At 41.5% G+C, this 72,089-nt stretch overlaps 2 protein-coding genes across 2 annotated transcripts in view; both read right to left on the reverse strand.

Annotated features, from left to right (window-relative positions):
* Positions 1–817, reverse strand: part of gmpr (guanosine monophosphate reductase) — an 11,156-nt gene extending 10,339 nt beyond the window's left edge. Inside the window, exon 1 of the mRNA XM_084080588.1 lies at positions 591–817. Coding sequence (XP_083936714.1) covers positions 591–677 — 87 coding nt within the window. The 5' untranslated portion in view covers positions 678–817. The remainder of the gene's footprint in view (positions 1–590) is intronic.
* A 21,198-nt stretch (positions 818–22,015) lies between these two features.
* Positions 22,016–46,914, reverse strand: mylipa (myosin regulatory light chain interacting protein a). Its single transcript, XM_084079564.1, has 7 exons — positions 46,670–46,914; positions 45,245–45,435; positions 32,056–32,241; positions 28,038–28,235; positions 27,511–27,675; positions 25,994–26,402; positions 22,016–23,937 (listed from the first exon to the last, which is right to left on the reverse strand). The coding sequence occupies exons 1-7, from the start codon at positions 46,754–46,756 to the stop codon at positions 23,737–23,739; spliced, it is 1,437 nt and encodes a 478-aa protein (XP_083935690.1). The 5' UTR covers positions 46,757–46,914; the 3' UTR covers positions 22,016–23,736.
* Between the last annotated feature and the right edge of the window lie 25,175 nt (positions 46,915–72,089).

Consider the following 72,089-nt stretch of genomic DNA (forward strand, 5'->3'; position numbering starts at 1 on the left):
CTGGTGAATTTAACTCTGAGAATGTACAAATGGACCCTTTCGTTTCAAGCTACAACAATGCTAACCTTGTTTATTGCAACCTTTAACAAGGTCATGCCACATTTTGCGTCACACTCTTTTTCCCATTCAGCTACATGTACACAGAGCATGTACGAATATATAAGCAATGCAAGTACCCCCTGTGGACACGGGTTCAAAATGGGGAGAAATTACATTGATCGTGTTCGCTCCATGGGCTGTCCTTGAGAGAACGAGTGTCAGTCCATGCAACTGTGACTTGTGGTTAAGTGACTGTCACTGTCACTTAATCCTACAACGCTGGTTACATGGGTGCATCACACTAGGTTACGCAAGAGTGCCCCCTGACCCACAGAATCCTTCTGTACCCCCCACATCCATATATACATAGTCAGTTGCGTCACCCAACGGTAGAGACAAAATGTACCTGTAAACATCAAAATTATGTATAGTTTGCGTGTGGCAAAAGTATTCCGTCCAGCATTTTGGCCGAACACTACAGTGTGTTTACATATTGTCAATCGGGTGATGTAATCCATTACAGATGACAGATGACAGTTAAATGCACCTACCTCTGAGCGGCTCTTAAGGCTGCTCCTTTTGGGTCTGAAGAGGACATCTTTAAAGTCCAACTTGAGGTCTGAGTCCACCCGTGGCATTTTGGATCTCGGTAATGGCAACAACCAGAAGGAGGAAGATGTCGATAATGATGAGGATGAACGGGCAGAAGAGGAGGCTCTTTTGATGAAGGCTGCTGCTGCTGTGGTGTTTGCCAGTCGAAAGCCCCAGCCACCAAACCCGAACCTCCAGGCGGCCAGCGTATTTATAGCAAAGGGGGGCCCAGCCCAGCCCCAGCCCACATGGCTTAATTTGGGCCTGACTGAGTGGGAGCCCACTCATTCATCCCCCCTTCTCTCTCTTCTCTCCCTCCTCCGCTCTCTCTCTTTCACACTCTCTGCCTTCTCCTTCATCAGAGTGGCAGCAGCAGCAGGCACACTGTCCCGGCAGCTGAGACACACACACACACACACACACACACACACACACTGAAACACTGCAGTGGGGCTGTGTACTGCAGTGCTACAGAGCACACCTTCTGTTCAGTTGGGGCATTGCGCCCTATGCTACAGAGAGAGATACAGAAATGGGGATCGATCTCTCTCTCGACTACTTTATTAGTCAGAAATGTAAACAGCACGTGGTACAGTAAGACATTAAAGCTAAAAGGATAACACAAAAAAGTCCCGGGGACTTGTTTCCATTGTGGTCCATTCAATTCATCAAGATGGCATACAAAAATGTATCAACACTTTATGTGCAAAAGAAAATTATATTTACCGCCCCTTTTGGTCTCCTGATGTTTTTTCAGGCCAATTTAGAAAGAAAGTGTGTTACACATCCTTTAATGGATGGTGTCGGGGCATTCCACATTTTGGTGGCAGAGCAGTAGGATGAGAACTTTCCCATGTTTGTTCTAAATTTAGGTGGGAACAGATCATGGTCGCTCCCTCTGGTGTTTTGGCTGTGGGTGTCACTCACTTCGGAGAAGTCGTTTGACAGGTATGAGGGTATTGAGGGCCTGACTATCTTAAATACCAATCCCAGTGATATTTGCTTAACCCTGTCTTCTACCCTGAGCCATCCCAAACTAGCAAAGTGTGTTGGAATTAGGTGGGTCGTGGGCTTAACGCAGAGAAGTAGTCGTATCAGTTTGTTTTGTTTCTTTCTCTCTCTGTGTTGTCTGACTTTGGCTGCAAGTTGCTGGCATTCCTAACAAACCTTGACCTGTAAAATAACAGGCCTTACTCTTCCTAACATACAATCCATAGACCTGTAAAATAACAATAGGCCTAACTCTATCCACTTATTATTTACAAAACATTTTATTAGAAAAATAAACATTCTGACAAAAGAAAATATTAACTGAGACAGTATAATGTTGTTTTTTGCTCTTTGTGTAGCAATACAATGGCTTGGAGCACCATGACTTTGGAGGATACAGCCCGCTGCACCCTCGCCCAACTGAGGATTGGTTCAACAGGTAAGACAGAGGCTTCAACTGTGACTATTCCCCGCTGGCGTTATTTCCTGTATTCGAGCATGTACTGCATGTCTTTGAAGTTTCACGATAGTCGTGATTTTATTTTCTTTAAGTGGGTTTAGGTTCTCATAGTCTACAAGGAATTTATGAGTAATTGAATATTACAGACCCACCACACACCAAATGTCTTCAGCCGTGAATCTCTCAACTGGAGGTTCCCAACATCAGTTAAGTGAACATGAAATAAATGATGTCCAACATTAGTATTATGTCAAATGTCAATGACTATTGTATTTAGTGGCACAAACATCTAGGTGCACTCTGACCGGTTCGGTTTCGCAGGATGTAGTTGTGCACACAACCTGAGCCTAGAGCCATATGAAATCCGTTTTATTTTTTTCCCAATTCCGTTTTATTTTTTCCCAAATTCTGTTTTTTCCATTTTAATATTTCTGAATTCTGTATTTTGCTTTTTATGCTCATTTTTACCATTAAAAAAGTGTCTGGTAAGTGGAAATGAATAAATGTTCAAGATATAACAGTCCATACATGGCCCTTGTTGTGTTATACGCAAAAATGTTCCCAAAATAATTTGGTCTAATTCGGTCTGAGCATGCGCAAAATGGCGTCGCCCATGTATTATTGTTTCTATCGTCTTTCTAAGACTATTTCTACGTGGATTTTACTGTTTATAAAGTAGGATGTGGCCATGCAAAATGGTGGTGTCCCGTGGATTTGTAAAAAATCGCGGTAAAAAAAAAAAATTTACCGCGATTTTTTTTTATTTTCCAAATTCTGCAATATTCCGTGTTTTATTCCAATTCCATTTTTATTGGTCATTTCCGCGATTCCGTCCGCGATTCCGTTAACACGGATTTCATATGGCTCTACCTGAGCCAGCTGCCAGGCTAGCTAGTGCAGAGCAGCCTCCCGTATCGACAATCATGCCCTCCAAGTTACATACCGATAGGGTGGGAATCAGTTGTAATCCATTTTGAAATTGCGTTGGCTATAGTACTTGAATATTGAGATACATCCCACGGCCTGGAGGAATGACTGATCTGCGATTGGCTATTTAGTTGTTAGGCCAACCAATGATAGACTAGGCTACATCCCGTAGCCTGGAGGGACGATTGCTCTGCGATTGAATAGTTGGTTATTAGGCCAACTGGCCGACCAATGCTATAACTCAGGGATGTCAAACATACGGCCCGCGGGCCGGATTAGGCCCGCTAACTAGTTTAATCCGGCCCGCGAGATGATTTTGCAAAGCATAAAAAAATGTAAGTGCCAAAAATGTTTTAATTGTTTTTTGGCCAAGTCTACACCTGCAACCACACGTAACTTCCACTTTCCTCTTCTTCTTCCTCGTCTTTGTATTGGTATTGTTTGTGTTGGCTGCAGAGTTCATGTGCAACCTCTTCCAAAGAGAGATAAGGACACTAGAAACTCTGCTGGAGACACAAAACAAACTGTGTAGACTTGGCCCTTTGAAATAAAATGTATTTTGGCACTAAAAAAAAAAAAACTCATTTTTTTTTCTTAACGGTTATTGATTAATTAATCGGTAAGGCCTAACGGTAGGTAAACAGTTAATAAAATGTCTCCATTTGGCAATCCCTATTTGTGAAGTTTACATTTTCAGAATGTGCTTGTACTAACTAAGACTAAGTAAAGTAAACAAAGAAAACTATCTGAAGTTGTTGTTATTGTTATTATTAGTTATTATGCCATGATTTTACCGGTCCGGTACCGGTCCGGCCCTCTGGCCCTCCTCCATGTGGCCCCTGAGCTAAAATGAGTTTGCCACCCCTGCTAGAACTTCATCAGTCATTCAGTCAGTCAGTCAAAGACATAAACCGTGTCTGTAGTTCTGGCCCGCCAGTCCGGCCAAAAAGTGGCCAAGACAAAACGGCTTATATGTAATTTTCTTTGCCAAGAAACTCAAAGGTGTGAGAGAAGCTAACCAATTATTTCTTTCAAAAACTGGGGGGAGAGAGAGGTGGGGGATGTGGCTCAATAAATGACTTGGGTCAAGATTATTTAAAATGTAATGAAATTACATTAAAAAATAAATATAATAATAATAATCAAGTAATTGCACTGGCATCATTTAAAAAAAATAATTAAATCTGTTTTCTTTACCAAAAGTTATTTAACATCAAATGTAAAGATGTCAGTACACAGTGTGACCACTAGATGGCAGCATAGTTAAGGAAACCAACCACCACACTGAACCCAATCACTAACTACTTCTACAGTTATAGATAGTTGAGGTGTTGGGGGGGGGGGGGGGGGACAAAAAAAAAATAATAACAAAATGTATAAGATGTTTGTGTTAGTAAAGACACTGCTAAAGCAACTCCTCAAGTCGTGTTTAAATCAGTATTTATCTAAAAAGTTGCCTTTGCTGTGAACTTAAAGGTTCTCTCTGTCGGTCAGTTCCTTCCTTGTTATTTCTAAAACAGTTCATTAAGTTGCTCTTACCTCCAATATGCAGTAGCCAATTCGTCACCCAAAATGACACATGGGTCTAGAGTACTATTTAGATAGGTAGGCCTAGTGATTTGTCCTCAAGGAGGAAATTCTTTACCACGGTATAGTGTGCATAATGATACAAATACATGAGGCATATTGTACAGAATTACACCAAAATACAGGATTACTGGAAATCTTAATTACAGGGATCACAGCATCACAGCATATTACAGCAGAGAGTCATGGATTGACACTCTTCACACCGACACAGACTGGGGTTCTTGTAACTTAAGAGGAGGTTACTTATTTAAAGCTTGTTGTAGGTGTGGGAACAAAGCTCTTGCTAAAACGGGCCGTTCTTCATATGAGTGGTTTACCTACAGTCACATGGAAGGGTGGGTAAAGTGCTGGTAGAGAGGGTGGCAATTAAAGTTAGAGTTAATTCAAACTAAAACTGGGTGTGGGAAAACATTTTAGTTATCTGAAAAACTAGAGTTTAGGGGAAAAAAACGGAATGAGGCATTGGATACATATGATCATTGAGACTGGGATGTCTGTGAGTTGATTGCCTTCAAAGTGTTTATATTGCATACCTTTTCTGAACTTCCTAAATCTTGCCACTGACAAATCCCCCCATATAAAAACACTAAAACGACTAATACTGAAACTAATAAAAATAGTTAATATTAAAACGAATAAAAAATAACGAGTACTGAAACTAATAAAAATGATAAAAATGAACTAATTCAAATGTAACAAACTAATACTGAAACGAATAAAAGTGAATAATAGGAATAATAGGAACTAAACTGAAACGAGCAAAGTACTTTGGAAACTAAGTATAGAGGTTTAACACAGGCTTATATCAAAGATCAGAGCCATCCCAACCACAGACTATTTCAGATGCTACAGAGTGGTAAGCGGCTCTGTAACTGCAGAACCAAGGGCAGTAGATTGCTTACTGTGCTTAAATGTCAGCACTTGTGCAGGAAACCGGGTTCCAATCCGGGGTAGAAGAGGAAAGTTACATAGTGCTGCTTTAAGTATACCATTTATGACAGCTATGACACAATATGCGGCATTGATAACACATTATTACTGCACTAAACTGTAATAAACGCATACTACTGTATTCTAGCAGTCTGTCGAAATGAAAGTAAGCAGACTGATTTTAATTGCAATGCACTAAAACTGAATTGCTCACATAACCGATAAGATTAGAATGATCAACTGGCTATATGATGTCATATGGTTACGTTAATGCAGCAGCACTCTTTCACCCTGAGAGTTACACAGTGACTTGACACTAGCCCGCACTGATAAGGAGTGACCTAAAGGTCACACCATGCCTTTTATAGGCATCACAACCGATAAGACCAGGATGGTTTGCATGTGTATTACAGAACATACTGTCTCTGTGACCTGTGTGTCAGCATGGTATGGCTGCACCTGGGATCCTCAAGTGTATGTTCATACTGTAGCTGCGTGTGCGTGCGTGGGTCGAATATAGTAGATCTACAAGCTCACAACGTGTCGCAACGAGGGCTGGGGTGGTATGGATTTTTTTTTTTTGCGGTCATAAATCACTGTTTACCGACTGTATGGCGGTATCTCCCCAAAAAAGTGGTTTTGAATGAAATAAAAAAAATCTAAAAAGATTTAAAAAAAATAAAAAATAATAATAACTAGAAAAAGTGCTCCTCGGAGCACAGGTCTCCGCCAGGTCACGTTGTTATTGTGGCCTCCTGGTGGTGCTATAATAGGCCAATGTGAAAAGGGTGGCATTTCTTCCTCGGCCTAGTGGGAATGAGCGTGCATTCATGATTAGAGGCATTTTGTTGCAAAAATGTGTTTTGCTAAATTAGACCTGCTGGTGGCGCTATAACAGGCCAATGTGAAAAGGGGGGCATTTCTTCCTTGGCCTAGTGGGAATGTGCGTGCAAATTTTCACGGAAATCACATGGTGCGTTCATGATTTGAGACATTTTGTTCAAAACGGACCAATCCTGCCAACTTTGGAAGCCAACCTTAGCCAATCAGGATGGAATATGAAATATCGGACAGATCCGTCTTGATCACATGACTATAGAGATATTGTGTACCGATTTACGTGATATTTGGATAAAATCTGTAGGAATAATATCCAAAAATGTGTTTTGCACAAATCGGCCTCCTGTGGCGCTATAACAGGCCCATGTAAAATATTTGGGGCAGAGGTTCTACTGTGGCATCCAGGGAGTGTGTGTGTGCAGTTTCACAGCGACCGGGCCAACGGTGGCGGAGATTAGCTGCTCGCAGACAGAAGGACGGACACACGGACACACGGACGGACTACTACGCTGGTTGTACTGCTGATGAAGTGTAGGTCAAAGCTAATAAATGAATGATGTTTTACTTATGATAAGCTGCCAGATGTACAGATAAGAGTGTCATGTCACAGCAGTTATGTTAGAATATTGAGGCTATTGCCTGTTACTTAGAATTAAAGTAATTGGCAGCTAGCTAATAGCAGTCAACATACATTCCAGAAGGAGGTCACTAAAAGCAATATTAGGAGGACGTACAAGTTTGCCTTAGACTTGGTTGTGGTTCTGTGGCAGCATAATTGTAAGACTAATTGTGTTACAGAAATTGGAGGCAATTACATTACTGCCAAGTCTACAGGAATTAAATAGTTGACTCAGTGAGTTTTAATGATTTACAAGTTTCATTTAAAAAATCATGGTTTGCTTAAGGATTGACACAGTCATTACTCGACAGTTAACTGATTGTTTGGCAGTCGTTGCTTAACTTTATCACTGTTAACATTGAGGACGTCATGATTCATACAATTAAGCGTATCTTAAAAACTGTGAGCAAATAAACTAACACTCAAACATCACAGTCAGGTGTGAAGTTGTTGAGGATGTTAAGTCTTTACTGTCTGTCACTCAGTGCTGTAAATCAATGGGAGGTGCAAACTCTTTGTGGAGAACATTTTGTTCCCGTACAGGCTTTTGTTCCTCCCACTATTCCATGCATTGTGTGAGCTGAGAACACACGGAGGCACCTATACAGGGTCAGGCCTGGCCCAGCCCACTGTGCTCTCTTAAAGGCTGATGATGTCAAGGAGAGGCGTCTGGTTTGTTTATCCAGGACAAATACATACCTCGAACCTGTTGAGGGGAACAGTTGTCATTCATTTGTGCCCCAGACCAGATGTGAGAACCATACAGGAGCAGGGGTTGGGGTGACTGTTGGGAGATGCAATTAGTGAGAGCCTTTCATGTTGTTTTGCTGGCATGAGTTGAATTGACAGGAACTTAAGAATTCCATTTGTTTATCCTATGATCAGGAAATGAGGAGACAGGAGAATCGTTCTCACACACTTGGATCGCTCTCAATTGTGTGTTTGTAATGAGAGGAACTCAAAATATACTTTGCATCCAGAAGTTGAGCTGCAGTAACCACAGTAAACTGCACTATATATTTCTGTGATGATTTTGTTTACCAATAAACCTTAACTTTTGCATTTTACATGTGAACATGTAAAAATAGAGCAATGATAGGCACGCACAAGCATTCCACGAAAACTAGGCCAAAGTCCATTCTGGGTTAACTACGTATAAAGTGAAGAATGCCTTCAAAGACATGATTTAACATGAGAAGGAATGCAATAATAGGCTAGTTTACTTCCTTCTGCCACAGTTTTTCTACATTTTCCCTCAAGAAGATGTGATTTAGAACTTATGAGCAGACTTCTTCAGAACAAGATGGGGCTGTTAGGCCTTCATTGTAAAGTATATGTTTTAATGTTTTTTACATTGGACGAAATAGCATAGCATGGCATTTCTTTTAATGTTTTTTACAGTGGACGACACTTCAGCTGCTGTGCTGCCTTTGGTGTCTGAATTTTCCTCACAGAATCAATAAAGGTGTTCTTCTTAATCTTATCTTATCTTAAATGATCTTCTCTAGCAGATACAATAGTCTACACTCTAAAGTATATAACTCCATTGTGATTATGACAGCAACTAGGCTATTGTAAAAGCTGTGGAAATTCACATTAATGAGAAACAAAAGATGAAGTCTAATAATGGTGTTTGGCCTGGACTTCATGTGGCCAGTCTATGATGTCAGCCATCTAGGACACCAGTACTATGATGTCAGTACTATTACATGAGCACTTTTGAAGAGAGAGGCTTAGCTGGATATCTACCCTTGCCCCTAACGGCCTCAACATAGACTTTGAAATGTACAATCTGAATGCACTGCATCCCAAAACAGTTGATGCATGTCCAATTTAATTTTAATTTGTATAGGTCAATAATAGACCCTAATCAGGTTCCTCATTAATCTGGCCTTCTCTCTTTCAGGTGTTTGATTATGGAACTTCCCTGTGTAGTTTCTTACTAGTTCCTTTTTTTTTGCAATTCACATAGTGCCATATGCTACCCCTTTAATACAATCTTGCTGGTATACTATTCTCTTTTCTCTCTAGGCTATTCAGATCTGTCCTTAAATATTTATTAAATATCTTTTAAATATTTATTACAATGTTTTGGTAGATATTTATTAATTCGTTTTTAACTATTATTTCTCAAAACGTTTTTAAATTATTATTCATCATGGACTTGTGATAATATATTCTGTACATTTAGAAGCATGTTCTTGATATAATTGACAAGTGCATTGTTACCTGCCCAGGTAGGGCTACTTGATTGAATCTTGCAAGCACACCTCCAATGGAGTTCACCTGTGTCCTCCCCTATAAATGTGAGGTTGTTTTTCTGCTGTGTTATTCCCTGAAGAAGACCTTTCCAGGTCGAAACGTTGGTTTTCATTTAAATAAATCCTGCATCGTGGCTACGAGTGTGCAGCCTTTTCTTTACTTTTATACTTATTTACCAAGGTCGGCAGCACCTCACCAATACTGGTGTGCGGCATGGACCGCTGGCGTAGCGGGCATCTAGGCTCTAAAGTAGACTGACAGCGCGTCACAGGTTCGAGTCCCGTCCCTGACGACCTTTGTTGCGTGTCTCTCCCTGTGTCTATCTCCCTCTTTCCTGTCAATCTACACTTAAAAATCACACCCTGTGTGAAGGTAGCGGCGCCTTTGATAGATTTTGTCATCGATATGTGTTTATAATGTGTTTATAGCCATGTGTCACGTGAAGCTTGACCAATCACTTTGTTGACGGGTCTGACCAATCAGAACGTTGACGGGTCTGACCAATCAGAACGTTGACGGTGAACACGGACAAAGTCAGGTATAGAGCAGGAGCCGCTCTATACCTAGCGCCGCTAAAAATCTATCAATAAAGGCAAAAAATACTAAAAAATCACACCCTGTGTGAAGGTAGCAGCGCCTTTGATACATTTTGTCATCGATATGTGTTTATAATGTGTTTATAAACACACGTGTCATGTGAAGCTTGACCAATCACTTTGTTGACGGATCTGACCAATCAGAGCGTTGACGGGTCTGACCAATCAGAGCGTTGACGGGTCTGACCAATCAGAACGTTGACGGTGAACACGGACAAAGTCAGGTATAGAGCAGGATCCGCTCTATACCTAAAGGTATAGAGCGACTAGCGCCGCTAAAAATCACACCCAGTGTGAAGTGGGCGGTGTGGTCATCACAGTGGTCATCATAGTCACTTAAAGAAAAGTAATATTTCTGAAGTGCGTGGTGCTATTTATAGGTTATTAATTTTATCATGCGTCTCGCTAGCCAATCATAGTACTGGGCAAAGGGTGTGAATAGAGTCAACCAATCATAGTAAAAACAATCACACCCTGTGTGAAGTGAGTGGTGCCTTGCTTAGTTTGGCTAACATGTTCAATCAGCCAAGGTAACATGTGCAATGTTAGCTTGGCTGATGGCACTGATGTCACTTTGAAACATGTAAACAATGTTTCAAAGTGACACACCTATTTATAGGTCTCTATTTCGTCATGCGTCGCGCTAGCCATTGTAGCCAATCAAAGCACACCCTTTCAACATATTGTCACGTGTCACGTGATGCTTGACCAATGTTAGCTTGGTGGACACACGGACATACAGACATACGGACACACAGACAAAGCCACGTATAGGAGTGGTTGCCTTCGGCACCACTCAAAAAGAAATACATTTATTGAGAACAATCTTTATTAAAGTCATATTCGTTCATATTCGTTCATACATCGTTCAAAAAAGATTTCAATGAAGGTGTAGAACCATCTCTGTAGAACCATCTCAAGGATGATCTGACAAAATGGACAGCATCTAAGTTAAATATACTAGTGTCACATCAAAGTGGTTTTAGATTAATTTCATCATGTGTCTCACTAGCCATGGAATTGGAGCACTATGTCACTGTTGTTATTTAACAGTGGTCATCACAGTGATGGAAGCTCACTTAAAAAAAAAGTTTTTTTTTAAAGTGCATAGTCCTATTTATAGGACTATGCACATGTGTCATGTGTCTCGCTAGCCAATCACAGTGCTGAATAGCCCCTTCCACCCATTGTGGGTGGAAGGGGTGTACAATGGGTGGCCAATCACAGTGCAGGGTTTGGGGGGGTACAATGGGTGGCCAATCACAGTGCAGCAAATGTCAATGTCCCAACCTCACATATAGGGGCGGCTACACCGCCCAAACATTTAAATTCTTATCTTTCTTCTTATATTAAAATTGGCTTAAGGGAGGACAGGCTGGGCGGGTGGGCCGGCGGACCACGTCGTCACGCTCATGTCACTGTGACTCAGACATAACCATGAGGAGATCCCAATGCAGCTACGCCCAAATATGGAGTGTGTTGTCTATCTTCAATGTGTCGTCATGGCTTGCGAGCAAACAAATCCCTCAGCTCCATATGGTCATAATAGCGGCATGCCCATATTTGGGCATATACTGATGACATCATGGATCTCCATATATAAAGGGACAAGGACTGACAGATACAGAGATCTCTATATATGGCCATATTGGTCGGAACGGCGGTGTGAACTCTAGACGTGCGCTAGTATTTAAAAAATGTCAAATTTCTTTGCCTAGTGGCATCGTGCACAAGACATTTGGCACTTATCGGTCCAGCAGGTTGTGAGATTAGCCCCGGAGAGACACGCAGACAGACTTCTAGACTGCTGCAAGCTGAAAGCCCAGAGGTGTTTTATTGGTTGACTCTTTTGCTATATAAGCTCACTGTCTCATTTTCTTGGGTTTGCTCCCTCTCTTGATTTGTAATTAAGTGCACCACCCTTGGCATATGCTGTGATTTGTCAGCAATTATGCTAAAACAGAATAATGTGATGCTGTTATAGATTCATTTCAGATTACTGAGACAACGGAATATATTTTCTGGATTTTTGAAAATGAGCTTAAAGTCTTACGTTTCTGGAATATTTTTTCAACGTGTTGTCTCTCAAACACAATGAAACAACATAGTGATTCACCAGTGCCACAGGGTCAGGCCAAAGCAACAAAGCAGAGAGCTTTAAATGGCTGATTTGGCCTAGTTCTTCATCTGTGGCCACATGTATCTAGTTATTCTTGTGTGTGTGTGTGTGTGTGTGTGTGTGTGTGTGTGTGTGTGTGTGTGTGTGTGTGTGTGTGTGTGTGTGCGTGTGCGTGCGCGTGCGTGCGCGCGCGCGCGCAAATCAAAGGACATGGGAAAGGCATTTTAAGTTGAATGTGCAAGTCTTGTGCTTATTTTCAAATGTTACCTTTGACTTCTATTTCTGGTACACATTGATTGATGTCCAAATGATTACTCTGAGTGATGTCCAGTAAATACCCTGGAGCAATTTGAGTGTGCAAAGAAAACAACTGCACTGTTGTGATTTTAAAAGGGTGTCAACTGGCTTGCTTCCATAAGGTGTCTAGCATTCAGAGATACTAACTATTTATAGTACAGCAGCAACAGTTGAGACATTTCATATAATATAATATATAATGTAATATAAAGAATGGATAATCATCCTACACAAATACATTTCAAAATAGATTCCAACCTCGACTTCCAAGTAAATACATTACTAGAGGAGGTAATCAGTAATGCCGAGAACCAGCCTACCCAGCTGGCTTGTGTTCCAGCAGGAGTTAGTGGGGGCAGCCTTGCTTGCACCAGGACCGGCTTTTGGAAGTCAAGTTCCTCTAATAAAGAGCAGAGATTTAGTGGGCTGCATGGCTGACTAGAAACCACATCACTCTTCCCAGCACCTCTCTCCCTCACAACCGCCACCAGTGTCCTTGGAGTTCATTTAATGCCACTGATGCCTGACAGAGAGCAGGAGAGAGAGAGAGATTATTCTCACCCGGACAGAGAAGAGACAGGTAAAAAGAGAGATAATTAATTCGGTATGAACAGACTGAGGGATTGATATAAAGGAGAGAGATGGAGATAACGATTATAATGGTGACAATGCTAATCAATAGCATCCCACCCACCCCCTAATTAATACACAAAGCCCTATCTGAATGTAGGTCATGCATCAGATTATTTCCAAACCTGTCAACCTGACATTAAGTACCAGTCCCTGTACAAGTCAACCAGCAGCGAAAGTTGTTCGTTACTGTGAACCAGCAGCTAAAGTTGTTCGTTAGTACTGTAGCTCAGATGGTGTGATGGATATGTGGACTGATGTTCTCCTTTGTTACATTCGTGTCTGTAGTTATGTTGATCCGGGACAAGGAGAAGAGGGCAACTGCTCCTCCCTACTCAGTCAGTGTACACAGTTCACAAACTGTAACAGCATGCAGAAATGTATCTACCAAAAATATAATTTCTTCCCCTGTTTTCAAGCATGCACTGTATCCTGTAAGCCTACAGAGCTGGCTGGCAGGAGCTCCTAGCCACTGCTGTGGAGACTTTGGCTGCTTTGGGAAATCTAGGCGACTTCTTCCACCATGTCATTCACTCATCTTTCAATCACAGGTTAATGTGACACAGCTCAAACTCAGCCGTTTGCAACACTCTTGGTTGGTTGTTGCAATAAATATATTCAATTTAAGTGGTTGGATTCAATTTACGTAATTCGTTATCCCTGAGTCACTATACCTCAAAACGAAGTATGGATCTCGGCCTATAATTGATCATTGATTTGATTGATATGCAGCATGCCATGAGTGCAAAGTATTATTTTCTTAAACTTAATTCAGCTAATCAAAGAGGGTCTGTGGTCATAATACAGCACTGTTTGAGGAACTATAGTTGAACACTTTACAGACATATTTTTTAATGTCCAGTCCAAAGTGAGAACAATGTAGCCTACTTGATTTAACACCAAAACTGCTATAGTTTTGATCATCTGAAACTAAGGAATTTATAAATGACAAAAAAAGGGTATGAATTTTTATGACATTATGAAACGTCTCTCTGTTTGCTTTCAATGAAGGTGTAAATCTGGGTTCAGACTCAGTCAGAGAAAACGTTTTCTAACAGATGGTTTTAAACAACTTAATAGTGAGATTAGTGATTTGCAGGCTCTCAGGAGAACCTGTTCCCCTGTCGTCAGCCTCCAGCATAGAGGTAAGCCCAGGCAAGGATAACTTTTATTACAGTTTGTGAAAGTGACAGCTTCATGCTCATTGTCTGATGTGACTTTAAGGTTGAAATGTAAATCAGTGTGTCATTATCATCATCAATGTATGATTATTTGTCTAATTGTTTGTTTTTAATGTCACATTTTCGTCAATAAAGCCCTGTCAACTACATCATATGGCCTGTTCCTTGGAGGAGTTGATGCAAAAAGGAGTTTAGCTTGTTATTAATTCAGTTCCTACATTGACACAATAGTATATGAGAAAAGTCATACTAAACTCGTATTGTGTCATAAAAAATGAAGCCATACAATACTTTAGTATAAACAAAATGCCATACAGTCCTGTCGTAAAAAAAATACTTTGTTCTTGTCAGCCTAAATTGTTCACAGCACAGCTATCTATTTTTATATTTAATTCTTGTGACAACCCTGGGGGTTGTCGGGGTAACTGGTGTGGTTGTCATGGTTACTAACCATGTGTTTCAGAATGATTGGTGATTGGAGGGCGGAGTTTGTCATCAGTGGAGATCTGGCCCACCTGGATTGTCCTCTATAAAATAGGTGGCTGGACTTCACTCTTGTCCTCTCTCACCATGAAGCTCACTGAGAGCACTCTAGCCTTTTGGATTTTGGTTGTTAAAGGACAAGACCACTTTGGTAGAGGTTTGGGTTGTGTAGTTACCTTGACATGATGTAACTCCAAAGGTGAACAAGAAATCTAAAATAATTGCTCCATTGAATAGAAATTGATCTAAATAAAACATATTTTTAATAATAAAATAATCAACAGGATGTTAGCCTTATTTCAAAAACAAACGGTACTGGGTTTGGTGATGTTCTAGATTGTCTGAATCAACTTTATTTGCGTTCGTTTGTGCTAAAAGTGACTTTGAGAGCTGTTTCAGCATACAATGTAATTCAATGAGGAGCATATTTTTAATTATCAATGGAGCAATTATTTTAGATTTCTTGCCCACCTTTGGAGATGCATCATGGCAAGGTAACCACACAACCCAAAGGTCTACCAAGTGGTCTTGCCCTTTAAGCACTGTTAACTACCCCAGTATCCGTATTGTGGGTATTAGTCCAGGGGCCAACACTGATATTTTCACAAATTGGTACCACCTGAGGTGGCCGTAAAGTTTTTGTATTTTTGTCTTCCTACTTCTCTCTAGTTTATATTTTGGTATGATACATCTTCCAATTCAGTAGCTTAATGACAGTAATCACTACCTATCGGCTAATGTATCCGGTAGGAGACACAAAGTAGAATCTTTGTGTCTCCTACCGGAAATACACTCGGGCATCAAATTATTGCGACAAAAAACAAAATATATCCATGTATTCAAGGCTACATGGGGTGTGCAAGTGATAACTTCTCAGATTTTTGGTGTTTGCAAAAAGACTGCTTTCCATAAGCTTGTAAAAGTTGACCCTCCTTCGGTCTAGGGTGGTCATAGCTGAATGGGTAGAGAGTCCCCCTGGGAAACTTAAAGGAGGCGTTCACCCAAAAAATTATTATTTTCTGTCAATTGCACACCCCATGAAACCTTGGATACATGGATATATTTTGTTTTTTGTCGCAATAATTTGATGCCCGGGTGTATTTCCGGTAGGAGACACAAAGATTCTACTTTGTGTCTCCTACAGGATACATTAGCCGGTTTAGAGTGATTACTGTCATTAAGCTACTGAATTGGAAGATGTATCATACCAAAATATAAACTAGAGACATGTAGGAATACAAAAATACCAAAAATGTACGGCCACCTTAGGTGGTACCAAAATCTGGCTTGGCCCCTGGACGATATAGCTTTAGCAGAAAATAGCCGAGCGACAAGCTCACTGCGACACATTGTGAGCTTGTCGAATAAGCTATTTTCAGTCAAAGCTTTCCTCATAATAACACAAAACAGAAAATACACTAGTATTGAGCCCTGAGGCTCACCCATATGGGGTTAAGTTCGTTTTAATAAAATCATTTAAACCTTCTTTTTTTGTGTGTTTCCTCATGTTACAAACTCAGCCGTTTGCAACACTCTTGGTTGGTTGTTGCAATAAATATATTACATTTAAGTGGTTGGATTCAATTTACGTAATTCGTTATCCCTGAGTCACTAGAATACCTCAAAACGAAGTATGGAGCTCGGCCTATAATTGATCATTGATTTGATTGATATGCAGAATGCCATGAGTGCAAAGTATTATTTTCTTAAACTTAATTCAGCTAATCAAAGAGGGTCTGTGGTCATAATACAGCACTGTTTGAGGAACTATAGTTGAAAACTTTACAGACATATTTTTTAATGTCCAGTCCAAAGTGAGAACAATGTAGCCTACTTGATTTAACACCAAAACTGCTATAGTTTTGATCATCTGAAACTAAGGAATTTATAAATTACAAAAAAGGGTATGAATTTGTATGACATTATGAAACATCTCTCTGTTTGCTTTCAATGAAGGTGTAAATCTGGGTTCAGACTCAGTCAGAGTAAACGTTTTCTAACAGATGGTTTTAAACAACCTAAATCTCAGTTGTGTCATACTGAACCCTTTCCCTGATCATCAGAGGGTGTATCTAGTAGATTCAGTCATTCTGTCAGGGGTAGAGGTGTTTGCTGTGGATTTTCGTCTTTTGACCTGTCACCTCTCGCTTTAACTTTAAATATAATGTCAAAATCCTAATTATTGTGAAAGGCCTGGTGGTGCAAGAGAAAAGCATAGGCTTCACAAGCGAATGGTCGTGGGTTTGAATCTTGGTCAGGGAAGATCTCAATTTTCGGTCTTTTTAAGGCGAGAAGCATGGATGAAGCCCGCCTCCCTCCTCACGCCCTCTTTTAGCTCCGGTAGGAGAGGGAGGAGCATGGAGGGAGCCCACCTCCAGGGGGAGGAGCTTAAGAATCCGGTAGGAGAGGGAGGAGCTTGGAGGGAGCCCACCCCCAGGGGGAGGAGCTTAATACATTTACATATTATGCAAAGTTTTTTTTTTTTTTGGTTTTGTGATTTTATGGACTCGTTTATTCACATTAATTTGATTGAGATATTTTTTTTGTATTGATTAGTGATTTTTTATTGTTTTTTTCCATCACCAGTTTGTATTGACCACAGTTTCATTTTAGTTGTTTTATTTCAGTTTTTATTTTGTAGTTGTTTGAGTTGTTTTGAGTGAGCTTTGAACCAGGAACCCTGGGTTTATGAACCACGTATTTATCTGTTAAGCCACGCTGGCATAGAAGCTACAATTGGGAACGTCATACTTAACCCATCTTTTAGAATTTAGATGGACAGTGAAAATGTTGTTCAGGAGCCTTGAACCCCAAACCTTCTGCTTTCAGACCCTGTACTTATCCATTGAGCTACACAGGTATGGACAATCCATATGACAACGTAATCCTTAAACCACCTCTTAGAATTTAGATGGACAGTGAAAATGTTCTTCAGGAGCTTTGAACCCCAAACCTTCTGCTTTCAGACCCTGTACTTATCCATTGAGCTACACAGGTATGGACAATCCATATGACAACGTAATCCTTAAACCACCTCTTAGAATTTAGATGGACAGTGAAAATGTTGTTCAGGAGCTTTGAACCCCAAACCTTCTGCTTTCAGACCCTGTACTTATCCATTGAGCTACACAGGTATGGACAATCCATATGAAAACGTAATCCTTAAACCACCTCTTAGAATTTAGATGGACAGTGAAAATGTTCTTCAGGAGCTTTGAACCCCAAACCTTCTGCTTTCAGACCCTGTACTTAGCTATTGAGCTACACAGGTATGGACAATCCATATGACAACGTAATCCTTAAACCACCTTTTAGAATTTAGATGGACAGTGAAAATGTTCTTCAGGAGCTTTGAACCCCAAACCTTCTGCTTTCAGACCCTGTACTTATCCATTGAGCTACACAGGTATGGACAATCCATATGACAACGTAATCCTTAAACCACCTCTTAGAATTTAGATGGACAGTGAAAATGTTCTTCAGGAGCTTTGAACCCCAAACCTTCTGCTTTCAGACCCTGTACTTATCAATTTCAATGTATTAAGCTTTCCGAGTTGATGTTATGATCTATACAGCAACCAGCCACTATGTGTTTAGGCTATTTTGTCTTCACCTGATATATAACAGCATTCTCCTTTCATGACGTTAGCATGGACTGGCTGGTGTACAATTTACGGTACAGTTCTGTAGTAATGAGAGGTAATGTTGGTAATTTGTAGTGACTTTTTTTGGTCCCTAACATTCATCGAGCTCTGCACTTAGTAAATGTATTTTTTCACCATTGGGTCACTACCGAAACGAAAGTTGGTCATACATACATATTATGCAAAGTTTTTTTTTTTTTGGTTTTGTGATTTTATGGACTCGTTTATTCACATTAATTTGATTGAGGTATTTTTTTGTATTGATTAGTGATTTTTTATTGTTTTTTTCCATCACCAGTTTGTATTGACCACAGTTTCATTTTAGTTGTTTTATTTCAGTTATTATTTTGTAGTTGTTTGAGTTGTTTTGAGTGAGCTTTGAACCAGGAACCCTGGGTTTATGAACCACGTATTTATCTGTTAAGCCACGCTGGCATAGAAGCTACAATTGGGAACGTCATACTTAACCCATCTTTTAGAATTTAGATGGACAGTGAAAATGTTGTTCAGGAGCCTTGAACCCCAAACCTTCTGCTTTCAGACCCTGTACTTATCCATTGAGCTACACAGGTATGGACAATCCATATGACAACGTAATCCTTAAACCACCTCTTAGAATTTAGATGGACAGTGAAAATGTTCTTCAGGAGCTTTGAACCCCAAACCTCCTGCTTTCAGACCCTGTACTTAGCTATTGAGCTACACAGGTATGGACAATCCATATGACAACGTAATCCTTAAACCACCTCTTAGAATTTAGATGGACAGTGAAAATGTTCTTCAGGAGCTTTGAACCCCAAACCTTCTGCTTTCAGACCCTGTACTTATCCATTGATCTACACAGGTATGGACAATCCATATGACAACGTAATCCTTAAACCACCTCTTAGAATTTAGATGGACAGTGAAAATGTTCTTCAGGAGCTTTGAACCCCAAACCTTCTGCTTTCAGACCCTGTACTTATCAATTTCAATGTATTAAGCTTTCCGAGTTGATGTTATGATCTATACAGCAACCAGCCACTATGTGTTTAGGCTATTTTGTCTTCACCTGATATATAACAGCATTCTCCTTTCATGACGTTAGCATGGACTGGCTGGTGTACAATTTACGGTACAGTTCTGTAGTAATGAGAGGTAATGTTGGTAATTTGTAGTGACTTTTTTTGGTCCCTAACATTCATCGAGCTCTGAACTTAGTAAATGTATTTTTTCACCATTGGGTCACTACCGAAACGAAAGTTGGTCACTACCGAAACGAAAGTTAAATCCGAAAAAATCACTAAGTGTGGAGGCCAAAACCGTCCCCCCAAAAACCTGTTAGGAGTACGTTTCAGGCAATTTAGAGTTGATTGGTAGTACCATTTGTAGTGACTTTTTTTGGTCCCTAACATTCATCGAGCTCTGGACTTAGTCAATTTATTTTTTCACCATTGGGTCACTACCGAAACGAAAGTTGGTCACTACCGAAACGAAAGTTAAATCCGAAAAAATCACTAAGTGTGGAGGCCAAAATCGTCCCCCCAAAAACCTGTTAGGAGTACGTTTCAGGCAATTTAGAGTTGATTGGTAGTACCATTTGTAGTGACTTTTTTTGGTCCCTAACATTCATCGAGCTCTGGACTTAGTCAATTTATTTTTTCACCATTGGGTCACTACCGAAACGAAAGTTGGTCACTACCGAAACGAAAGTTAAATCCGAAAAAATCACTAAGTGTGGAGGCCAAAATCGTCCCCCCAAAAACCTGTTAGGAGTACGTTTCAGGCAATTTAGAGTTGATTGGTAGTACCATTTGTAGTGACTTTTTTTGGTCCCTAACATTCATCGAGCTCTGGACTTGGTATACCTGGTGTACAATTTACGGTACAGTTCGTGGTAATGAGAGGTAATTTGTTCCTAATAACAACAAAATATTTTTTATTAAGCAAAAAGGTAGGCAGAAGTATAATGGGTCATGAAGTTAGCCCAGAATGGCTGTTGCACAATTAACAGTACAGCTCTGTTGAAATTAGATGTAAAGTAACTTGAAGTAAGTGGAAATAACATTAAATAAAGGCCTAATAAAGAACACATTTGTTCTAACGAAACCCTTACAGTAGACTAGCCTAACATCACATCGTGTAGTTAGTAGTTGCGGGGTTGTAATGTGACGGTCAAGTAAGTGGAAATAACATCTTAATAGGCTTTGTTAGGTCTTATTAGGCTTTGTTAGCCTCTAGGAATTATGTTCCATAATTAGCGTATAACTGTGTTTGTTTGTTTCTGTCTAATAGCAGAGAACACCATTTCTAATAACGCCTTTTGTTACGTTTCATTCAATTTCTAATTAGAACCATTAAGGGATAATAGTGGAAAATAAGGGTATAACAACGTTTGTTTCTTTCTAATAAAAAAACATTATTGCTAATAAGAAACACATTATTTGTAATAACGGCTTTTTATGTCAAATTAGTGTACCGTAAATTGTGCTGCGACCCTTTGGTTCATAAACAGTGACAGATCTCTTGAGCCACAGAGACATGAAACATTCAGATGGGAAAGAAATACTTATCCTTTTAGAATTTAGATGCAAAGCATATCTCTACATTGTATTGATATTTTAACTTCACCACTTAGACCCTCTATTCTTAGTAAAGTTGCAACTTTACTTGGACCGCTTGCCTTTTTCCCATCTACACCAAATCTCTTCACTAAAAATAGTTAATCTACAAGCTCACAACACGTCGACACGTTGTGAGCTTGTAACTCTGTTATTTTTGACGAATGTTCGCCCCCAGAATAGGGATGCTGGGGTTTACTTCTTCCACCACTGCTGAAGAGCATGCAAGACAGTAGACAAGAAACAGTGGTGGAAAAAGAACTCACATTTTTTACTTAAGTAAAAGTATCACTACCCTAAAGTAAAAGTCAGGAATTCAAAAGTATTGGCATCAAAATGTACTGTATGTGTGTAAAGTGCAGAAGTCCCATTTCAAGTTTTCAAAATGCATCAAAATCTTTTGAAAATAGCAGATCTACAAGCTCACAATCCGTCGCGATTTGTCAAACATAACCTTCTACAATTCTTTTGTCTTTTTTTGAAACTTCATATTTATTTTAAGCATTTTACTATTTAGTGTTTTTTCCCCTTTAGTTCCATTTCCCCATTGTTTATTAATTTGACAGCTGTTCATGTGTTTTTTCATGGTTTGATTTCATGGCAGTTTTAGTTTTTTATTGAGGCATTTGAACCAGCTTTTTTAATCACACCAGTTAGATTTCAGTTGTTTGTTGAGTTTGAGCTTTGAACCTAGAACCTTCGGTTTATAAACACCTGACATTATGTCTTGTGCCACACTGGCACAGAAAATGTAAGCGAGAACGAAATACTTAACCTAGTAGAATTTAGATGGAGAATGAAAGTGTGCCTAAAAATATTACTTTATTTTAAAATATAAAATCAAAATAGATTTTATTAGCATTATCTCTAGATGTATTTTTTTGGCAGATTTTGTCACATTGAGCAGGACATAATGCAGAGAAAATAATCAAATAATATTCTACAAGCTAAACGCGACGCGTTGTGAGCTTGTAGATCTGCTATTTTCAAATAGCCTATGTATAAAATAGGGCTAAAGGGGTTAATTAACTTGTTAATTGACCCCTTGTTTTTCATTTCACTACATCTTTAGGAATGTCTTTGCATTTTTATGAGTATTAGCAATCCTTGACTCCAACATTCACTATGCAAGAGGCAGTTGGGACACACGACCAGGGTCAGTGGTGTCAAGATGTAACCGCATACTACTGTCACAAATTCACAGGCACTCCATGGGATTGTTTTTAAAAAACAACTTTATTAATACTTTCTCTCTTGTTCCAGGCATAATATATAATATATATAAAAAGTTTAATCCTAAGAGTTATGTCTACATTTTACAGAGCATAGTGGCCTTTGCTTCAGAAAACAGAAACAAATTGCTACCTTGTACAAATCATAAAATTCCTTCCCCTGCAGTGACTCTTGTCAGCGATAAAGAAAGAATTATTCCTCTTAATGCCAAGACAAAAAAAAATGTTTGTGCAAAGAAAGGATATAGTCTAAACACACGGTGTTGCTGCTACATATAGGCCAAGACCCCTATGGATAATACACTTGGGAAAAAGTTCTTGGTAAAGTGACGTAGATAAGTTTTTTCTCCTTTGCATTTCTCTAATCTTAAAAAATAAGATAAAACTTGGGGGAGAAAACATGGGGAAAAAAAAGCTTTTCAAAAACTGAGCTAGTATTGCACAGACAGATCTCCTAGTACCATTATAAATAAAACCAGAAGGAAACTCACAAGTTGACCCCAAAGAGGACAGCTGCGTTTTTTCCAGGGTGAAACAAACACTGGACAACAACTACTACATTATATCATTTCCTGTTAAACTAAATACATATAAGAGGCAGGATTTCAGTAGATAATCTCTATTACTTTTCAAGTAGGAAATTAAAGAGCCTCTTTTGAAAGGCTCCCTCGTTTCCGGGATTCTGTTGGCATGGAGATAAAAATGAGGCGTAAAACCACGGCAGTTTGTGTGAAACAGGGCTTGTGGTTTTGGATGGTGGCAGTTATTCTAAAAACAAAACACAACAACACAACAACCCTGTTTTGTGTGGGGTGGGGGGTGAGGGGGTATGGGGGTGTCAGTTTCTCATACAAGGTCGGAGTTTTCTGGTGGGATTTGAGAGGCCACCCGACCCTAGCCACCTCCCTAATCACCCTGCCATAGAGATGGCTGTATGGATAGGACAATGGCTGCCGTATCACCTCTGGTTCCTGATCAGTATGCAGTGCTGTGCCCAGAGCAGAGCTTCCAAGCCCCTTTAAGACCTCCTCATTGGCATGGACAAACCACCAGGAACAAAACAAACGCATTTAAATGAGCAGAGAAAAAAAAACTCTGTTACATCATAAAATGAATTCTGAAAACTGGAAAAGACAAAGCTTTAAAATGTAATAAAGTAAAATTTCACGCACACAAATCACTTATGTACAATGTTTAGCTGTTCTCCTAAAGCACAGAATTTGGTACATGTTTTGTGGGGCTAGGAGTCTGATGTGGAGCAAAGACAAAAAACAATAACATAAATCAAAGCACAAAACAAGTGAAAGAAATGCTTCTACTGTGTATCAGATCAACTGATGCAATAATTTAAGAAAAACAATAAAGAGGCTAATCTTAAAATAAAGTGGTAATGAGCAACGCTTTAAAAAAAGAAAACCAAGGAGTGACATCACTGCCTCGGATTACAATCAATCAAAACAAACCAGAGAAAATACTACCAACCAATAATGGCTGGCTGGTTTGAAATGAAGGCAAACGACCAATGAAACGGCAACGCCAAGTTGAGTGGAGTGGTTTTGGTGCGACGAACCTTGTTGCAGATTCATGTTGGGTGGTGTTGGGAGGTTGGCATGTTGGGTGGTGTTGGAAAGTTCATAACTCATACTGTTGGTTCCCTGCAAGCAGACAACATGGATGGAGAACAGTTCACACTGGAGCGCTTTGTCTTATGTGTGGTACATCTTGTGGTCGTAGTCGCTGGAGGAGCAGGAGAGAGGTGAAGCCATGTCTCTGTGAATGGGGGTGGGGTCATTGTTGCTACGGTGATGGTGGTTGTTGTCGGTCAAGGTCAGGTTCAGCAGGCTGGTGCACGTGGGCAGGTAGACGTGCTGGACGTGTTCCACCTCAGACCGACACACAGGACACGACTGAATGGGGGGGCAGACAGAAGACAGATGGTCACACGCTGAACATATTTCAAATGTTCAAACATTTCAGTGAACATACATGCATATATGACTAAATGTGACTTTTTCCATTTAAAAGGAAAACCCATAACTTTTGAGTTACAGACTTGTAAGGATCCATTTGAAACCTCAAGGAACCCTGAGGGTCCCTGGAGAACCCACTGGTATGGACAAATACCGGCTCTGGTGGGACTCGAACCCCAGGCCAGGACAGAAAGAGAATTTAATTTTGAATAGTATAGAATTAATGTAGTCATTACTTGTTTGTATAAACATCCAACATGAACCACTACCCCATATGGAGGCATCAGCTTTTTAAATATAAAATACCGTAACCAACAACTTAAAGCCTAGTTTGTTGACCGGTGTACCCCAGGGGTCTATATACACTGAACTCCATTATCCTCTCTACAACAAATCTCTTAGGTGAACATAGCCCATCTGCAAGCTGCATTGTGAGCTGGTAGATCGGCTATTTTCGTCGAATGCCCGCCTATTATGACATTGCCCAGAATAGGGACGCTATCGATTCATGTGTCCCGATGGTGTCATGAGAGGAGTCACATAAATCAACCAAAACAGATAAGACTGTCACCACACACCCATAACATTGTTATGTCAGTGTGTTATTCCACAGTGTCAGCTCTTGTTCAGTGTTCTGTGTCAAAAAAGTTGGCCAGAATACAAAGGCTTAAAGTCCTGGGTCAGCCACACAAAGTTCACAAAGACAATAAAACAATGTCTTGCACTGTATCAAAGTGTGCACAACCCCCCTGTAATGTTTCCTTTAGCCTCCTATTTGGCTGGACTGCTGTTCCACTGAGCCACCTTGGCTGTGCAAGCCTCCGCTCACCACATGACAGGCCATGTGCTGCCAGCTCTTTGACACATTCGACACAAGCACCAGGCATCAAAGAAAAGCATGGACGTGCGCACAAAGGTGCCAGCTACGGAAACATTAAAACAACAAATATCCCAGATCGTACACTGGAGGGCTACGGAATTGTCCTCGGCCATCAAAAATGCTGCTCTGCCATCAAACTGAATATTAGTGAATTCCATTTAGTCAGTGAAGGAGCTGTCAGGTCATCAAATTAATTATAAAATGAATTGGAGACAATGGGATCGAAGGACACAGTGAGCCCATGTATTAAAGGGGAAGGGGAGAGACGGGAGAGACTCTCGCCTTGAGTTTATAAGTTCCTCATAAAATGAGTAGTAACTTGTCTCATGGTAAAGTTAAAGGCTGGATGGATGAACAGAAATTGGTTAAGAATGAATTTGTTTCATTTCCATTCATGAATCACTCCCTTGAGTATGTGTGAAGGAGAGGATGCAACCAGGTCATGTTTCCCAGTTCAGTTAATGGAGAGATTTGCCTGGCAGCTACAATCCCATTAAATACACCCCCCCCCCCCCCCCCGCCTGTGCAACGTAAGGCAACATTTAGCAGATTAAGTGGGGACAATCAGGTTAGCTTAATAAAGCTTTGGATAGCTCTTCTAAAAACACCATGAAGAGGTAATGAGAAGCTCGAACAGTTCATCTTAAATTAAGCAGCATTTGGAATGCACAAACTCAAAGTGAGGCTCAACAGTGACTATGCTGGTTGGATTGATTGAATATTTGATTAGGCAAAAAATGTATAACAGCACAGTTACATATAAAATACTTTGTCTAAAAGGTCCGTTCATAAAAGTCCTTGCGGTCTTGTTTCCAATGAGGTCCTTGATTATGAGGATTATCTCAAATAATTGTGATTAGGTGATTATGAAACAGCTAGAGGTTCGAGCCGCTACGCGGCCTTCACCTCTAGAGTTTGGGTCGCTATGCGGACCTCACACCGCCGACCCGATCAATAAGTCCCAGCTTTGTCAGTGTCCCCATTGTGCCCATATATGGAGACTTCTGTATCCGTCCGTCTACCTGTGTTCCTTTTATGCCCATATATGGAGTACCCTGATGTCATCAGTATATGCCCATATATTTGAATGTCCATATATTGAGTCAGGCCTACCTGGAGCTGGTTGGCGCAGGTCTGGCAGCACACCATGTGGCCGCATGGGCAGAATGCAGCGTCGATCTCCTCCTCGCAGCAGAGCATACACAGCAAGGCCTCCCTCAGCTTCTGCAGCCTCTCCTGCAAGGCGCGGCTTTGCTGGCAGCTGCCGCAGTCCAGGCCCTCGTCCTGGTGGTTGTCCCTGCTCGGAGAGCGAGAGGGGGGCGTGCGCTCGCCATTGCGGGCCATCAGGTCCGCGTTGTACAGTGCACGACGCGCGTGGTCGTACACCTCCTTGGACGTGCGGCGGATGTCAAAGACGTACTTCTTGCCCAGGTTGATGTTCTCGTTGAGGAAGAGCGACGCCAGGTGGCCCTTGAAGTCGCGGCTGTACTGCATCATGACCGCGTTGGTTACGGTGTCACACCTGGAGGAGGAAACGTCGTTATCTCACCAGAATCTGAACCAAGTACAATCTGAGTCGTTTTGGTCGATATTGTGATATGATAATACAAGTACTAATAATAAATGCATTTGCTGTCCTCAGCTTTCAATGCTATACATAGATGTGAAATGAAATATTAGATGCACTAGAAAACTCTTGACTATACCCTACAGACTATAGATGTGCACCTGAGCCTGTTGAAGACATGACAACAAATATGCAGACTCAGAGAGCTGAATCCTATCCCAGAAACAAAAGGAGAGGCTCATCTTTTGTACCTTTGGGGCCATTGTGACTGGCTGAGAACAATTTCATAGCTCAGCCATTTGGATTGTCTATGCTCGCTGCAAACTGCACGCATGCACATATTTCACTAGGACAAGAAAAATACACATGCCACCCCTCCCCCGCAAGACTGTCCTATGTGCTCTGCTTTCACGAAAATCATTGCACACCACTTAGATGGGACTGTTAGCTTAGTGTTATGTGTTTACGTGACACTTCCTTGCACCATAGATGTGCTAAAGAACTGTAGTTCACTCAGTCATTGTATGTGTGGTTGTGAGGATGCATATTCAGCAAGCAAGTGCTCTGTGCCAAATAGAGCAGAACCAGCCATTAGGAAACGCATTTAGGACAGGTTCTCTCCGTTACGCTGCATCTAGTAGTGTTTATCAAAGCAATGGTAATGGTTGGCTGCGTCATGGCACTATCATGACACGCTACAGTGGCCAAGAATTGTTTGCCTTCTCTTGAAGCGGCACAGATGGGTAAATGACTGACAAAGAGCTACGTTTCAGAGCGAAGTAAGCCCCTTCAAAGAGAGGGCAATGTTTGAATCTCTGTCATAATAAAAGCAAAGATATTGCTTTCAAATAGTTGTAGACTACATTCATGATCAGAGACATTATACTGGCAATAAGTTGACCAATAAATGTATCAGAGCGCACAACTCTGTAGTATATTCCAACTAGCTTCTTCAGGGAGTGAATTCAACAGAACAACATGAACACATACAGTATGCTTTCCAAAAATGTTGTAGAAATGGGGCAGAGGTATTGATTTAACATCTCTACAAACAAACTCTCACCTGTAGAAGGCGTGTGTTTCTGTGATGGCTCGGTACAGACCACTGGCTGCCCGGTTACTGATCAACTTGAACAGGAGCACCACGCTGTCACTGGTGTCCTTGGTCACCGTCAGGTAGACGCTCTTCCCCGACTGCGTGGCGATCTGGATGATGGGATAGCTTATTCTGCCGGGTGACAAAGAGGAAAGAAGGTTAGGACTGGCCAATATGGACAAGATCAAATATCACAACATTGTTGACGAAACACCTCACTATTTATTGTAATATCGTATTGTGGCGATATTTTCTCAAAGATTGAAAAATTGAAATTCATTAGATAAAAGCTCAAAACACATTGCGATGTGATGCATTGTCCATTTGACATTTTTGTAAAGTATAAAATTAGTACATTTTTGTAAAGTAAAAAAAGTGATAAAAACAAGTAACATTTTTGCCATGTCACAATATGATATCCAAATCACATATGTCAAGTAGGGCTGGGCATAGGACACTAAACATCTCTGCTGACCAAAGAGTTCTGCATGTACCTGTTGACTAAACTGAAGTCCTCCTTGCAGATGGCGATTCCCTCTGGGCCGACTCCTATGGCCAGCCGCTGGCCCTCAGCATCGCGGGCCCAGTGCCATTCTACACCATAATGCTCCAGCAAGGACACCAGCTGAAGAGCCTGGTACTCCACAGAGCCTTGGGTCACACCTTCCAGAGCCTTGTGCCTGGAGATGATGCTGCACGGAAAGATGGAAAAGACTCCAGTTCATTTAGGGTTGTTGCACAATATGTGCAAAGGGCACATGAGACTCATGAATACATAACATAAGCCCAACGGTGCACTGTACACTAATGATTACACATAAAGTAAATATAACGGCGCACTGTACACTAATGAGTACAGTGGGTGAAAAACTGGGTCACATTTAGTTCATTATGTAAGCAAGCTATGTATTGACCATTTAGGGCTCTATGTACTTAGTTGACTGTGGTCCCCCAGGGCTCTGTACCAAGTCCAGTCCTTTTCCCCCTCGTCTCCAAATGTCTTAACAGATCTAGAAGCTCACAATGCGATGTTATGTGATTATAACATGCCCAAAAGGACGCTTGCATGTGTCTTCACATGTGTTGTCTCAGTTTCAACCCATTCAATCTGGGAACGCATCCGTGTAATTATTTTGAATTCTTTGGGCTAAAATCGTGAAAATGTGTGCAAATCTTTGAATATATATATTTTTAAAGCAAACATTTGTAACTCAAATCTTTGCTTCTGGGGTTGGTCCCTGGAACAACATATTTTGAGATGGGGGTCGGTGGACAAATGCATATCCTTTTGGGGGTCCTTGACATGAATGGTTTGAGAACCACTGATATAGCAGAAACCTGTTAGGATTTAGAAGACATTTGTAGATACGTTCCCGGATTGAATGGGTTAAGAATATCATATCGCGTTGTGAGCTTCTAGATCTGCTAAAATGTGATTATAACATGCCCAGAATAAGGACGCTAGCATGAGTCTAAAATGTGTTGTCTCCGTTTCAATTTAAGCATACCGTGCTTGTTGTGAATCATTATGCACCCTGAGACATGAAACCTGCTTGTTGTGGATCATTACTGTAGTCAGACTTCCAGTCATTTTTATGTTATCACATGGCTGCCAGTGGGAGATCATTATTTACAAATGAGCAGCAGGAAGAGGACGGTGTTGTGAGGAAAACTGTTGGTGGAAGCATGGTGCATAATTACGTATGCACCACAGTGCATGAGGAATACACGTTTATCTGCGCAGCCACGACACACTCTCTACAATATCTACATCAACGGCTCTAAAGACTGGAAGCATGACACTGTTGAATATAGAGGATGTAAAAGCTCACAAAGTGTTCAAAATGATAGATTTGTTAAAGATTTTGACAATATAGGGATGTCAGGTTTAAAATGTTTAAAGTAAATAGATGGCAGAGGGTCAGATACTTATGTAAAAACAATAATTATTATTCCACACTGCGACACGTTATGAGCTTGTAGATCGGCTACGTAAGTTTAGGGAACCCTCGCTGTAGAGAGGGATTGTTGGAGACAGTTGAGGGGTGGGTTGGTTTGAGAACTGGCTGGTTGGCGCCAACCCCCCCAAAAAAAAACTAAAAACACCTTTCGGAGAAAAAATCTATCTTAATCCCTTAATCCTGTAATCCGATTAAATCACTTACTAAAGTAACTAAATTGCTGTGTGATTACCATATAATGTTGTTACTTTGTCTTCTCCGTTATGGATACAACTAGTCTTCGTGTCCCTACAAGTACAGAGGTTCTATTAAAACAACAGCTTAAAGACTTTTTAGAGTTCATATTTTTCTCCCTTTCATTTCAAATGGTACATAGTCCCTAAAGCAGCCAGAGCACAATCAATCCTCCACTCTGTAATCACTTAAATGTGACCCCAGTGATGCCGTACTTTCTGACATCCGATAAACACAACGCGTGTCTGTCTTAACAAGCCTCTCAAATCAAACAGTCATCAGCGGTTCTGCCTCTTCATAACTAATCCGACTAGACGTTGATGACTCCCAGATGAAATGCATCAACACACATTTATGAAAAATCTAAACATTGTCGCTGATGTGGACATTTGTGGCCATTTAGTGAGTAGATGATAAAGAACAACACTTCATTAACAGAAAAGGGCACCACATCATAACATAGCCGAAAGACCAACGGCCCTTTAATTTCCCCATTAGCTTGATTAGGCTGGTTTGATCAACATTGTACGGTGAGTGGGCTTGTGAAAATGTCAGGGTGCAGCATTTGTAAACAAGAGGGGTGGGGTGTGGGGTGCTGTGATGAGCCAGGACAAACACTGGAGTGGTTTGGCTTGGCACTGGTTTGGCAACGCTACTCTTCCCTCATCCTGCTCTGTCATTTTCCCTTCCCTCCTCTGTGTCAATCCCCACTTTTCTCCAGTTGTCTCCCACTTCAGGGCAACGCCTGCTGACAAGCTTTTCCACTGCAGGGTAGCGGCTCAAGGCGACCAATAAGAGCCCGGTACTTTTTTGGTATGACCTCGGTCATACGATACCAAATGGTGACATGAAAACACTACTGATTGGTCAGAGAGAAGTGTAATTGCATCACTGCCTCAGTTGCAGTTAAATGCTAGTGTAGTGGAGAATTCAAGTCGCATCAATCACTAAGGGGCTAGGGGAGAGTAGTTAACCATCATGTATCATAAATGTCTGCTGTAAAGAGAAGGATGCATTTCACAAAAGCTTAATGCAACCAGATACTTTTCCAGCTAAGGCCTTCAGTTTCAATAATGATCTCAAATCAGGTTGTCAAGTTATCTTTTGAATCTCTAATCTGAAGACCACTGCCGTATAAAAACATGTTTCGAATGGGTTTAATAAAGGGTACCTGCCATATACTGCCAGCGAGCTTGGTTGGCATTTCACAGCAGCCAGAATTCCAAGGATGTTTTAGACTAAATACCCCATGCTGTCTGACTCCACTGCCTTTCAGGAGTGTTAGTTACACTTAACTGCCCAACACCCAAACATGTTTGGCTCAGAAGAGAGAAAAACACACTGCATGAGAGACAGTGGTAAGGCTTTCTCTGTCAGAGAACTCAGTAAGGGCATCAAACTGTATCTGGTTTCCAGTCTGCTGCTCAAGCTGGCACATACTGATAGCATGTGTTTGTGTGGTTTTTCAAAGGCAAGTCTGGAATGGTTTGCGTGTTGAAGTTACATTGTTGGGTGGTGTTTCAACTGTCTTCTTTATGAGTAAATATTGCCACTATTAGGTGTTATGGCATTGTTTCATCTGCTGTTTCACTCTCCTAAAAAGGTGGAGAGGACAGAGCGCCAGAAATACACAACCAAAGCCAAGTCCATGGTGGTTTGGATGTTGCTCAGAGTAATTATATGAACATTGGCATTAAAACTAAGGTCTTTGACACGTCAATCTAATCTGGATTTCATTGCATATTTAAATCTGATGATAGGATATGATTGAAGTCATAAGCTCTAATTACGCCTATGTACTGTACATCATTAGTTTCATAATAATGTAACTCAATTAGATTTCCGTGACCGGTCACAATGCTCAGTGACTTGCTCAAGGTCAGACCGCTGTCCTTTTATCACATTAGATAGCTCTGCTCTATTAATGTGTCTACATGCAGTGTAAAATCAGATATGAATCGAACTGACACTAAACTGCAAACAAAACTTAAAGCAAAACTAAGGAAAAATACAAAATAATCACCTTTGTGTGAAGACAGATTTCAGTTTATTGTGTGTAAATTGCTCTGACTATGAGTAATCTTAATTATGGTGAAAAGATAATCCTAAATACTAAATAGTCACAGGTCAGTGTTGGGGGTCGTGTCCGCACAAAGCCTTATAATTTGAGGCTTTCATATAGTGCGTCGCTCAGTTCTGAGTCATAATTCTGTTTTCTTTCCTTCCTAAAAGTCTATACCACTGACAGGATATGAAAGGCCATGCAGTTCTCTGCACTCCTGAACTTCACTGCCTAGTCCCTCAAAAGCTTCCGTACCTGTTAACTGTTGCGGGGCTGGGCTCCTCGCCACACAGCTCAAAGTACCAGTACTTGGCTGTGTTTTGGTTGTAGTCGCCAAACTCTGCCTGCGCCAGGAGTGCACTCAGCTCCTCTGCCTGCTCCGAGCCCATGCGCAGGTGACCCCTTTGCAGGTCCTCTTTCACGTGCATGAAGAAGACATGTCTGGTGGGACGAGAGGCAGACAAAATGAACCACCATTAGAATTAGGCTATAGTAGTCACAATTATTTTGCATAGTCGCCATCGTCGTTTCTATGTAAGATTTCCATACATTTCAAACATTTTCAAAAACAGTGGAATAGCAGATCTACAAGGTCGCAATGTGACGCGTTGTGAGCTTGTAGATCGGCCATTTCCACTATTGTTTATAGTATAAAATGATTAAATGTCATTTCTTTGTATAATTCTTTGTCATATCTACCCTATGCAGTCTTTACCCTGCCTAAAAGCCCAAACAGAAATGTAATTTTATTATGTTCCATGTTCAATGCCAAAAACTAAATAAAATTGTTAATGTCAACTAAAATGTTATGTTGGGATAATATCCTAATGCTCTCCTAATGCTTCTTCCATGTCATGTCAGCAAACCTTTTCAAGTTCATACTTCCAGCCGAGTAGTGATTCACATTCTAGTGAATTTCTTGCGTGATAATTGAGGAATACAATAATTATGGGTAGGGTTACAACATAGACAGCAAGGGTGTGCAAACTGTGCATGTCTTTCATGAGAAATTGAACAGCACAGATACAGTATCTTGAAAAAAATATTTGCTCACATTCTCTTTAAGTCTCTACCCGCTCTCCCGCACACATAAATAAACTGTATTCTTATGTACAGCGGGAATGGATAACTTGGATCACGTAGTGAGCTTGTAGATCTGCTATTTTCAGCAAAGAGATTTGGTGTAGAGGGAAAAGGAGTGCACCAAGTACAGTGCAACTCAGGTCAATTTAACTAAGTATAGAGGGTCTAAGTGTATAAAAGCATTGGACGTTGTTTCCTAGACACAGGGGAAGCCCAGAGGAAAGTTAAAAGCAGTGGACTTTGTATCCTAGCCTGTGAAGTGCTTTCACTTTACCTCAGTGACTCACTGAACTATTTGTAACCTCTATCATCCAACAGAGATAAGAGTGCATTAAGCAATAGAGCCCATACCCTTCTGTGACGACCATGTGACCCCTAGCAGAGTGCTGCCAAGTGATAAGGCCATCGGTGTTACCACATGGCTGGAGTCCAAGACCAAGTGTGATAACGTAACGCAGCAGCGCAGCCCTGCGTCTGTCTCCCATGCTGTCTGAATCAGTCAAGATGACGTTCACTGACCAGATAAATGCTCAACTCCCATGTTAGGACACACTAATCTTGTCCAGGGGAATTCTATCACCCCCAACACTCCTTTTGTTACCAGTGCTTCTTTTTGGTGCCCAAGGTGATGTGGGAGTTAGGTTTGTGTGCGTGTGTGGTGACACGGCACTGAGAAAATAGCTAAATGTCAACACGAGTCAAAAACAACAAATGTCATTGTTCGGCCTCAGCGATTAGGTTAGGAGAACAGCGGGTTCTGGTGCGCCTAACAAAAATAACCAAATTCTCTAAAGGGATCATTCATGGCAGGCCTGTTCCATTGTTTTGACCCAAGGGATCTGAAGAATTCCTTCCTTTTCACGAGCGGCAGGAAAGCCAGAGTCGTCCAAAGCCGTTTAGCATCCTGGACGAGTCAGCCCTGAAACATTGTGACAATGATGAACTGAAGTAACCAAAAACCTGGCATGCCCCCTTTTCAGATATTTTACTGTGTAGTCTACACAATCCACTCTTAATTTAACTCAGGAGTGTACATATGGAACCAAATGGACCTTAATAATAATAATCATTTGGTCACCGTTCCTTTAGGCTATTTTGTCACTATACATTTTCATATACTGTAAGTGAAATTTGTCTTCTGCATTCTAATTATTAGAAGCAGTGAGCGCCACTGGTATAGGGAGCAGTTAGGGGTGTCTTGCTAAGGGAGACTTATTTGGTTCCATTTGTACACTCTTCCACGTCAAATTATTATTACTGTGGATTTCTGTGTACAACTCATTCTCCACTTATCCAGATCTACAGTATGGAATAAAGTGGTGCCTCTGTCCTAGGTTTTCACAGGCTTTCATTTCTCACCTTACAATCACCTGCTACTGTAACTCAGAGCTGCCACAAACCGGTCTAGCAGCTGGCTGACACGGTTTAGAAACTCCTTTTGGTTTTGTCCTGCTTCTCTCAATTTCTCCCATTACTCGTTCTATTTGTCAGTTTTTGACTAGGGTATACAATCATATTTCTTCCCTTCTACATAATACAATAATATTATGTAGAATAATAGTAATAATTCATAAAGTATCAATGTGAACAAAACAGGACACAGGCAAACACAAAAGACACTCTTCTATATGGCTAGACTCCTGCAGAGCCAGACCGCGAAAAAATATCCAAGGCACAATGTTCAGCTGAAAACAGGGTACACGTGTCATGAGATGATGCGTGTACCCTGATGAAGGCTCTTGTGCTCAGCTGGACAGTAAGCGTTTTTAAATCATTGCCAAGCCATGCATCAATAAAGGCTTTTTATTTGTCCAACGGAAGTGTGCCTGAAGTAAACATGTTACAAAAGGAAAGGAACTTAAACCAATTTATTTCAGTTGATCCGACCTGCCCAAAAGAGCACAGCTTCCCAGTTTTCTATGCCAATGACCCCCAAAAACTCTTGCAAAAGGCTTAAAAACAAATGCATTGAAAGCTTGTAGATCTTCCATTAAAAAAAAACGTTTTTGGGGGAGGATTAACAATGTTGACAATGATATGCCCAAATGGGGACGCCAAGTTTAAAGTTGAACAAGTTCAATCATTTTATGAATGGAAATACAATTAAAAAAAAAACGAATTACATTTTCCTTTCCTTTCCAATTGCCCCCCGGTGGCCCCCACTTTGAAAACCTGTGCCAAAGAGCACCTGATTCTTGCGTGGCATGGTGAACCCACGCAGCATTCTTATCCTATAACGTGCATCATATTTCATCCCTTTTGAGGTAAGAGGTTAGCGCTCAACATGACTCCGCTCCCTTCGTCTCCACTCTCCAGGCATGTTGTTTTGCTCTGACAGTAGCCAGTCAGCTATGGAGGGACACCTCCCTTGTTTTTCTGACCTCGGAAACATAACTCGCATAGCTAACACGACTGTCCGCGCACGCTGTGATCTAATGTAACCCCCATCACCCAGAATATGATCCACAGTTTTGGATAACATCGGCTTGGTCTGCGAAGAGGAAATAAAATAGACGTTGACTAATGTGGTCACACTCATTCATAGTTAGAGAACATCTTCCTTGTGACAAAGGGGATTCACAGGTGTAATGGGAATACCCTGGGAGGTTTATTTTCTCTGTCGTCGTTTCGTGTGTGGAAAAAACTAAATTGCGAGGGAGCAAAACACACTGGCTGGAAGAACCCAGACAGGGTGACACACATACTGTATGAGATGGCAGAAACATAGGGCACACGCAAAATGAAAAGATCTACAAGCCAATGTGTCGCATCGTGTTAGCTTGTAGATCAGTTATTTTTGTCAAACTATTGCCTCATGAGACAATAATTTAAACTTAAGAAAAACAGCCACCACACTCCATAAGGAGCACAGCAGCCGTAAAGCGCTACCTCTGATAAAGCCAGACCATAACAACAGACGCCCCATGGCTGGCTAGCCTCAGGGATAACAAACACAGCTCTTTGATATGGTGTCAAACAACCCATTCTCTGCACACACAAACAGGGAGTTCCATTGTGTCAGGCCCAGCAGGTGTCATGTGATGGAGCGCTGCAAGTCAGCTACCTGACAAACAATAGACCTGCCCCGTCTGCGAGGTTACTACAGGGCACCTGGCTGAGGTTACTATAGGGCACACTGCAGAGGTTACTCTAGTTCAGCTGAATGATACCGTGGGAGACTGTGCCACTGAGCAAGGCAGTTAATCCCAGCATAGCTACTCCAGTCCGTCATGATATTGTGATACTGTGACGGTTATTATTGGCACATTTGCTGCAAAAGCAATGAGCTAACATTATTGCCATGTCCAGAAAACATCAAAGCACAATGTGGATGATGGAGGGGATTTATATGGGCCACTAGCCCATGACCTTCTCACCTTCACCTGTGCATAAATGGGCATGTACGCGTGTAGCCGAATCCCAGCCCCATTTGTCCAAAGGCCAATAATCATTTGGGAAGGTAAACAAGGCATTTAGGTGAATAGGTCACAGTTGTGCCTAGAGGCAACAGGTCACAAGCCAGCTCTGAAGTCAACTACAGTTCACATGTCTAAATGTCAACTCTGTTTTTCGGTCTCCAACACCCTGAGGCTGGAATGAGTGGCTCCTGCTCCATGTTCTGCCAAACTAAACTTAACGTGACTAATCTTGGCTATAGACAGCCGTTCCCCAAACAGAACTGCTTCTCTTACCAACACCAAATTCACACACAGCAGTAGGCCACTTGTCTATGGAGAGGAGCGACTGCACACCTTCCCCGTTGTGGCAGGAGGTAGGGGTGTGCCGATACACTAATTTCACGAAACGATACGATACGATATTTGGCTCACAACTTCGATACGATTTCGATACGATACGCACTTTTTTTATTATGAAAATATATGGAGGGGAAAAAAAGAAAATGCAAACAAATAATTCTGTTTTTGCATTATTCAGACATGCAAACTTGTAGCTTTTCAGCTACAATAGCCGTTTTGAATCCAAATAGTAGGACACCTGACCCGAAAAAAAAACATGTTGTCACTCTTTTCACTTCGGGGCCGTTTGCATGCCTGATTATTATGATTGTAAAAAAAAAAATATATATAATATTTTTTTTTCCCAAAACGATACATATCGTCACGAAAACGTATCGCGATATATCGCGGGACGATATATCGGCACACCCCTAGCAGGAGGCGGAGCCAGCAAAAAGTGGTGCAGCAAACTTGAGAAAAGTTAGCTACCCACGAAGGACCACGTTAACTGGTGGGTGTTTCAGAAGCACTGTACACATCTATTTAGCAGAAAAATCCAGCCGTAGTGATCTCTGGTGTGAATAAGACGCAAGAGCTCAGCTTTGGAGTGAGCTGGCTCTAGAGTAAGACGTAGTCGCTATAGTGAGTCCCCCGGTTGGCGACATTGATTGGGGTATAATTGTTTGTAAAGCATGGAAATTCTTGGCCATCCTGATTTTTTTTTTTTTAAACATTTGACAGATTTGTCACAAGGCTCACCAGCTGCTAGGTCTTGAATACTAATTGATCAAAGGCTATCACAGCATGTGGCACGCTGTACGACTCAGAGCAGCCATTTCTATCCTTGCCATGCCTCCACAGGTGCTAGTAAGCCAGTCAAGAAGCTGACTCTGCAGTGGTGACACACAGTCCAATCCCGTAGTGGGTGTCTCTGTGGTGCAGCACACCCTTTTGCAGCTGTCAGGGTGCGTTGTAAACCCTAAAGCATGGCAGAATCACGACATAGTCCAATTTGTTGTGTAAAGAAGCTGCATCTTTAAAAGGTTTCGGGCCAAACTCCTTGTGCATTCTCTGCCAAGTACTTTGTGAGCAGGCTAAGGTTTTGAGAATGATGCATGGAGAGAGGACTATGGCAGGCGGCAAAAGAGATGAAGTCCTGCTGCTATGGAAAGTTCCTAACAGATGGGACTGACAGGCTCATGTTTATAACTCTCCAAACCTATCAGAACGGAAACGTCCCAAACACAAGCTGACAAGACAGGGGACGACTGATGAACTCCCAGCCCGTCAGATCAGCAGGCGGTCAGGCAGAGCAGACAGGTAGATAGTGGCGTGGTGTGATGTAGGGGACAGTAAGACCACATGACCGCCCCATTGCTCTGGACGCTGACTCAGTCAGCAGCAACCCCTCCCCCAGATATCTGGTGTTGGAAGGTGAGGTGCCAGTACAAATCAGGATCTTAATGAGAGGGCAGAAACAGGATTATAAACACGATAACGGATGCATTCACAAACCACCACATCCATCGTCGCTACATTCCCCTGCACGGCTTCACCACTAACATTCAGACAGATCAGAGCCAGCCTCCTGGCCTAGTTCACTGCATTATATTCTACATACGTTCATCTCTGTATAGATGACCCACAATCAAATTCTTAAGAGGCTTAGTAATTCTAAGTCATAACACGCCCATGAATGCCTTGAAAGATGACTTGTTCTGATTGTGGTGTAGGACAGGGTGATGTGTGTGAGCATGGCAGGATAACCAGTCATCTGGTGTTAATACCACAATGTGAACATGCTGAAATAATTAAATTAAAGAATGACGGAACCCCAAGAATGAAAAGGTCTGAAATGGGTCACTAGCTGCAGGGAGATGATGACAGACAAAGGTATGGATGGGAGGAAGGGGCTGGGTAAGGGAATGCGTGGGGATTATTATTGTTTGTTTCAGTGAAAGGAAATGAGATCATTTCACTTGGCACAGACACAGTCTACTTTTTGAAGAGTTTAATTGAAATAAAAAAGGCCCTCAGCCCTCCTGAACACTATTATTTGTAGATTTTCCAACATTATCCGATAACGGTTTAATCACTATTATGCCTGATTTATACTTGGTTGCATGCCACGTTGTGCACTGAAAATAGATCTACAAGCTCACAACACGCTGCATCGTGACACAGATGCACAACCAAATATAAATCACCCTTAAGGTTCACTATGAAGCCATCAGTTCACCAGAGCAATCAAAGTCAAGGGAGATTTGCAGGTATCAAGAAAAAGTAATGAAACTCTGCTTTCCAGCTATAAAACTACACTGAATAAGTGGTTATCAGCCATGTTGCTTGCAGTCAGGCCGCTGGCCTCACAGTGGAACAAAAAGTCCCTGGCAGTTGAAATACAACACCTCTGCCTAGAGACTGCGGCTCCACCAGCCAATCACCAGTTGAGTTTCAGACCTCATCGGTTGAGCTCTTGACAATGCGGTTTGTAAGTTAGTCAAATAATGGCTGCTGCTGGGAGCTAGGGGTTACTAGCAGTCAATGAACTCCAGTAACCTTCTCTTGATTGTAATCTTCTCAAGCCTGGGCTGAATGGAAAGTTGGAAACTAAAATTGTTTCCGACCAAACATGGATGTTAATCAGTCATGCAGTTCATTAAATCATGAAAAAAAGTAAAAAAAGTAAACCTCCCAATTGAACTAAGAGGAAAGGAGTAAATAAGTATGTCAGAGCTGAATTCAACAAGTGCCATGCTCAGGAAAAGATATAACCATACAGAGAAGAAAAAGTACACAATGAAGCCGTTTGTATTCTAAATGCTTTGGGTTACAGGCTGGTTCTCCATACTGGCTGGTGAAATGGTGATTAAAATCTACCCACAGGCATTGTGGCACACACACACACACACACACACACACACACACACACACACACACACACACACACACACACACACACACACACACACACACACACACACACACACACACACACACACACACACACACACACACACACACACACACACACACACACACACACACACACACAGTTAAAGTCTGCCAATTCCAGCCCTTATTCTTGGATGGATCCAATGTGGCTCCAAACAACAGAAACCAGGGCTAGGTTACTAGAGTACATAGATGGCAAAACAAGCCCTGAAGGAAAGGAATAATGGTGGTAAAAAAAAAGAAAAACTCACCGCCTGCGATGGTAAGATTTCTGTAGAATGTTTAATACAAGTAGTAAAGTACTGATTTATTGTAGCTTGTGGTTAGGATAGAGATCCTAGTGTTTTAACACACTTGATCCATAATACTTGTGTCATGTTTAAACTGCCAAATACTTTCCAACAGTAAATTAAGGTACATACATAACCTATGACCTAAATAAATTGTGTTGACGATGACTTTCTACATATTGGATCCAGTTTGCAGAGAGGAAGTGGTAGAGGTTACAATTGCAATTACTGTACATACTGTAAAAACAAAGCTCAACTGTATGGGGATTACAAATGGGGTCTTGTTAGACTAATCTCTTCACACATGGTCAATTTCCAACCCAATTTAGCTGTGGCTGCCAAAGAACACTTTTTTTTACTCAGTTGGTTTAGCTTTTGTTTTAGATTAAAGACAAAAATGTATTTAGCTTTTAAATTGTTTTAGATTAAAGACAAAAACGTATGAAAATGGTCAAGAACCACGGCCCATGATGAACCTTGTTAACAGCAATAGATGCCCTTAGTGATTCACCCACGTTAGCCTGATCAGAATGCCAAATAAGGCTGCTTCAAGTATATACTTATACTTTGTAGAACAATGTGCAAAAATAGCCCAATTTCAAGCTCAGAACGGGTTGTGATGTACGTTGTGAGCCTGTAGATAGTCAAATAGAACAGTTTTATTGAAATGGATTATTTTTTTATAACCAATTAGATCAATTACCTGCTGCACCCTAATGCCAAACAGTATAGCATAGAATATAATAATATAGCATAGAAACGCCCCCTGGCAAAAGGTTTGATCAAGTGTAGATACTAAAGAGGCCCGAGGGACAATGACTTCTTCTAATCTAAGTCAATTAAAAGATGTTGTGGATTAGAGAATCTCTCCAAATCAGGAAGAAAACACTTCCACTTAGCATGCTATGACCGTAATAACCATTACCATTTCCTGCATTCATTAGCACTCAAATGAGTGCATAAAACCCACTGTAATCAAGCCTAATTAACACTTTGCCCAAATTATTCAGAGATGGTCCGTGCTTTTATGAAAAGGGAGTGCATTGAAGATATGGGGGAAAAAAAAGAAGGGTTTAACAGGGCATGAGCTATTCCTCATATTGTAGTGGGTCCGTTTCCAATTCCCCTTTCACAATTTACACCCAATCTATAATTAACCATAAAATGTGGAAGCAAGCCCAGATAGTAAGACGACAAGTTTCCAGCGCTTGATAAAACCATCAATCACCTCACAGGCTGCCAACAAGATGCTAGCCAGGACTGTCTAAAGAGGAAAATGCATTGAGCTAGCACCTGTGTGAGTGTGTGTGTGTGTGTGTGTGTGTCTTGTTTCGGTGATCTGCCGAAGCTCCATGTGGCCAGAGGCAGCAGCGTACGCAGCAGCTTATATAAGTAGCTTGCTGAGTTGTGTGTGCACAGTCCGTGTGTTATGTAACAAAGTCCTCCCAGGAGGACACGGAGCGAGAAAGAGGGGCCCGCGTTAAGTTCAACCTACTGCTACATTACCCAGAAGCCCCTCTGTTGCCTGTCTTTTGTGGGTGTGTGTGAGTCTGAGAGAGAGGTACAAAGTGTTCACTCTGCCTGCATAGCAGGCTCCAGACAATTCACACAAACTCACACTCACCTGTTACTAAGGTCCGATACATATTTAGTTGCGCAACAACAAAAGCAGATCTACAAGTTCACAACGCTTCTCTGCAATGCGTTGAGCTTGTGAATCTGCCGTTTTTGGTGTACGACATAATGCGCAAACAAGGCATAAATCAGGCATAAGTTTGAAGGATGGCGAGTGTGTGTGTTGCATGCATTATGTGACTCAGAGGGTGCCAATAACTCTGGAAATCCTATCACAGGAAAACAACTCATTTAAAGCGACAGACATTTGCCAAGAATAGTCTGCCCCTGGGCATTTATTAGTGTGCAATACTAGCAGGATGACTGTGCATGTTGAGTATATCAAATGACAGTAACAATGTAATGCTTGTATGCAACAAGCTGACAGATTGCAAACTGAGCACATGAATTGAGCAGGTATTAAAAGGCAAACATCTCTCCGAGTGACAGTTGTGGAGACACATTCCAGAGCTACTTGGATGTTCCCTCTTCAGCAGTATGGCCTGTGGGAACGTGACAGACAAATGTTTGTAACAGAGCAGGCTGGGGCTCTTTGAGTACTTCAGAATAAGAGTGCCTTCCTGGGAGCCTGTTTGCAGTTAGCACATGACGTGCAGAAGCCGAGTTATAAACCAAGTAGGGCAAAGGTGACGGCACAAAGGCGAGTGCAGGAAATGTGTCTCTGCTGGGTTGCCGTAGCACAGGCCTGCTCATTTCATGAAACAAAGACTTGTTTTCACGGCAGGGAGACCGGCCTCTGCTCAGCAGCACTGAGTCACACACACTGGGATCTCATAATGGACAGACAAGGAGCACGTGCTCATTAAAAATCATGACTCCTCATCCCGATCCTGGGTCAGTTTGCAGGGGTTGAGTGGTTCGCATTAACTGGCAATTTATGCTCCATGTACGGTGAAAACAGCAGATCTCTTAGCTTACAATGCATCACATCAACTGCGCGTTATGAGCTTATAGATCCACTATTTTCGACACACGGCACTGTCGTACGACGAAGTATGAATGAGGCTTAACAGTCACAATGATGACCTTTCTTTCATCAACACCACAAGCAATGTGTTGAACGAGACGTGTTCACTATGCTTACTTGTGTGCTTGTTTGGTAAAGGAAAGCTACCAAGTGGATATTAGAGAGAACATTGTTTTCCCAGAACAGGTGAAAAGGATTCATGTTCATCTATGTTAACATGCAATGATTCAGGTCGTTGCCCTCCAAAGCGTATAAAAACAAAAACAAAGTCTAGTGTTAACTTATCTAGTCTAAGTCCACAAAACTCTGCCATCTTGCACTGTCACTGTGTCTGGCACTTCCGTCTTGAATGGATGCCCGGGCTGGATCTCACACAACGTAAATTACTACATCTCACTGAGCGGACAGATGCTTAGTGACAAATACGGAGCCAAAACTCCTGGGCTGATGCGCATGGTGGCAAGCGGCATGTGCAACTTAATTAGCAGTACCACGAAGTCCCCCAGTCTTGTGTCTTCACCTCACCTTCTTCACAGCCCTTCAACCCCCACCTACCATCTGTTGGCAACCCTCCACCGCTAATCTGGAGGAGGTCAGAGCGACGGCGGCCGGGTGACCTCTAAGATCTCTCTTACACCCCCCCACCACACAGATTTTCTCAACTTTGTTCAACTAAGGGACAGGGTGAGGACAGATGGATTCATCCATTTCAACAATCATCCCAAAAAAGGACAGAGACTGAGACCTGATTTATACTTAGTTGTGCACTGGAAATATCAGATCTATAAGCTCACAGTCACAACACACCGTGATGCATTAGGAGCTTGTCGATCGCCAGACATAAGAGCGAGAAATCACAGGAGATGAGCGCCAGTAAAGGAGAGAGCGTGACAGTCCGTGAGAACATGCACATGGAGGCCAGGCAGACACATCGTGCCTGAGCCAAGTCAGATGGATGTCACTTTAATGAACAGCTTTAAGTGGCATGCTGTGTGTGAGTGAAGGGGTCAGCGTGGAGCGGCACTTAAAAAACACACGCCAAACAGATTCCCCCTCACAGCGTGCATTCATATCATATCCCTCCTCTCCAGTTCTCCTCCCTCCCGCCCGCCCTGTGACTCCAACCCGACAATAACAAACCCTCACGGGGCTGCTCTGAGCAGATTTACCCGTGTGATGATATTATGCTTGATTCAGCATGCTGGCTGCCAGATTTATTTTAGCCCGAACGGGAAGCCCGCAAATGCACCAGCTATTTATAACATCAAAAGACGCCGGAGTGGGGAAGACTGCATCAGATTTGGTACTTTGTATCAAGTCGAAGATTTGTTTTCAATTTCAATGAGCCGATTGAAGGCAGGTTGTCAAGAGGGAGATTCTTAGATTATAAAGATCTCATATACTGTGACAAAGTCAGCATGTCAACAGTGTGTCACAGGCGTCTAACATGAGCTTCTGAAGGAAAATGCCCGAAGCGTTGCACTTAACTGTGTGTGCAGGCATCGTAATGAAAGAGTGGTTCTTTAAGGCCATCAAAACCATATACGAGTCTACGTGGAAACACAACAAACAACAAGCTTAACTATGAAAGAAAGGCCTGCATGACAAGGATTCATAACCTCCGTGTATCATCTGATATGTAAAAGGAAAGAGCAATACTTCTAATCACTAAATGCACACATTACATTTACAAGCAGCAGCTGCAGAAAGTGGGGGATTGTCTAGGCCTCTAAAACTGAATGTTTTGTTCAGACAAAACACAAAAGACAACAAACGAAAGAAATGACAAAAAGAAAGGAGGAGTTATTTGAACTGCCAGACCGCGGACTTGAATAGAAGGCAGTGAAGGCAGCTGAGACGTCTGGATGGCTGGTCCCAGGGTCTAGCTGCACAAGGGGGACAGGCACGGACCCTGGGACCAGTGACACAGGCCTCAATCCTACACGATCATATTTCTTGGCAAGCACTCTGTGACGAACGACCCCGAGTAACCCTGCAGGGCTCAAGTAAGAGGTTACTATAGGGCATTACACTGTACTGGACACTAAACATTCACGTGGTGTGCTGTACTTAGAGCCACTAATTAACCATGGCTAGTTTTCCATAGCCGGTGACACCTTAAAGGGGCACGAAACCATAGGCTGATTTTAAAGTTTGTTTTCTAGTTCAGGTTAAAAATTACAGAAGGGTATAAAGATGGTTTGCACACTGTGATTTAGGCAAAGTAATTATTGGTTTGTTAAATGTATGTGTGTCAATGTGCAAGCATAGACAATACTGTTGCAAAACTGATGCTTGCACATCGGCACACTAAATCATAACACACATCATTAATTTATTTTGCTGCAGTTCCATTGCTTACTTAGATAGCCATGTTTTTGCATTTACCCTACTGTACAGGAAAACAAACTACAAAATCAGCCAAATGTTTCTTGCCCTTTAATCTTGATTTGTTGCTTTGGTGCTCGCCCTTTAATCTTGCGTGTCAGTGCATGCAACTAAGTAAAAGTTAAGCGTTACCGTGTGACACCAAGATCATAGAAGACAATGAGAAGAGTTGATGATGGAACGCAATAGGTTGGTTGATTAATATTTCAAAGCGACAAGCGTGCCCTAGATAACATTTTCGACATCCTAGCTTTTTCCCTACAGAAGGATGTCAGTGAGAGAGAGAGAGAGAGAGAGAGTGTGTGAGTGTGTGAGTGAGTGAGTGAGTGAGTGAGTGAGAGTGTGTGTGTGTGTGTGAGAGTATTCAACATTAACGTTGGTAAACATACCTTGTCTGTTCCTGTAGAATGAGATGAGGCTCAACAAAGAACTTCACCCGCAGCCTCAGTCTACAGGGGGTCAGGTTGTCCATCTGCTGGCAGATGCGGTTCCTCAGATTCAACCACAGGCTCTCCCCTTTGCTACCCGAAAACTGAAGACCAAAGTAGTCCACTTCAATTATACCCAACTTCCTGCAAACCTTGAGGGGGCAGAAAGAGAACTTGTGAAATGACACGTGCCGTTTGAGGTTACACCATATTTGGATGAAATATGAGGAGGGACAATGTTTGTCACTTTGTTCAATACGATTCTGGCAGGCTCACTGACTTTCATTGTTGTAGTGCAATCAATATGCTGCTCATAAAGCTCAGTGGGAATACATTTGGATCTTTTCCCAGAGAAAAAGGAGCACATCTGAGTCTCAGACACATCGCATGGCCCCTCAGGCCTCAGCACAGACTGGCTTGGGGTTATTATGCAACATGAGGCAGTGGTAAAAAAAAAAAGTTGATTATGTGCATACTTAACAGTAGCAGCTATGCTAACTTCCATAGATAGAGAAAAGCAACAACTTGGTATCTGAGTTTCAAGTCCTGTAAAAGTTTGTATCAGTGCACACAGTTCGAATACCTAGGCTACCAAATGTCTTTAATGAAACTCATTGTGTCATCCAAATGGAGTACCATGTAATCCATCCAGTGGTTCCACTGATCTACTGAAGCGTCTGCTCGAGTAGGACTCGAATGAACTCAAGTAACCTCGACCAAGCCTTCCGCCTCTGGCAAAGCCAGGTAAAACAAAGTGGCAAATGTGTGAGACCTTTTCAACAGTGGGCTGGAAGACGTGCAACGATGTTAAACATTAAATATAGTTACAATAGAATACAGGTTAATAGTTCTGTCTGCGTTGTTCGTGTGAAGAACATTTTGTTTCTGGAGTTGCCTGCGTTCTGCAGCAACAATATGAAACCGATGGAACGATATACATCATCGATATCTTGTGTTGTGGAAAACTTCACAGTAAAATGGAATACACACTTACACACAACTTTATGTATTCTGTTTGTTTCAGGCTCACGGCTCAGCACCTGAGTGTTCTACAAACATTCCAGGTGTGTGTGTGTGTGTGTGTGTGTGTGTGTTGGCGTGTGAACGCCAATGCGTTCAGTAACGTAATGGCACGATTTCGCCAAAAGTCAAAGAAAAAGAACAAATAATGTATAGCTACCGGTGGCCATGACAATGTATTTGAAACCACAACTTAGCAGCAAAACGTTAAGAGCCATCATAAACATAACCCCAAAGAGCCGAAAATAGCCAAATGATAGCTCATAATAACGAGTATAACATCCAGAAGCTTTGTTGTGACTTTATAGATCTGATATTTTCCTACTAGACATAATTGAACGTTTTTTTTTGTTTTGTTTTTTTTACCTTATTGAGACAATCTTCACCGTTCGCCTTCCCATCAACTTCCACTTCCATCACCACCGAATCCGGACGAGTAACGTGGCAAAGCATTTTGGCTACTTTTTATTGTTCTTTAAAAATCTTTGGTCTATACCACTCTTTAAATAAAACTAATTTCATAAAACAAATCACGCAAACGTTCTTTTAAAAGCCCCTACATGAAGCCTTCTTTCACTTTCTGTGCCCTCTCTCTCTCTCCTCTCACTGAACTCACTCTCTGTCACTGAACTGGGGCAGCCGCTCTCCAGCTGTAGCCTATATCAATGAATTGCCGTGCGACGCACCGCCCACTCTGAGGCAACCAATCATAATCCGTTATACATAATTACTTGTGCCAGCTCTCGTGGGCTCTCGTCACTGTTCAGTGCTAAGAAGGTCTGTATCCGCTGACTTCCGAGAAACATACATTCACTTACAGGCTGTTTCCGTATCCGCTCTAGAGCGGATATTCAAACCGTAAAGTGAATTGATCCCAGTTAAAATAACTGGCCTGTCACATCCCATGGCCCGGACTCAGACGTGCTGTTATTGGCTAGATGGATGTCAAGCATACCGACAAATGCGACAGAGAATTGGATAATATGAAATTATGGTGATCAATACAAAGACATGACAAAATAAAGCTTGTATTTCTGTGTTAGAGCTTTTGCCTTTATCCCCCCGCCACATTCAATGATGTAGAGTATATACATAAATAATATAATTATACAAATATTAATCATAAAAAAATAATAATAACACAAGATAAAAATCAATTACAACAGTAGGCTACTAAAAGATACATTTATTAATATTCTAATTCCAAGGTTTACTCTAGGTTAACGTCACTAATATAATCTAGACTATCTATGAGCCACACAGCTCCTTGATTGTGTCATGTGTAAACCTATATAGATCATATCCTAAAAATAGTTTGTAAAAGTAACTAGTGTAGCCTACAGTAGTGGTTAGGTTACCTGACCCAAACTGCCCCCGATGTATGGGATCTATAGGGCCGTTGGCGCATCGGGCGCCCCCATCTGGCCTTGGTTTCAACTCATTTACATCTAAACCAGTGGTTCTCAACCTGTGGGTGGGGTGGGTCCCCACATTATTTTTGGGGGTTCCCCAGATGACAGTATAGTGACAATTTAAGGACTTTTAAGACCTTTTTAATACCCCCCCCCACCCCCCCCCCCCACCCCAAAAAAAACATTAATGCATCAAAAGTAATCAACAAACTATACTATAAGAACCGGTCAAACATTGGGCAAATTGTCAAATAATATAAGAAAGAATTGTGAAAATAGTCGATCTGCTATTTTCACAATATTTATCTGTGGAACCGAGTCAAACTAAATTTAATTCCTCAACTCCAACAATTTCCAAGTGCTTGTCAGGGTGGGGGCCTCCAGGGGTCCCCAATTCAAATATGATTATTATGGGGGGTCACGGCCTGAACAGGCAGAGAACCCCTGAGCCAAACAACCAAGTCTAAGAACGTACAAACAATAGGTCTATGTCCCGGTGCAGGTGAATTATATATGAGAATACGGTCCTGAAATAGCCTTGATAACGGGAAATCTGACCTGCCATTCTGCGCTTCTTCTTGCTTTCCAACCATGTGAATTTTTTATAGTGGCTCCATTATTGTGTTACCACCATGGTACACTTTTTCCATCACAGTTCCTCCTACATTCGTCACTGCAATGACCTATGGTTGTGTAAGATAACATAAGATAAGCAGCCCTACTTTATTGTCCCACAAGGGAATTTTGTCTTGGGTTCCAAGCTGTTGCCTGCATTATAGGCTACACAACACACTTGCAGCAACACCAACATCCACTACACATATAGCCCCCTGAACTATTTATTTATGTATTCCACATGAACATAAGCCTAAAACATAATCATAAAAGGACAACATTCATGTAACATAATATACAATATCATAAACAATATATAATACATCAATAGCTACACACAACTGATAATGATTATGGCAACATTATTATTATTATTATATTTTTTACACTTCAACGACTTTGGGGCATCTTCATGAGCCATGACCAGGGACGCAGGAGGGGGGGGGGGATTGAATATACTCAGTTCCATTGGGGGTATCCCCCCATCCCCCCCCCCACTTTTGGGATGAAGAAAAAAGAAAAAGAAAAAACCTCCGACATCTGCACTTCATGGAGTACATTTTCTGTACCGAATTAACCGAATTAAAGTAACAAAACAAAACAAAGCGCACGCTGGGAACGCATGCGTCTCCTTCGGTTCTAAAATGCCCTCTGTGTCCTTGGCCATGACCGATCGGAGGCCATTTATATTTGCAGACATAAGCATACATAAGCCTCTAACCCCCATTTGCATGTTTTCAAATATATTAACATGCAATGAAACAGCTGTGACAGGTGCATGTAGCCTGTGTGCATGACTGACATCCAGAATGTCACTTATAGGGGTATAGTAGTTCCCTTTAAAACACTTCTGTGGTCATTTTAATGTCTACTTGGGCTTTTGTGTGCACATCAGACAGTTGTTTGATTCAATATGTTGATATTTGATACTGATTCATTTTATCAGGCAGCCCCTTCCTATATAAGCCCATTGAACTTCAAACCATTTTAACTATGTTAGACTCATTGAAAACACATGTCCCTGGTTCTGGTGACTGATATTGTTCTTCTAATGTGTGAGGGGCAGTGTTTTTTCAATTGCTCTTTCATGTTTTATTTATTTCATTATTTCATTTTCAATTGACAATTAACAAAAAAGAAAGAAAGAAAAAAGTACTTGAAAAAACAAGGTCCCCTCGCGCATTAGAAGGACAATATGCACCAAAGCCAGGTAGTTTTACATAGGCTAACATGGTAAAATGGAGATTGAAACACACACACACACACACACACACACACACACACACACACACACACACACACACACACACACACACACACACACACACACACACACACACACACACACACACACACACACACACACACACACACACACACACAGACACTAACCACTAAGGACACTAACCACTAAGGACACACTCCATTAGTACATTAGTATTTGCATTAGTGAAAGTAAAGTTTGTTGTCGCTGTCCTTCATGGAGAGATAAGAATACGCTACGTTATCATTACTGGTCATCTGCAGCTACTGCAACATGACTGATGCCTTGATCTGTTGCAGAGAGAATAAGTGCATTCAACATAGTTTAGGGAACTAAACTACTATTCACCAGAAGTATTAAGTGCATTCTCTTCTAAAACAAGCAACTAAACGTTTGTCCTTACTTTACTTACCCTATGATAGGGGAGGGTTACAGTGTCCTAATTTGTTGTGGTATTTCTGGGCAGCCCAATTGAGAACGCTTATGTTCTATTTTACAGTGGAGAATGCGCCAGCATGGAGGGATATCGAGTCAAGTTCCTTGAAGTTACCATTGCCTACATATATGTATTCAGATACCCATAAAAACCTAAAAAAGAATACGCACAATCCTATAGTTAAAGCTATGATCTCTGTCTGGCACGATGTAAACAAATATCTGGGCGAACCATCTCGCCTCTCTCGTTTCAGCCCAATTTGGGGCAACAACCAATTTGTGCCAGGAAGAGCGGATGGGGGTTTTAGATTATGGGCTGATAGGGGGGTGGGGCAATTGAGGGATGTTTTTGGTGCTAATAGGAGTATGCTGACTTTTGAAGAACTCGTTTCTAAAAATAATATCCCTCGTATTCACTTTTTCAAATATCTGCAACTAAGGAATTTTATTAGGGCTAATCAGGATCAATCCATGCTGGCCCCTCCCTTATCTGTGTTGGAGAGAGTTTTGGTTACAAATCCATTCGGAAGGGGAATAATATCAGAATTTTATGACCTGTTAATGTCATTTTCTCCGGAATCCTCTGAGCATAGGCTCAATGCCTGGAGAGAGGATTTACAGGAGGACCTAACAGTGGAACAATGGGGTACAGCCTGTCAATTGGCTCAGTCTCAGACTGGAAATACACGCCTAAAACTCCTTCAATACAATTGGCTTATGAGAGTGTACATCACACCTGTGAAGCTTAATAAGTTCAATAACAATATTCCTGACTCATGCACCAGATGTGGTGAAGATAGAGGCACACTGTTCCATTGTTTATGGTCATGCCCAAGATTAGTAGACTTTTGGAGGGAGATTGGACAGGAAATACAAAGGATACTTTCAATTAACATTGTACCAGAACCTAAGTTCTTTCTGCTAGGCCTCTATCCAGTTGGACACAGAATAAAGCGCAATGAGAAATTATTCATAAATATTTGTCTCTTGCAAGCAAAAAGAGTAATTGCACTGACCTGGAAGAAGCCGGATAGACCAAGTATTGCACAATGGTTCAGAGAACTGTCTTTATGCCTACCTCTAGAAAAAATCACGTATATACTTAAGGACAAACAAGAAATGTTTCAGGAGGTGTGGGGTTGTTTCATTCGTTATATGGAAAACAATAATCTGCCACATTTAATGGAAGAATCTGGAGAGGAGTAGTGTTGTTATTGTATTGTATGTTTTTCTTTTGTTTCTTGTTTTTGGTCACTGATTGTTTTGTAAGGTTTATTGTAAATGTCTTTTCTTTTTATTATTGTATTTGTATTGAATGTTGAAATACTTTGTGAAAAAAGAAAATAAATAAACATATTGTTGAAAAAAAAAAAAAACAAGCAACTAAGAGTATACCTAGTGCTAAGGTAAAAGTGCAATATATCAGCTACCTACTTTAATAAACAGATGAGACAAAATAGGAAAGTCAAATGAGCAAGAGCTAAAACAAATAAGTGTATTGAATAAACAAGATCCAGTAAAACAATAAAACCATAAAACAAGAGTTCGTACAACTAGTTAACAACAAGTAGGCAAGGCGAAGAGGAAGGGTAGTGGAAGGGTAGTGTTTCCAGACACACAGACACACACACACACACTCACTCTCACTCACTCACTCACTCACTCACTCACACACTCACACACTCACACACTCACACACTCATACACTCACACACTCATACACTCATACACTCATACACTCATACACTCATACACTCATACACTCATACACTCATACACTCATACACTCATACACTCATACACTCATACACTCACACACTCACTCACACACTCACTCACACACTCACTCACTCACTCACTCACACACACACACACACACACACACACACACACACACACACACACACACACACACACACACACACAGGACATCATCATTTTAGGATGATAATTTTAACCCTGACATTCAAGCCTGAGTTATACTCAGCTATACTGAGTAAACCTAACATATACATGCTTAAATACTAATACCGTAATCCGAACCTGAATCTTTTACTAAGCCCACCTCTAAAAATCTTTTTTAACAACGATTTCTTCAGTGAGAAACAGGAAAGTTATCATTGACTATTTCTCAAAGTTTCCTACTTGTGGGGATATTTGGCACAAGTACAGTATAGTAATACAAGTACGCACGCACATATTTTCAAATTAGGATTTTACTGCATATCCCTGTGTGCACCCGGAATGCTCATTTATGGTTTGATGATGACTCTGGTTGACGTTAACTCCACTGAGACAATGACATGAGATAATAATCATTATAATAATTGGGAATAAAAACAGTGTTCTGGCTGTTGGACTCAAATAGAAACGTGACTTAATGGTTCCATCTGGGGGTTCCTGCAGCTATTTTCTGATCACACTTCATCCACATGATGGACCCTAGCGTCCTTATCTACAAGCTCACAACAAGTTGTAAGCTTGTAGATCTGCTATATTTGCCAAAGACATTTGGTGTAGAGGGGGAAAGGAGATGAGTATATATATAGGGTTTAAGTGGTTAAACCCAGTTGAATCATTTGCAGTCTGGGCTAGGTATGATATCATGCAGTGTGACATCATTTCCCTCTAAGGCAAATCACATACTGACTCGACTGACTGGAGCGTGAACGCATCGCCATGCAGGACTGTCTTGTGTTTGTGTGTACGTCTGGTGTGTGTGTGTGTGTGTGTGTGTGTGTGTGTGTGTGTGTGTGTGTGTGTGTGTGTGTGTGTGTGTGTGTGTGTGTGTCACTGTGTGTGAATTGGCGCGTGTCATTGCAGTGTCATCACTGCCCCCATCTCCATTTCCAGAGCTTCTGACTTGAAGCGGAGGTTATGTCATAAAGCTAGCAGAGCTGTGCTGTTGTTTTGATGGTAGCCCTGATTAAACAGTCCTTATATTCACTCCAGCGCATGTGTTTGGAGGAGAAGGCTGCATACAGATCAAAAGTAACCGGAAGAGCTTGCACGTCCAACTATGAGGAAAGGTCAGAGGGGGAGCAGGTCCTTCTGCTTTGGAGAGAAGCAGCGGTCAGAGTTAAAGGACAGGGATCCTAAAGATGGACACTCACTAGATGGATGCTCGTCAGAGAAGGAGACAGCAGCTGAGTTGGATTCAGAAGTGGAAGACACAGAGAAAGAAAGGCAGAGGTACCGAGACAAGATCCAGGCTCCGTCGGGAAACGAGGACACTGCAGGTGGACCATCGACCGTGGAGGACTCCAGCAGAGCAGGTGCTCTACAGTCAGCGACCGAATGTGTACGTTTGAAGAAACAGGATTCCTCTTATGAGATAAGTCGTTCTCCAAGGCTACTGGGCGTATTCAGGCCTCAGGAGCTATGGCTGTCAATGACAAGATGTCTCTCCCTCCGATGGCCCGCTTGTCCGTCCCTTAACCGACAGAGTGACATGAAAGTCACACACCTAGTAGACCTCTGCCATCCAGAAGCCAGGCAGTCCAGCTCAGACTCAGCCAATGGGAGCCCTTCAAGTACACCCACCTCAGATACCAGAGACGCAGGATTGGTGGGAAAGAAGGAAGAGGAAGTGAACAGGAGAGCGGGTAATGGTCCGCCCCCCGGTCGAGTGATGTCATATTCATCATCCAGACGTGCAAGAGTCAGACCAGCCTCTGAGTCACTGTTAGCTGCAATGAGTCTGGAGAGAGACATGTTCCTGAGGGTGGAGCTGGTTGACATGGGAGAGGATAGGGGTGATCTGCGCTACAAGGCATCGTGGAGGCTGTCAGAGAGACACAATGAGCTGGCACATGGCATTTGGCTTTCTGTAAACGAAACATGAATAGACTAGTTTAGTTAGAGAGTTGGGCATTTAAATAATGGATACTTTTTGGATATAATGGATACTTTTTATTATTCCCCAGTTGAGGTAGAGAATCATAATGAGGGTTGTTATTATCATTATTTTCCTCATCCAGTCTCAGTGTTTTTTTTAAAGAAATGGTTAAATTGTAATCGTTATGAATTATGTGAATGGTTACTTTTTGTGTCAGCACATGACTCTGCAAAGTGCCATAACTGTGGTTAACTGATTAGAAATGCTGTTTTGAGAAACAAGCACAGTTATTGTTATTGTTCGGCTTACTGCCTTTGTAGGTCTCACAGAGTAAGTTCCATTCATGGCTGAATGGCTGATTCCATTATGTGGGACACTAGGGAAAGCCAAGATAATGTTACGCTCTTATGAATACAATTACTGCCGCTGTTATATTTATGAGGATGTACAGTAGTAACCTATATTGTAAAGAAAAGTATATTGACTGAATGCTGCAAAAAACAGACCATGTGCAAAAATGTATTAGTACAGATCTGTAATGCAAAAAAATGCATTTTCAGGAAGCATTGAGCACAGTCCAAACTCCACTGCAGTTTTTCACTCTGTGAAGGTCTGTCAGCAGTCAAAGATCCATCAATTCAATTGTCTCATATGTTCTGCCTCAGCTTATGTAAATGAGGATGATGAGAATGGTGGAAATAATGTAAAATTCTGTCTGTGCTACTAAAATTTCGGAATTCAGAAACAAAATCTATCAGAAGAATTAACACAATTTATAATAGTCCAGTTCCAGTCAAATAACCTTCCATTATAAGACAAAGAGAACAGAGAGGAATGTAATTTTCTAACTGTCAAATAATTAAACCTCTTTTGTAGCCAGGCCACATTGTCAGCATTTAGCTTGACAGTGTGGGAATATGCAATTAGTCTTAATCATAGTTGTACGTGAGCAATATGATAATTTCTGTCTCTCTACACCGAAGAATCATCCAGTTCCCTCATGCATAGACATAATAAATTATCTGCATGCATACACACTGCTTAATCCATGACAGATGTATGTTTCGTCAAAGGCAAGAACCAGGAACATAATATGTAGCACTATATGTAGTTATCCATCATTAGCAATAATGTAATGCTTGACAGACTAAAGCAGAAAAAACAGCATACAACTGCTTCACAGTAGCACTCCCTCAAATGTCAGTTTAGGCATTGAGCAGACAGTTGTTCTCTGTCAATACTTTATGCCAGTGATTTCCAAAGCTTCTGTGCCCACGGCACACCAAAGGGCAAGTCAAAATCTCAAGGCACACGTAATTTATATCCATGCAAAATGGCCTCTATAACATGTTATCACTCTTTAAATGTTAAACCTTCATTTAATAATGGCAAATAAATGTTTTAACCACTTAAGCCCTATTTCATACTCTCACACATTTTCAAGAACTAGGCCCGCTAGGCACCGGCCTACCCAGGAACGATGCAATTCAGGAACAATGCAATTCTTTTAGGGAATAGAATTGTCCTCTGTATTGTTAAAGGATGTGCACAAAATATTGATATAGTAAATTAAAAGTTAATTCATAAATATGTGTATATATTGCAATAATAATGTGTGGTTGTCACAAAATCCCATGGCACACCTGGACTTGTCTCACGTCCAGCCGGTGTGCCTCGCCAGTCACCACACAGTTTGGGAACCACTATGCAACGCTTTCTGCATTCTACTGTACCATGTCATGTTAATCAAGTACACTTCCCCATTTCCCCTAGACCTTGTGCAGTCACAGTAACAATCACACTGTCAATCCACGCTCTCCTTGACTGCCTTCCCTCTTAATTTCACTTATTACACCTCCTGCTTCAACACCGTATATCCGTTTGTATCTGGCTGTGTGTGCAATAAAAGACAAGAGTGTAAGAACCTGCACCGCAGAACGGAACAAAGCATTCCATCACTGGGGGAACCGTCGTGCCCTGTGGTAACTACAGTATGCAGCGGCTGTGTGGCCATGATTTCCTGGGCGAGAGGATGCAGCGATGTGTTTGCGCTGATGAGCTGGCACGCGGCGGAGAGGCGTGGAGCAGGAAGCCACTTGGCAGGGAATACTGCTGCCAGATTCTTCTCATCACCGTAATGAGGAGCTCTGGGGAAGTGGGAAGGAAGGAAGGTGGGTGAAGAAACGACGAGTGCAGGAGGAAGTGGAGAGGGGGAGAGACAGTCACTCAGATGTTAGGAAGCACCATAAAGAAGACTAATGTTGAGCAGTGACAAGCTGGGAGTTTAAGACACTGACAGGTGACAGACACAAATTGAATGGAAGTGAATCTCGTCTGTGATGATGTGTGTGGGGGGAAAAAGAGAAGATACTTCCATCCACAGTCAGCCAGGTGTTTCATCCCTGAACCCACCAGCACATCATCGCTAATGATGTCCTCATTAGGCAAATTATGCCTCCGATGAGCCCACACTACGATGTGAAGGGAAGAGTGGCGGTCAAGGCACAGAGACTCATTATTGATATTCACTGACATCTCAGTTCCTGGTGGGCCAGGTATGAAACGAGTATCTGTCATGGCTCAAGCAATAGTAATTTATAAAACAATGAAATGAGAAAGAAAGTCATCTATATGAATAATTATGCGAGGAGCCACACTGAAGGCGAAACCATACAGTACATATTCCTTTGAAGGGAAACCTCACCGATATTTCCTGTTGTTCTATTGGGAGGACGATGCGCGGAAATCTGACATACATTAACTTGTGTTTCAAGTATGGAAGAACAAAGCACCCAAATCTTCATGCAAGATTACGTCTGTACGCAAAATTATATCTGTACACGTAATGTACACTGTTACATGTTGTCTAAAGATATTTAAGTGCTTTGGCCTTCCATATTCGAGAGCTCACTCTGCTGGCGCTGGAATATCATTGACAGCCTACATAAAACTCAGAGAAACATGTCATTTTACATAGGCTGGTGGTGTTTTTCCAGTATGAGCTCTCGGCACAAAGAACCTATCGGGAAGAGTTATGTTTGATTTTCACATCTCCTCAAAATAGAACAATCAGATTAAAATAAGTATCAGCAAAGTTACTTTTTAGTCTTTTTTATATATTTTCTTTAGGACTAATCTTATTGTGAAGTGGATTTGTCCTTTAGGCAATTTGTCTCCACACTGCAGTTGTTTGCATACAAAACATTATTTTGTATGCAGGAGAAGCTTTTGGCTTGGAAACTTAATTTCTATTTTATTTGGAACAACAACACCAATCTCCTGGAGGTCTCTTTACATTTTGACACAGCAGAATCACTGTAGCTGTGGAAAATGTTGTTGGACAGCATCCTAGACGAGTTACATCATAATATCTGATTGAACGTACTGAGGTTCACCCGTTTCTGATGAAGGTTTGGCTGTAATGAAACACAGTCATAAAGTATGCATATGTGTTTTGTACAACCATCTGTAATCAATCAACAGTTTTCTCTCAGTATTAACACCATTTTTGTTTGAGGTGATAGGCCTACCTGGGTAAAAATACAATAACATCAACCTGTACAAGCCAAATACACATGCCTATTCTGTTCTATCAAACAGTATCTATCATAGTCACATCTAGAACAACCTGCATCCTACAGTGGTAGGTTATACTCTGCAGAAAGTATTCACTGTAAAGAATGTAGCACCGTTTTGTCAATTCTGCAGAAGTCTGCCAGCATTCAAACAGTCCCCAATGTTCTCATTTTCCCAGCATAAATCTTTTTATGACAGTGTCCTGCTGGGTCTTTCTGGTGAGTGTCAACAATACCTCTTATGGAGGAAAGAAGTAATAACTCATAATGGTCATGGCACCTTGTGGAACCATGCATGACCCTTCTTCATAAACACAGAGATGCAGATATGTGGTCCTGAGTGATTTTAGTTTTTAAGAGAGCAGAGAGCATGGGGTATAAGGTGCCTTTGTCGACCATGGTCATGTAAGTGTATAATTTATGCTGGAAGGAAATCCTCTGTCAAGATAGTTACATAACACGTCGATAGGCTCTTAATCCCCACAAAGGACAAACGTTCTCGTTGCCAAGGGACAAATGAGATTCAATGGAATTTTGAGATGTAAGGCCAGCCAGCCAGTGATTGCTTTATCTCTTTGGCCTTTTAGTGACGCTTGGCTGGATTTGAGGCGTTTGAGAAAAGCCATTATACTATTCTGCCACACTTAAGCCTAATTTATACTTCGGCAAACGACTTTTTCACTTGATGAAATAACGGATTTTCAACAGAAAAATGTGTCATCATGACACAACAAATTAGTGTATTAGTGGCAATACCTCACCCCACTTAAACGCTATATACTTTGACCCCCCAGGCGTCTATACTACCCCCTGCTATTTTCCCTCTACACCAAATCTCTTTGCCAGAAATATACAATATATACAATATGTATACAATATACAAGCTCACAAATGAATGCTTTGGGAGCTTGTAGATAAGTGATTATTATTATTATTATTATTATTATTATTATTATTAAGTTATTTCCCTTTGCCTTTTATGCAATACATCTTGTCATCCAGTATAGTGGTCCTACGTGACCACAGGATCTAAATGTGTCAACACATACAGTAGGGGAGGAGGGAGAACACCTCCAACCACTGCAGTTATATTGTATTAACACACGTTTTTGTGTGGTTGAAATTATGTTTTATTCACTAAAAAAGCAAGAACACAGCATGAACTCAGCAGTAAATGTTCGATACAATAGGTTTACAATGTCTAGTCAAAAGTTTGCTGTGACCTATACAACTGATTTCAAAATAGAGTAGGGTTTATAGTATACACTTATAGCAAAGAGAAAAACAGTCTGAGGAAACAGTTTGCCGTAATTGCCAGTTAACACACTTGACAAATCCTTATCGTACGGCATATTTCACATAGAGGGCCTCATCAAGAGAGATCAATTGGTAGACAATGGCACAAAGATGTCATTCTGACTGTTTTCCTAATCTCATTTCCATTCTCATCACTCTGCAGGAAGGAGAGGAGAGCCTATACATCTCAATGAACAGCGAGAGAAGACGCAATTACAAATACACACAGAATTACTCCTATATACTTCATCGTATGACACTGTTGCACACCAGATGACTACATGGAATTACTGACAAACACTGTCGGATATAAACTGCTGACATTGAGATGTTTTGTGTTTATAGTAAGTGTATATGACAGTGGTAAATGTGTTTTCCAAGGAAGGAATGTTTCCAAATAACGCACGTACTGTGCAGTTGGCAGTTGAACTTTCATATGCCCGCACGCACGCACGCACGAACGCACGCCTTTAAACACAGTACAACAGAACACAAGTTGTGTGGGAATGTGTGTGTGTGTGTGTGTGTGTGTGTGTGTGTGTGTGTGTGTGTGTGTGTGTGTGTGTGTGTGTGTGTGTGCATACATGGTTGTGCAAGGCACAGAGCAAGCAGAAGTGATTGAGACTTGGGTAGCAGGGGGGTTAAAGTGAAATGCTGAGCACGTCAGCGGAGGTGTTTATGGGAACGGCAGAGGTGTCACGGAGGGGCAGAGGGGACGCTGGCACGCTAAGGACCCCACTAAGTCTGATGAATTGAAGCCAGGAGGTGAAGATACGTGTGTGTGTGTGTGTGTGTGTGTGTGTGTGTGTGTGTGTGTGTGTGTGTGTGTGTGTGTGTGTGTGTGTGTGTGTGTGTGTGTGTGTGTGTGAGTGTGTGTGTGTGTGTGTGAGGACAAAGGGGACTGTGATGGATGATTCCTGGAGTAACAGCAGCCAAGATTAGTCAGCGCTGTACTTATGCACACACACACACACACACACACGCGCGCGCACACACACGCAATACACAACAAAAGTGACTCAAGCCAAAAAGGTATACAGATTCCTGCACAGTACACACACACACGCACACGCACACGCACACACACACACACACACACACACACACACACACACACACACACACACACACACACACACACACACACACACACACCTTGAATGAGCAAAGAGACTAAGCAGACAAGGACAGTCATACACCCCCCCCCCCCACACACACACACACACACACACACACATGGAACTGGAATTAGTAGTCTGGTGACATCACTAGCTGTCTGGGATGCTTGCGGGATGTGCTTGCATGTGTGTGTGTGTGTGTGTGTGTGTGTGTGTGTGTGTGTGTGTGTGTGTGTGTGTGTGTGTGTGTGTGTGTGTGTGTGTGTGTGTGTGTGTGTGTGTGTGTGTGTGTGTGTGTGTGTGTGTGTGTGTGTGTGTCTGCTACACCAGCCTTGTGTCATGCTCCTCCACAGAGCCAGTTGCTCCAGCCTGAATGATGGATTGCAACGGTGAGAGTTCTCAGCATGTTCACACACACACACACACACACACACACACACACTCACACACACACACACACACACACACACACACACACACACACACACACACACACACACACACACACACACACACACACACACACACACACACACACACACACACACACACACACACACACACACACACACACACACACACACACACAGTATAACACCATGCTAGTTTTAGATCTAGTATACATTTCTAATGCACCATCCAGTGAAAATAGTTTTTTACCATTATAAGATCTGGGATCTGGGAACCCCAAATCAATCTTGAAAGATTAGCGGTTAGTGGTTCTCAAAGTGCGGCCCAGGGACCCTCTGGGTTCCTTGAGGGGGGTACAAATGGACCCTCACAGGTCTGTAACTCTGAGAGCTCTCAGAGTTATGGGTTTTCCTTGAAATTAAAAAGTTTGAGAACCACTGGATTTTAAAATGCTAGAGCGTAGATCTGCATCTCATCTTCAACCATTCTTCATCTGTAGAAGGTGTACTGAGCACACACATCCAATTATGCATGCATACCCAGCTTAACTGCAGTATTCTCCTGGTGGCTACGAAGCAGCTCCTCTCATGTTGGGGATCAGTGCCTTGCTTGAGGGCACCTTCAAGGCAGTTGTCAAGGGAGGAGGTGAGAGGAGGTGAGTGTGTTTCTCATTTTCCCTTTCCTGGCACATAATTTGACCACAGATTTTTACTGTGCAGCACCTGGGGATTCAACCTGGTAGTCACCACAAACTTTCTTCAGTCAAACTTTTTGTTGTCTTTTGTTGGGGGGGGGGGGGGGGGGGGGGGGGGATATTCACACACAATATATGTCCTACTGGCAGCATGCACACACAGACGCTCTAATTGTGAAAATCAATTTTTGAAAAAAATCACAGAATCAAATGTTTTATGGTCATGATTCACCAGGAGTCTCGATGAATCGATTCTAGGCTTAAAATATTTGATAGCAGTCGGTAGCGCTGTCGCCTCACAGCTAGAAGGTCCTGGGTTCGATTCCCGCCGGGGACGCTGTGGGCATGTCTTCTCCTCCGCGTCATCAGCGCCCATACCCTAGGTGGGGTTGGCGAAAGGGCCTACTCTGTGTGGAGTTTGCATGTTCTCCCCGTGTTTCCTAGGGTAGTTAATACCCTCACAAAAACATGTAGTAATCCTGGTTGCTATACCGCCTCCCCCATGACAGCTGGGGCGCCTGATGGAGGGGAAGGGAACTGGTTGGAATAACGTGTTCCTTCCACGCGCTACGTCCTACCGGGGAAGTTCCCCCTGTCAGGTGACAAGAAGGTCAGTTGGCTCGCATGCATTGAAGGAAGCATGAGCTCGGCCCTGGCCTCCCTAGGCTGTGGGGGACTGGTGTAGCGCTGGTGTAGGGCTGGTGTAGCACCCAGGATCACTTAGGAAATTGGCACCCGGGTGAAAAAAAATGGGTTACAAAAATCGCGGGATAAAAAATATATATATATATATATATATATATATATATATATATATATATATATATATATATATATATATATATATATATATATATATATATATATATACATATATATATATTTGATAGTAAATATTTTTGGAAATCTCTATGGGAAACATGTATGGGGTCTGAATCGGTGGAAGCAGAAAATGGCCGCCACTGCTATGCCCTATAAGTGGTCAATGTTCTTTTTGTACCTTTCTCCAGTGTTTGTTGCACCCCCCCCCCTTATTTCAGTGTGTTTGTGGTCAGATGTGTCTGTTTTAACGGCTTTTATATGAACACAAAAACTATATATCTCCAATGTATTCAACCAGTGGTTAACATGAGTATCTCCAGAGTATCTCAAAGATGTCCATGAGACACTGAAAAGGTATTTGTAAATGAATATTGTAAAAACGAATGAAAAACTAAAACGTTTTGAATCTTATGCTCTCTCCTTACAGTACAATTCTGATCTTGTGCAACATCATGAACAATCCAGCTTTCTCAGCTCATAAACGTTTCTTGACGTCAAGCAAGTTTCCAGGGCAACTTTACATTAGAGAACACTACTTTTTACATAAATATAGTGTTTTTCATCTGATTGCTGCAAGACTTTTGAAAACCTATGACTATTTATTTCTAATCGACACCAGTGGTATCTCGCCTCCACTGCTCGCAAAGTGCATCTGGACATTGAGTGGCCTTGATTGAGCAATTTGACCTGCTGCGGTACACAGAAGTCTAAAACCTTTGATTTTGTATGATGTGGCCAGTGTCTAACCAGGGTCTGTGTGTGTGTGTGTGTGTGTGTGTGTGTGTGTGTGTGTGTGTGAGAGAGAGAGAGAGAGAGAGAGAGAGAGAGTTTTCAAGATAAGAGTCTTACCTATTAATGGCGGTAAAAATTGTCACTTTTGACAAGGAACAGTAAAGGTGTAACAACGTTGAATGAACTACTCAAATTTTAACAGTGGGAAGGAAATCATAAGGTCTTGCCTTGAGGCAATCGGCTGAAAAACACAATAATTAGGATTTTGTAAACTTGAAGTATCCTAACCCTTGGGTGCATACAAGGTGCAACATCCAGTTATAGAAGCATCCAGAAAGCTGAAAGACCATGTTGGCTTCAGAGAGAGTCCTGGTTGGAACAGCTCTATGATGAGTGTGAATGAGGAATACTCAAAAAGTTCTGTGAGTGATTCAAACACATTGCTTTTATTACCTTCATAAATGTTTTAGTTGCCTTAGGTTCAAGATAATAATAGGGGCAAATAACAAAATGTCCAATCATTTGAAAAACTACTCCCGTGGATAGGCTATCATATATTAATTTACTTGTATTGACCCTATAAGAAATTTCATGCCCACTCAAATGGTACCGATATCTAGTCTGGCCCATGGACTAATATTGGCACATTGGTTGGATCGGCAGATCTGGACAACTGGATATCCAAACAACTCGACGTTTTAATAGTTTAATATAGGAGGATATTGTGAAACATATGACACATATTTGCTTCATGTACAGTGTAGCAGTGTAAGATCAGGTCCACATCTATTCTTCATCGTTCTGAGCCACTTGTACTCCCTGTGTTCATTATTGCCACAGTGACACAGATGTTGATTGGAGCGTGATGATTTGGTACAAGGAGTACTTTCGTTATCAACAAAGCTCTTCATCGACCAAGGTCAATTAGTGTGAGTATGCACCTGGTCAAACAGATGATTAGTTCCAATTACACTCTGTAGACTCTTGTCAGAAAGAACATGGCAGACCATCTGGACAGAAATTACATTTATAAGCCCTCTGTCCTCACCGGTGATTTGCAATTGGTAAATGTGTGTGCATGCATGTGTGTGGCTTTCTATAAACGTCTCTATAAACCTTTTAGAACACAGCTTATTTCTCAAATAAGAGGAAGATGATACGGCACTATTTCCCATTACGCCACACAATCTTAACAATGACGAAATTGCTTCACTCACCCTGAGTTTTTTCTATTCACCAAGCTGTGAGACGGTGCGATACAACCTGACCTGTTCTTCTAATGTGAGAAAATCACACCTCAGCATTACAGCTCTTCATGTGAATGTCTCAGTAAGTACTGCAAATAGGACTGAAACTGCAAATCTTTCAGCCTACAAGCCACCATTTCAGAAACTATTAATTAGCACCATGATGTACAGTATGAGGTGACGGTATATAATGGTACATTTTCCATGAGATCACAAATGCTTTAACTGTATCTACTTTAACTCCAACTTTATTGTCACATCGCTGGTGTAGCAAAGTGGGTATAATATTTTTTTCGTACAAACTCCCATCATTTGTAGTTTTCAGGAAAAGTAATAGATTGAAGAAAGAACAAGGAAAACGGGTCAGAGTAAAATATACACAATACAAGGTCAGATTTTCCAGATGTTGCTGATATGAGATATATTGTATATGTTCTTAAATAAAAATTACAATGGAATGAGGCAGTTAAAATAGCAGCAGAAATTAAGTTAAAATAGCAGAACATAGACCTGTGCATATACTGTAGTCTCACATGCGGGTAAGACATCATTTGGCAGCATCTGTGAAGTATGTCAATGTAGACATAGGTGGCCAGTTTGAGTACAGTTTGAGTAATACTGCAATGTAGAAATACTCTGTTACAAGTAAAAGTCAGGAATTCTAAATTTACTTGAGTAAAAGTACAAAAGTTTTGGTGTATTTAAAGTACCAAAAGTAAAGTACTCATTATGCAGAATGTCCCATTTCACAAGTTTTCAAATGTATAAAAAATCTTTTGAAAATATAGTTTGTAGATCGGCTATTTTCAAATGGACGAAATGTATACTGCTCAAAATAATTAAGGGAACACTTTGATCCCTTAATTCTTTTGAGCAGTTTTTGTTAACAGTATGTACACAGTTCATGAAAACTCAAAATAATTAAGGAATCAAAGTGTTCTTTGAGCAGTAGGGCTGAAGTGGTCATGTATGTTTTAGTATTAATAATCAAAATCTAAAAAGTAACTACAGTAGTAGCTAAAGTTTTTTCTAATAATTGTAGTGGAGTAAAAGTACAATATTTGCCTCTGAGATGTAGTGGAGTAGAAGTAAAAGTACTGAAAATTGCAAATACCCCAGTAAAGTAAAAAAATACCAAAAATTGACAGTACAGTAATTGAGTAAATTTACTTAGTTACTTTCCACCACTGCTTATACAGAAAGGTAATCCAGTGTGGCGGCCTGTGTTGTCAGGACAGCCTGACAACAGGCGATACTCACTACCTGTCGTGCTCAGCACCTGTATTACAGGTCTGACAGACATTCATTATGAATCAATAAAAGGTGCTTTGAATTATCAATATTAAGTCGTTGTTGAAATATTAGAATTGCTCCTCTTCCTTATCAGGAAAATACCAGCTTCGACAGATAGCTACGTTTTGAATATAAATGTAGGATGGCTCTGGGGACACAGCGACGACAGATCTAATAAGAGACAAATTACTCCTCTATCACAGTCCTAATTTCATGTGCCGTCATGGTCTGTTAGCCTTTGATTTGAGACAAGCCACCGAATCTGGCTAGTGGTGAATGACTCAGCAGCATTTCAAGTGATGCACTTGGGTGATATTTTACAGAGGTTACTATCGTGCAGCCAGTTAAAGCTTCCACAGAAGGGATTTTCATAAGCCACATCGGTGAAGAAAAAAAACATCTATGGTACACTGTGACATTACAGCTAGCAGTAAGTGAGAAGAGAAATGGCCCGTGGTATTTGTAAGCTTTGAGAAAAAAAGGGGAAAAAAGTGCTGAAAAGCTCTAGAATGTGAGGGGAGAAAATGTGTTTTACAACATTAAAATAAATAATGCCATAGTTTGAACAGCCTCTGGGCTTAGTGGCAGCGGTACCGTGGGTACCACACATTTGGAAACGAAATCTGTCCATTGTTGTGAATGTGTACAATCAATGGATACATTTCAGCCTCAACACTACATTTGTAGCGGTAGTCGGAGAGGTACTAAAGGTAGCTCTTCACCTAGCTAGCAGACTAGCAGACTGGCAGTTGAATGAAGTCGGCAGATCAGTCAGTTAGAAGGTGTGGGTTGCCAAATGCACCTAAGAGCCGACACCGACAAACGGCTACTATGGTGCTAAAAATGTCTTTTTGATGTCTTTTTCAACAACAAACATGTGAAGTGAACATGTACTTTCTTAAATCATTTGAGAAATTATAAATAAAACTACTGCACTGAAGGGTGCTTAGGGCAAGGGCACAAGGTTATCTGTATTTAAACTAATTTGGTCTATCACATCTTTCATACTTAATGTTAATTAAAACAATAAACACTGCATGTCTGCAAGTGGCAGCGCAATGTGCACACAGCCTTATCATTTTGCTTCAACTAATGATCAATATAATATAATAAATAGCTAGAATGATTGCATACATTCACATGCATAAAATACACACACACACACACACACACACACACACACACACACACACACACACACACACACACACACACACACACACACACACACACACACACACACACACACACACACACTTAAATGTTATATGTTTACACTAATATTTAATTAAAACTAATGCATACTTGCCTCATACAGTACACATTATGCACGCAAGCGCATACATATTCACATTTATTCAGTACACACACACACACACACACACACACACACACACACACACACACACACACACACACACACACACACACACACACACACACACACACACACACACACACACAGCCTTTTATGACTGTATTTCTCCATCCACAGGGGCTTGCCAAGGAAAATACCTGTGGTAAAAGAATGAAAGTGACCTAATGGGGAATTACTAAGCTATATTATCTAGACTGAAAATAACACAAACGGTCATCATTTTAATGCACAGTTTCATATAATCTAGTGTCTGTCATCATGGGAAGTTCTCAAAATGAAACCACTTCCCCCTTGGTGGCATATTTGGTGGCTACCGATTGCACAGATTTTTTTGCATCCCAAGTTGTTGGAAGCCTCTTTCAACCAACCTATGTACATGTCCTAGGCTGCCAAAGATAAACACAAGTTGATTGCACCTAGCAATCTAGATCACCTAGCTCTGTGATGGTATGGAGGAGCGGCTGGTATTCAATGACTTCATAAAAGCTTATTCTAAGCTAGTCAAAGGTACAGGCCACTTCAAGAATGGATAATGTATTAGCAGAGAGATGTGCAAAGATTTCAGGATTTTCAGTACAGAGTTGAAACATAGAAGGTTTGTCACAGGAATGTTTGTACATTCTGACAGACTGTGTAAAATGTTGAGATATGTCCTTTGTTATGAGATCAACTATTCTGTTGTGGCGTGCTATGTAAAGGCCTTTATAGCCATAACAGCCATTCAGAAAGTGTGACATGGTTTCTGTAACAAGCCCTGTGGTGTGGCACGCACGCACGCACGCACGCACGCACGCACGCACGCACGCACGCACGCACGCACGCACAAGCACACGCACACGCACACGCACACGCACACGCACACGCACACGCACACACACACACACACACACACATACAAATCCTTTCTGGCCTGAGGGTCATCTATTCTACCATCTAAGCACTATGAATCAGTAGTGTTTGTCCACACAATAAAATCCTTGGTTTTGATTTAACTCAACGCGTGTAGAAAATAGTTACATAATGATAACAGATAAACTTTACGGATCCAAAAGAGGAACAGTTCTTGTGATATATAGCAGCATTCAAACACTGAAACTATTGAATACACATCTCTGTGTCTGCATTGCAACTGCCTATCACCTGAATAACTCTGGCTATTGGTACTTGGGCCAGGGGTGTCCTCTGTACCATTAAAGGGGGGAAAACGTATGATGCGTAGCCTGCAAGCGAGTTCAGGCAGATACACTTGAGAGGTGAACACATGCGCAGCACTATGTCGGTGTGGTGTGCGTTGATGTGCCGTGGCAGTCCTGTCACTGTTGGTTCAATAAAACCCTAAAGTCCAGTTTATAAACGACTTACACAGAAATTACCGTTCACCTGAGCAAGGCATCTTTATTGACAAACAAGGGAGATTCCCTCTATAATATGTGAATAAACGAATAGCAAACTAGAAAAAGTGCTCCTCAGAGCACAGGTCTCCGCCAGGTCAGGTACGTTATTGTGGCCTCCTGGTGGCGCTATAATAGGCCAATGTGAAAGGGGTGTCATTTCTTCTTGGGCTTTTCACGGCAAGCAGACACTGCATTCATGATTTGAGGCTTTTGTTCCAAAAATGTGTTTTGCTAAGATTAGACCTGCTGGTGGCGCTATAACAGGCCAATGTGAAAAGGGTGACATTTCTTCCTCGGCCTAGTGGGAATGTATTTGCGAAATGTCACGGAAATCGCAAGCTGCGTTCATGATTTGAGGCATTTTGTTAAAAACGGACCAATTCTGCAAACTTTGGAAGCCAACCTTAGCCAATGAGGATGGAATATGGAAAATCGGACAGATCCGTGTTGATCACATGACTATAGAGATAATGTGTACCGATTTGCATGACGTTTGGATACAATCTGTAGGAGTAAATGGGTTTTGCACAAATCGACCTCCTGGTGGCGCTATAACAGGGCTATGTGAAAGATTTGGGGCAGAAGTTCTAAATTGGCATCCAGGGAGTGTGTGTGCACAGTTTCGGAGCGAGCGGGCCAACGGTGTCGGAGATTAGCTGTTCACAGACGGACACACGGACGGACGGACGGACGGACGGGGGGTAAAACATACTCTCTCGCCATGCCTTCGGCCTGGCGGAGACAATTAATGATATTAAAACAATACGACCTGATATATCACGATGGCAATTCGCTCCACATCAAAGTCTGCATGCAAACAAGCGTTCAGTTGAGCACCTGGAGAATTCTGAAGTGCTTATATCTATTACATTCAGTATATCAACGCTGTGGCTATCAAGGCCTGTCTTCTAACTAGAGCACTCTCAGTGCTCCACACTCTATAAAGTAAAGGTTGACGGCCCAAGGTTCCACAATGGACCATCAGCGTATGACTAAAATATTAAGAATCTGATAAATCTGTCATTATGTATGTGGTCTCCCACGTGTTTAAGCTCGGGTGAGATTTTAAAATCTCCAGTGTGCACCCAGCATTACACACAGTGCTCATGCCTGTCCTTTCCTGCATCTCTCTGCCTCTACTTGCCCCTTCATGTTCGTACTTGCCTGTGACGGCCTACATCCCAACCAAGCTCAGCTGGGGCTTGTTTGGGCATGTTCATATCTGTCTGATTCTGCTCCGCTTGCATCCTACAGTGCATAGCAGCTTTACGTAGTGCACTGTACTGTATGTTGCAGGCTGTGCACAATGGGACCGAGTAATAAAAGAAAACATCTGCGCCCAGTGGATTACATAAGAAAGATGAGTAAGTGTGTTTTCTTTTAATTGAGTTGGAACTCAGAGAGCTTAGGGCAGGGTGGGTATTATTTTTAGGCAGGGTTGCATAATAAGGCCGTGTCATTCTCATTAGGGCATTGAGGATCAAATGGGGGAGCGGACACCCTGCATGGGTATGTGGTCATACAGAGCAGATGGGGCTGAGTTGACTTAAGTTTGCAGCATACTTAAAAATAAGAAAACATTTTGGGCTTGCATAAACCAAACAAGTTCTCTGTGGACAAAATTGTTTCATACTGCTTTGAGTGCTGAACGTTACACCCCGCCCACTGTATACAGTGCTGGAACAGTGACTTTGCCACCGGGATATCTCCAGGTGGCATATCTTTTTGTGGATATCTAACCTCGTCAGCCTTCTTCAACACTGTCCATGGCACAGTGCATTGACAGCAGGTTGTGGAAATAAAACAGGAGCATTGTGAATTTCTGACCAATCACACAGAATGTTCGCATTGGTGCCTCTGCGACGATGTTCTGCTAGTTAGAAAATCTTGGAGGTGAAAGAAGTACCGAAAAGAAGGCACTGCATTTGTTTGTTTTTTCCACAATTAATTCATTTTGTTCTCACAACCTTGTTGAACTGCATTTCTGCGAGAAGTATGCTGCAGTCTAAACAGACATGCTGAGGGTTGAAATGAAGAGAACCAGACATACTGTACAGTAGGTCAGTGTAGCAGAAAGATGGCCTTAATGGCCTGTGTTTCTAAACGATGCTGATTTATTTTGACAACGGAGGGCACTCAAAATACATTTTGAATTTTGCTCTTAACCCTTTTGAAGGTGTTTAATATTAACTTGCTCTCCTGTTGAAGTTGATTACTTAAGAAACTAAATGTGTGTGTGTGTGTGTGTGTGTGTGTGTGTGTGTGTGTGTGTGTGTGTGTGTGTGTGTGTGTGTGTGTGTGTGTGTGTGTGTGTGTGTGTACTTACATGCATACCTCTATGTTTGTGTGCATCTTTGTTAACACACGTGCATATTTATTCACCTAACAATGTATGACATTCTAGCAACCTTTTCCTGTAAGCTAGCCCCCGTAGGATTTGGTCCAGTGTCCTGCCATGACTTATGACTCATGACTGGAACTCAGCAAACAGCAAGACCATCGCTCACCAAAAGGTCACCCCCGTTGCGATGGTGACAAAAAGGTCAAGCAAGCACGAGGTTTACTCATGCCTAAAATACCTGTCACTAACACTAACTTGTGGAAATATAGGTCAACAAGGATGCCTAAAAAAAACGTCTCTCAAAGTTACTTTCGCAGTGTCCTCAGATTAAATGTGAGATGATTCACAGCTTAGCACAGTAGTATAGTTGACAAAGCTACTTTGTAAAGGCACATTGATGGAGTTAAAACTATATGTTTTGTGGACCAGATTGATATGATCTAGAAATATCGATCTAACCAGTCAAATTAATATAGTGATGTCTTTTGGGCCTATACTTCAGTCTTTTAAACATGCCTTTTGTAACTCTACTATACTTTCTCTACCAAGGCCATGTAGCTGGCTCCATATTTGCTATCTGGTGCCGGCTCCATATGTTTCCAATCAGTAAAAACATGTCTTGGTCAACACTTTGTGATTAAATGCCAAATGACCTGTATCTGTGTAAGATGATCTGTATGACCGGGATATTGTTACTAATTTACTCTGTCAGCTGTCACCCTGCCACAGATAAACCTGCCACATGTCCTATGATATCGAAGGAATAACTTGTTTATGGAACCAAAAGTTGTACACAAGGACACTATAAGATGAACAACAACTTATTATGATGACACCCTGATGCCTGACAGCTCATCAGATATGATCTGACGTCTGAGGGTCTTAAAGCCAATCATAAGGATGCACCTATGTCTGATGTCATTGAAGTCCAACTGTGTATAAATACCATTGTTTGTTATTGTTATATTAGTGTGTGATTTTATTCATGTCTGTAACTTGTACTGTCCTCGTGAGCACGCTCTGAGCAATACAGAATTGTTTCATCCATTGGACGTACATCCGTCTTGTCTGACTCATTTCTTTATGTCGACTGGTCAAATCTTGGGGTCTTGAAGAAACCATCTCTTCATCTTTCTTGGGCTCAGCCCTATTTATAGGGTACTTATTTAACCCTATCACACACTAACAATATTATATCACTCACATCTTCAACATCAGCACTTGTAGTAGCTCCCTTGCACATGAGTGATAAATATGGTTGTAATATCAGTTGTGTACACACATGCACACGCACATGCACGCGCGCGCACGCGCACACACACGCGCCTCACCCAGGTGTGTAGTGTAAGATGTGTAGCGTTCTGTACGTACTGTACGTACGTTCACCAGCTGATACATATGTGTACACCCAGCAGAATGAATGGGCTGTCGTCAGGCCAGCTTGTATTCTGTCAACTAAGCTGCAGCATGCACGAGGCCAACGAAGGCGTGAGGTAAGCAAATCAGTCTAGACGTTGTTGTTTTCCCTACCTATACTGTACGGTATATCCTGCACAACAGTCTGGCAAAATACACATGTAGGGTAATTGGAAAGTATCATGCACATTTTAAGATGATTCAGCAGTCAATGGCTGCAGTGCGGGCCGAAGGTGAACTCGGAGAAAAAGAAAAGAGAGCTTTGAACGTGCGAGCTGAAATAAGACACTGTTCTGCTGACTTCAACTGTGTGACAACTTTCTTGGGACCCAGGGAAAATGTTATCTTGGACAGACAGACAGCCAGGTGGTTTATCTGTAAAGGCCTAAAGGTCCAGCCAGGTGTGTGTGTGTGCGTGTGTGCGTGTGTGTGTGTGTGTGTGTGTGTGTGTGTGTGTGTGTGTGTGTGTGTGTGTGTGTGTGTGTCTGCGTGCGTGCGTGCGTGT

Source organism: Gymnoscopelus microlampas (assembly GCF_963454915.1).
Source record: "Gymnoscopelus microlampas genome assembly, chromosome: 15".
NCBI lineage: Eukaryota > Metazoa > Chordata > Actinopteri > Myctophiformes > Myctophidae > Gymnoscopelus > Gymnoscopelus microlampas.

Bases quoted from the DNA above. Each gene is read 5' to 3' on its own strand.
- mylipa (XM_084079564.1), bottom strand. From the start codon at position 46,756: ATGCTTTGCCACGTTACTCGTCCGGATTCGGTGGTGATGGAAGTGGAA. The intron at 28,236-32,055 runs GTACGGAAGCTT...CTTTCCGTGCAG, and splicing joins AGCCCCGCAACAGTTAACAG to CATCATCTCCAGGCACAAGG. The intron at 23,938-25,993 runs GTAGGCCTGACT...CCCCCCATTCAG, and splicing joins CCTGCGCCAACCAGCTCCAG to TCGTGTCCTGTGTGTCGGTC.